Source organism: Triticum aestivum, chromosome 3A (assembly GCF_018294505.1).
Source record: "Triticum aestivum cultivar Chinese Spring chromosome 3A, IWGSC CS RefSeq v2.1, whole genome shotgun sequence".
In the NCBI taxonomy this organism is placed as follows: domain Eukaryota; kingdom Viridiplantae; phylum Streptophyta; class Magnoliopsida; order Poales; family Poaceae; genus Triticum; species Triticum aestivum.
The window spans coordinates 274,724,669-274,796,757 of NC_057800.1; positions in this window are offsets into that span (position 1 = coordinate 274,724,669).

Sequence of the window (72,089 nt, forward strand, 5' to 3'; positions counted from 1 at the left end):
AGGGTTTATTCCTGTTATTTGATAGACTTCGGCGAGTCCATGGAGTGCCCTTTTGCGCCTATTGTTTGAGGCGAATGTCTCGAAGAACGTCAGTATTTTGGGGTCGTCGTCTTCTGGTGGGTGTCGTTCTGGGGTATTCTTGGTGAGGATATCCTCGCCGCTCTTAGCCACTTGCCGGAGTACCCAACATGCTCTAAGGCTATGTGTTGGTATGTTATCCATTGTTGCGTGTATTTTGCATGGCCCATCGAGCCATCCTTCTAGAACGGTTCCGCGCCTCGTACTGGCTTTATATTTATTTACTATTGGACCGGGCGTGTCACAAGGGTGTGCCTTTTTCGCCTGAATGAGGGTTTGAGTGGGGACCGATGGTTCCCAACGGGCTGCCTGAGTTTTCTAGGCGCTTTCCTTTTCTTTGTACTTCTGTACGATAGTTGCCAAGTCAGCGAACTGTAGTATGCGACGGTGGTTGATGGCGTTGAGTATTCCTTCGTCTAGGCAATTGTTGTGGAACACTGAGATCGCTTCCTTGTCGTGCCAATCTTTAATCTTGTTTTTGACAAGAAGGAATCTGGCCCAGAAGTGGTGGACCGTTTCCTGAGACTGCTGTTGTATGCTCATGAGAGCACTTATATTTGGGTGGGTGGGTGGTTTTAAATCTGAACCCTGACCCAATTCTGGATCCGGAGTTTGAAGGACTTCCGAACATAACAGATCGGGCTCCGGGATATCCACTGATTTCATAGGCCCGTTGTCCGATTCTATGTTCGGAGGGCAGGATGCATCTCCTCACAGGTGGGTGTCCAGCTCTTCGAAGGCGGAGATCTGGACATAGTCCGTCCTTAGTATGGAGGAAGAGTTGTCGTCTCTCTCCTCGACTACCACTATCTGGTGGGTGATCAGTGGAGATTTGATTTCTCTCCGATCGGGTTTAAGACCAATTCGATCATAGTCTATAGCGACCCCCAGGGCGGCGATGCGATCTAGGAACTCGTTTAAAGACGAAAGCTCCACTGGATCCATCTGCTTGGAGTGTTCGGAGTTGATACGAAGGTGATTTTCGATGACCTGGGAGGTCATCATCGGCTTAATGAACGGACGGGCGGTCATGGTAAAGACGCCCAGCTGGAGGGTTTGGCCTGGGGCCAGTGCGCCTCTGGCGGTGATATTGTCCTTGAGAACAAGGTGAGCCATCGATCCTTTCGTCGACGTCACAGTGGAACTCTAAATGAAAGCACCAATGTCGGTGTCAAAACCGGCGGATCTGGGGTAGGGTGTCCCGAACTGTGCGTCTAAGGTCGATGGTAACAGGAGACAGGGGACACGATGTTTACCCAGGTTCGGGCCCTCTCTATGGAGGTAATACCCTATTTCCTGCTTGATTGATCTTGATGAATATGAGTATTACAAGAGTTGATCTACCACGAGATCGAGATGGCTAAACCCTAAAAGCCTAGCCTGTATGACTATGGTAATGAATCTCCTTCGTTCGGACTAAGTCCTCCGATGTATATAGACACCAGGAGGGATCTAGGGTTACACAAGGTCAGTTACAAAGAAAGGAATCTACATATTCGATGTGATCTTTGGTCTTTGTATCTTTGGTCTTTGTATCTTCAGAGCCCATCAGTCCGGCCCATGGCTAACAGGTCGAACGCCCGAGGACCCCTTAGTCCAGGACTCCCTCAAGAAGCCCCTGTCCTGAGCCAACCCGCCTCCTGCCGTCGAGCCCGCCATCGGCCGATCGCGGGTGCTCAATGAGGAGGCCATGGACAAGGTCTGCCTTGCGCTCACCACCAGCTTCAATGAATGGAGAGGGACGGCGGCCTGGCTGGTGTCCTGAGCTTTTGTTGATAGAGCAGCCACCGAGGTCCAATTCTTCGTCGATGCCCTGTGGGCCGGTCTGATCCCTTTTCTCCGCCTTCTTCAACGTAGTGCTTTCCCATTACCAGATTCATCTGATGCACTTAGATCCCCAATCTGTCGCTCTTCTTGCCGTCTTCGCCTTTGTCTGTGAGGCCATGGTGGGCATCACCCCCTCCGTGGCCCTTCTACGTCATTTCTTCTCGCTGCACCTGACCGACCCCCGGCAATGCTCGGGGTGCCTGAGCTTCCAGGTCGTGGTGGCGACAGCCGGCTCGGGGATTGATTTTGAGCTCCCGCTGTCTGCGAGCGGGTTCTGGATGCGGTGGGTGTATGTGGATGTCAGAGTGCTCGGCCATTTTCTCTCACCTCAGTCTGCGCCCGCCATTCCCAGCTTCGGCTTGGCTCACGAGAAACTTATGAGCCCCCGCCTTTCCTTCGTCTTGCTCCGGCTGATGAGGTTGAAGGACCTTGGCCTGAGCGCGCCCATGGTGATGAAGGAGTTCCCCCAACGTCGTGTTGCCCCACTCCAGGGCCATTCCCAACCAATGTGGGCCCTATCTGTCAGCCCAGATCGCATGATGCTCCAGTAGTCAGAGCTTCCGCTTGAGGCACGAAGAACGGTGCTCGAGGTCCTGGCAGGGAACCCCTCGCCAGCCGATATGCCACCGATGGGTTGTCTCTTGTACTATTGCTCGAGCAGGGTGGAGTTCGCGAGGTAGATGCCCCCTTTGACGAATGGGGCTTGCGTCTGGTTGGCCTTGAGGGGTCCCGCGAGAACCCCGTCACCGTGGTTCCCCTCCTTGTCGTCAGCGTCGAACTTGCCCCAAGAGTGGACGCAGGGGGGCAAGCACCACAGGGGGCTGGAGGCGCAGGCGCCGAGGCGTCGAAGCCGCCTGTAGTTCCTGGGGCGTCATCTTGGGGAGCTCGCAACTCTCACGCTGAGGTGGCAGCTGAGGGGGCGACGCAACCCGCTGCTCCCGAGGCCGAAGCTCCCGAGGCCTCTGGAGGCCATCACGAGGCAGTACTTGATGGCTCTCCCCAGCTTGGTGCTCCTGAGGTCACTTTCTTGGGTGCTTCACCAGCCGCGCCCTGCGTTGGTCGCCACGCCCAATGCTTCTGCCGACTCCGTGTAGACTTCGATGCGCTCCGCAAGAGGAAGAGGTGCCCAAGCTGCAGCGGCGGGGCTTTCCGACCGTTGAAACAAAGGAAGTACATCACCATAGATGAGTAAGGACCTTATCTTTGTAGTTCCTTGAATGCTGCTTCCCTTCCTGACGGTGGCTCTTCAGGACCCCATCCGTTGAGGCCGCGAAGCCCCTCGGGAAGCAACCTCCTCCTACCTCAGATCTCCCGCTGGCCTTGAGCGTCCTAGGCCAGCATGCTGCCCCCGTCACGAGGTCAGCTGGAGAGGCAAACGCGCTAGCTTGGCGCCTTGAGCCCGCGCCCCTGCGTCTCTTCTTCGTGGCCTCCTCGGGGGTGTGACGAGCATGCCAAGGGCTCCTCCTCTGGTTATAGACGGTGATCGGATGGCTTCGGTCTTGGTTCCTTCTTCGAGCAGCGAGCCTCAACCCAAACGGGCTCCTGCCGAAGCCCAGTCGGTGACCGGAGGGGCGCCAGCCCCTAGCCCCTTGCGGGAAGGGGGCGAGCAGCTTTCGGTCCCGTCGACGGCCCTCGTTGTGGCGGACGGAGTCGGCCGCGCACTCAAGATCGCGCACGACCAGAGCGTCGTCCACCAAGAGCTCTTCCGGGAGACGATGGGCGCGATGAGTCGGCTTGGCGGGGAGCTCGCGGATGTAGACGCGCGCCTTGAGGCCGATGGTATTCGGCTGGTGTAAGAGTGGCATAAACTGAAGGTGGCCATCAACCTCGGGTGACATGAACGCGAGCTTGATAACACGAAGGACGAGGCGTCTCTTGCGATCTCGCCCGAAGCTTGCGCCCGAGCCTTGGAAGAAGCCCGGGAAGTTGATCGACGTCGCGAGATCGCAGAGAAACGCGCGTGGAGCAGCAAGTGGAGGCGCGCAACACTGCCCTAGCGTAGATGAAGGGGACGTCTGCCGAGGAGGAAGAGATCCTGAGGCGCGAGGAAGCGCTAGCGCTGAAAGCCACAGAGCGCAGCCTTGAGCTTGAGCGGTTGGAGACGAGGGAGCGCCAGGTTGCCCAAGCTGAGGATGCCGTCAGCGCGCGAGGCCAAGGCCCAGGAAGAAGTCAACCGCCGGGTGGACGAGGCTCAAATGGATCTCGAGGGCAGGTACGACCTAAAGTTGAAGCTTGTGGAAGCCGACGCTGTGGGCAGGACTAATGCCCTCAGGTCAGGGTTACGAGGCGGAACATCACGAGAAAGCCCCCGCACCTGCCCTATCCTCAGTGCAAGCTGAGGTGGCTTCCGCTCGTGCCGAGCTATTTTCCCTTCAGCAGCGGGTCGCCGGATCCTCCGCCCAGCAGAGCAGGGAGGAAACGCTCCGGCGGTGGACGCTAGAGTGCGAGCACGCCCCCATGTTCCAAAGCCTCAGGGTCAGAGCCAACATGGCGCTGGGCGCCGTCTGCGATGAAAATGCACCTCAGCCCCACTCGAACGACCACTCCAGCCACCTCCTTTTCATCACCGACGTGGTGACACACCTGGAGAATCGATCCGAGAGGGCTCGCGTTCTTGTCGAGGAGAGGAGCCACGGCCTGCTCAAGCACATGTTCTCCCGTGTCTTCAGCCACCTCCAGAACACCTACCCCAACTTTGACTTCGATGCTGCCATTGCCCCTGTGCCCGAGGCCATCTGGGGCGACCTGGCGCACTGGGTAGAGGACAATGTGGATGCTCTAGTCAGAGCCTTCACCTCCGAGGATGACACGGTGGTGGTCACTTCGGATGAAGGCGACGTGGTCGACGATGATGCAGGCGACGCCTGCAATGGTGATGCCGGTGATGAGGACGGCGGCGCCAGCGATGGTGACGATGATGCCAGCGATGCGTCTGAGGGTGACCCGGAGGACGCGGTGAGCGATATGTCCGATTGAGCCCGTGCTTCCTCGTTGCTGACCCTGTAAGTGAAAACTTGGGTACGGATCTGAAAGTTGTAAGAGCATTTTGGGAGGGGGAGCCCCTCATGTAAACAGATTACTGCCTCTATTCCTTAGGCCAAGCTGAAGATGTGTTTTTATGGGCACGCAAGTCACGTTGCAAGCTTATTGCTAAAATTTACCTTAGTCAGGACCGGTTCCCGGCCAGCTCATGAGGTCATGAGCTCCTGAAGGGCCTGCCAATCCGCCCGTGAGGGCTTCGCGAGGAGCAAGCGCCATCCATGGAAGGGTGTGCACGCAGGACACACGTGCCGTGCCCAGCCCCTGCTCACGAGGGGCTCGTGAGGGGGGAGGCAGTAGGTGCGAACTCCGAGTTGGGGCAAGGAACCAGATGGCAAGAAATCTAACGAACGAGAAAATTCACCCCCGCGCATAGCAATGAAAATTCAACTTCAACTTAAATCCAAAGCCAGAAACAGGGCTACAGAAAAGAGGTTAAGACCAAATGGCCGCGTCCAGCACCTAGTCTAGTCTTCTTGTCGTCTCACCAGCGCGGAGCTAAGTGTTGCCACCAGGCGTGGGAGGGAGCCCCCGAGGCCCGAGGGCAGCAGTCCTGAGACTCCAGGGCGTGTACATCCCCACTCATTATTACATGAGAGTGTCACGAGCGAAGATCTTCACAGGCGTGAGCCTTAATTCATATCGGCTGACGAGGGCCCCGCCTTGCACCGCCATCGACCACCGTTGGTTCGACCGGAAACCAGGACGAAGTCAAGGGGCAAAGGGGACGCCAGCGGCTCCCTCGGCGACCAAGGGTCCTCTGCCGAGGGAAGGCTCACCAGCACCTCCCCGACAGAGAGCCTACCTCCGGGGGGCGCCTTGCTCCGCGCGATGCGGGGAGGGACCTGGCTCCCGCCCCCTCCCCTGCAGCCCCAGAGCGCTCCTCCTGGTTGGAGGGAGGCCGTTGAGTTGGGGCCGCCGTCCGCCGTTGTGACCTGATCCTCCTGCGACCCATGGTTAGCATAAGCTTGATCCTGAGAGATTAGTGGTACCCTGTAGCTGTCGTCACCGGCATGGTGGGTGAGGCTCACGGTGTGCTCAGGGGGCTCCTGGAAGGCCTCAGCTTCCAGCGCCTCCTCCTACCAGCCTGGCTCGAGGAACGATCCAGGGTCGTCTTCTAGCGCATAATCCTGGTCTATCATGCGGCGCACGTAGGCCTCCGAGGCCGCCGCCCCAAAGACCTCACCGAAGTGCCCATGTTCCACGTTGTGCCGCCCTTAGGATGGTAGGGCACTCCTCCACCGAGGCCGCGGGTGGCAACGCTCATGCCCGCGCCAACCGGAGGCGGCGGGGCGCGAGTGGGTGTCCGGTGCTTCTGGTCGCGCCGGTGTCGATGACGCCTCCTAGCACACCGGGGGTGCGCAGGCGCGGCGAGGCTCGCCATGCGATCCGGTCGTGGCCTGAGGCGTAAGCAGGGAGCAGAAGGGCGGTGCTCCCAAGGCCACGGCATCCGGTAGCTCGGCGACACGCTCCAGCAATGCATCTCGGCCGCTCTCCATCAGTAGGCATCGCAGCAGCTCCCGATCCACCATGAGTGCGTCCCTAATGTTTGCTTGTTCTCGTCGGGTGTGCGGCACTATGGCCGCAGTGTGGCTTGAGGCCCTTGCGGCCGCCCACACTTGTCGTGGAGTCAGGGTGGACGGTGTTTGACTGCGCCGCCCGCGGTCCGCGGTGCTTTGCGGTCCGCGCGCCGCCTAGGGCGCTGGGTTGAGGTCTTCTTGGGCGGATGGCGCTGCCCGGGCCAGCCAAGCTGCCCAGTGGTTGGTGTTGGTCCTTGGGTCGCCGGACATCAGAACCACGGGGCGTCGGCAGATCAACTGGGGGAAGAGAAGCTCCGGCGCACCCCTACCTGGTGCGCCAAATGTCGGATTTCGGGTTCCCGCAAAACCATTGAGGTTCGAACACTAGGGTGCACACAAAGATCTCTCCCCCTCCCTAGCTCACATACTCCCCAATCTCACGGCCTAGCTCGACGAACCCAAAGAACACGAGACACAAGATTTATACTGGTTCGGGACACCATTGTGGAGTAATACCCTACTCAAGTGTGGTGTGATGGATTGCCTCTTGGGCTGAGAATGAACAGTTACAAGGGAAGAACAGCCTCTTGAGGAGAGGTGTTCTTGTGCTCGGTGAGCTTGTGTGGTTGGGGATGATCTGGATGAGCCGATCCCTTTCTATGGTGGTGGCTAGTCCTATATATAGAGGCCCTAGTCCTCTTCCCAAATATTGAGCGGGAAGGGATCCCACAATGGCCAAATTTGAAGGGAGATAACTAGTACAAGTTATCCTGACAAAAGTAGTCTTCGCCTGCCAAAGGCTCTGGTGGTGACGCCGTCTAGGGCTCCACGGTGACCTCCGTCCTGGCGTCCTGCTTGTTTTGGTCTTGGTGCACCGATATGGAAACCTTTGCCTGATGCCTCAGGACTTCTCACCTGTGCTTGCCCCTTTAGCATGAAAAGAGGAAATGAGGAAACTGCGCGCTGGCGCCCGCCAGGCTCTAGTCGTCATGGCTTGCGTCACAGAAACCTCATGAGGTGTCCCTTGCCTTGATCTCTCCGCCCCTCGCGAGCCAGCCTGGTGAGGCCGCCCCTGATGAGGTTGTGTCTCGTCTGCCTCGCGAGGCTTGGCCCCTCGCAAGGGTCTTGATTGTTTGCTGGTGAAGATGGGCCATACAGGGCCGCTAGTGGATCCACGCTACGGGCCATATGCAGGCAAGTCTGGGGACCCCCATTCCTAGAACGCCGACACCGTCTGATCTATATCTGATGGATAGAAATTAAACTAAAAGATACCCGTACCTCTCTCCACATTTGCAGACAAGGTCTTCCCTCATTCATCCTTATCTCCCACAACCTCATTTTTGAGCAATTAAAAAAGGAAGCCTCTGGAACAAACTGCCATGGTGGTCATTGCCGGCATCATCCATCCCCATGCCTCCACTCAGTCCGACCACCAATCACCACCATGCCCCACTCCTCCACAGCTTATCTCTCCTCTTTCTCGAGATATCATTAGTTTTTACACATGGGATTACTCCCTCATGGGTCAATCACAACAAGTGTTTTATAAAAAATGCATATTGATATTTCGTGCAATGCATAGGTATCTTGCCAGTGCTCCTATTGAAGACTTAGTTGGTGATGATGGTGTGTCTGTCGTTGGTCATTTATGACCATTAGATCTACATCTAACGACTGTGAGGTAAGTTGTTTCCTTTTCTCAGCAACATCCCACTTCTCAACAAATTTGCAGAAAAACCCTTAATTAGTATCTTAAAACCAACCACATCCCTCCCTCACCTCACCAAAACAGCCCAAGGAATATATTCTGATTGAAATATTATATATCTCTAGTGATATATGTATATCAAAATTAGAGTCTTTTCTATCAAGTTTGTGAATAAGTATTGTTCTAATTATGATCCATTGCAACACACGTGAACATTGCTAGTATTTCCATAGTTTTGAGTTTTCCATCAAGATATTAGTCACTCATGGTTGATATTTTGTTTGAATTACATACACATAGGCACTATGTTACTAGCCGTGCTTATTGGCTTCCAAAGCTTAACTTTCACTCCTACTTACAGTATGTAGAGTATTTAACAAAAAAACTACCACTTTCAACCAGCCCCAGGAAGAAACCATTGTACAAAAAATAGAAAAAACAAACCCAAAATTTCTTAATCCGCGCCAAAAAACTACTGCCTAGTGCTGATTAGGCTCATTTAATCTCGCTTATGACAGGGTTGGCCCACACGTCCGTGCTGACGAGGTAGCTTAAACCAACACATTTTGTTTGACCATTGACATGAGGGACCCACATCTGACCTTCTATCATGTTCTTCCTCCTCCAATCATTATTTTTCCTGAACATTACTTCAAACAATTCTTATGCATGTTTGTCAGTGGTGCTGGTGATGAGCGAGTGCTACCTCTTGAGCACTGCGTTAGTTTTCCCTTGAAGAGGAAAGGGTGATGCAACAAAGTAGCGTAAGTATTTCCCTTAGTTTTGAGAACCAAGGTATCAATCCAGTAGGAGACTACACGCAAGTCCCTCGTACCTACACAAACAAATAAGAACCTCGCAACCAACACAATAAAGGGGTGGTCAATCCCTTCACGGTCACATACGAGAGTGAGATCTGATAGAGATAATAAGATAAATATTTTTGGTATTTTTATCATATAGATTGAAAGTAAAAATTGCAAAGTAAAATAGATTGAAACTTATATGATAAAAGATAGACCTGAGGGCCATAGGTTTCACTAGTGGCTTCTCTCAAGATAGCATAAGTATTACGGTCGGTGAACAAATTATTGTCGAGCAATTGATAGAAAAGTGCATAATTATGAGAATATCTAGGCATGATCATGTATATAGGCATCAAGTCCGCGACAAGTAGACCGAAACGATCCTGCATCTACTACTATTACTCCACACATCGACCGCTATCTAGCATGCATCTAGAGTATTAAGTTCATAAGAACAAAGTAACGCATTAGGCAAGATGACATGATGTAGAGCGATAAACTCCAGCAATATGGTATAAACCCCATCTCTTTATCCTCGATGGCAACAATACAATACGTGCCTTGCTGCCCCTGCTGTCACTGGGAAAGGTCACCGCAATATTGAACCCAAAGCAAAGAAAAGATAACAAATCATACATAAAAGATTTCAGAGAAGAATCAAATATTGTTCATAGATAAACTTGATCATAAATCCACAATTCATCGGATCTCGACAAACACACGGCAAAAAAGAATTACATCGAATAGATCTCCAAGAAGATCAAGGAGAACTCTGTATTGAGATCAAAAGAGAGAGAAGAAGCCATCTAGCTAATAAGTATGGACCCAAAGGTCTATGGTAAACTACTAACACATCATCGGAGAGGCTATGGTGTTGATGTAGAAGCCCTCCGTGATCGATTCCCCCTCCAACAGAGCTCCGGGAAAGGCCCCAAGATGGGATCTCTTGGGTACAGAAGGTTGCGGCGGTGGAAATAGGGTTTCGTGGTGCTCCTGGATGTTTTCGGGGTATATGGATATATATAGGAGGAAGAAGTAGGTCGGTGGAGCTGCGAGGGGACCACGAGGGTGGGGGGCGCGCCTAGCGGGGCAGGCGCGCCTCCCTGCTTCGTGGCCTTCTCGCTACTTTCTTGACGTCTACTCCAAGTCCCCTGGATCACGTTTGTTCCAAAAATAACTCTCCCGAAGGTTTCATTCCGTTTGGATTCCGTTTGATATTCCTTTTCTGCGATACACTGAAATAGGCAAAAAAATAGCAATTTGCACTGGTCCTTGGGTTAGTAGGTTAGTCACAAAAATAATATAAAAGTGTATAATAAAGCATATTAAACATCCAAAACAGATAATATAATAGCATGGAACAATCAAAAATTATAGATATGTTGGAGACGTATCAAGCTTCCCAAGCTTAATTCATGCTCGTCCCCGAGTAGGTAAATGATACAAACCGAATTTTTGATGTGGAATGCTACCTAGCATAATTCTCAATGTAATTTTCTATGTGAAGCACTCCTACGGAGGCCATGGCGCGAGCTCAGCTGCTACTAAGGTTTCCGCCGGCGGCCTGATACGTCTCCAACGTATCTATAATTTTTTATTGTTCCATGCTATTATATTATCAATCTTGGATGTTTTATAATCATTTTCTAGTCATTTTCTATCATTTTTTGGTATTAACCTATTGACATAGTGTCAAGTGCCAGTTGCTGTTTTTTGCATGTTTTTTATATCGCAGGCAATCAATATCAAACGGAGTCCAAACATAGCGAAACTTTTTGTGGATTTTTTATGGACCAGAAGACATCCAATGGGCCAGAGAAGCACCTAGGGGTCCCCTGAGGGGGCACAACCCACTAGGGCGTGCCTGGGCCCCCAGGTGTGTCCAGGTGGGTTGTGCCCACCTCGGTGGTCTCCCGCACCACCTCTTTAGCCTATAAATACCCCAATATTCCAGAAACCCTAGGGGATTTGATGAAAATCAATTCCAGCCGCCGTAGATTCCAGAACCACCTGATCCAATCTAGACACCATCACAGAGGGGTTCACCACTTCCATTGGTGCATCTTCGATGATGCGTGAGTAGTTCTTTGTAGACCTTCAAGTCTGTAGTTTGTAGCTAGATGGCTTCCTCTCTCTCGTTTGATTCCCAATAGAATAGTCTCTTGGAGATCCATATGATGTAACTCTTTTGCGGTTTGTTAGTTGGGATCCGATGAACTTTGAGTTTATGATCAGATCTATCTCTTTTTATCCATGAAAGTTATTTGAGTTTCTTTGATCTCTTATATGCATGATTGCTTATAGCCTCATATTTCTTCTCCGATATTTGGGTTTGGTTTGGCCAACTTTATATATTTATCTTGCAATGGGAAGATGTGATTTGTAGTGGTTTCGATCTTACGGTGCTTGATCCCAGTGACAGAAGGGGAACCGACACGTATGTATCATTGCTACTAAGGATAAAACGATGGGGCCTATTTCTACATAAATATATCTTGTCTACATCATGTCATCATTCTTATTGCATTACTCCGTTTCTCCATGAACTTAATACACTAGATGCATGTTCCATAGCGGTCGATGTGTGGAGTAATAGTAGTAGATGTATGCAGGAGTCGGTCTACTAATCTTCGACGTGATGCCTATATAATGATCATTACCTGGATATCGTCATGATTATTTGAAGTTCTATCAATTGCCTAACAGTAATTCGTTTACCCACCATTTGCTATTTTTCTCGAGAGAAGCCACTAGTGAAATCTATGGCCCCGTTTCTCATATTATTTGCCTTTTCGATCTGTTTTATTTGACTTTTATTTTCAGATCTATTAAACCAAAATTAACAAAAATACCTTGATGTAATTTATTTTATTTGGCGTTCGATTTATCAATCTACAATTTATTCACGTCCGTTTGCCAATTTCTGGCGCCATTACCTGATACGTCTCGAACTTATCTATAATTTTTTTTGTTCCATACAATTATATTATCTATTTTGGATGTTTATTGGGCTTTAATATGCTCTTTTATATTATTTTTGGGACTAACCTATTAACCGGAGGCCCAGTGCCATTATCTGTTTTTTCCTATTTTAGTGTTTTGTAGAAAAGGATTATCAAACCGAATCCAAATGGAACGAAACCTTCACGAGGATCTTTCTTGGAACAAACACAAACCAGGAGACTTGGAGTGGAAGTCTGGAACTCCGCGAGGCATCCACGAGATGAGATAGGAGGGCGCGCCCAGGGGGTAGGCGCGCCCCCCACCCTCATTGGCCCCATGGAGCTCCACCGACGTACTTCTTTCGCCAATATATACTCTTATACCCTAAAAACATTAGGGGGAGCCACGAAACCACTTTTCCACCGCCGCAACCTTCTATACCCGTGAGATCTCATCTGGGGCCTTTTTCGGCGATCTGCCGGAGGGGGATTCGATCACGGAGGGCTTCTACATGAACACCTTAGCCTCTCCAATGATGTGTGAGTTGTTTACCACAGATCTTCGGCTCCATAGTTATTAGCTAAATGGCTTCTTCTCTCTCTTTGGTTTTCAATACAAAGTTCTCCTCGATGTTCTTGGACACCTATTCTATGTAATACTTTTTGCGTTGTGTTTGCCGAGATATGATGAATTGTGGATTTATAATCAAGTTTATCTATGAATAATATTTGGTTCTTCTTATATGCATGATTAGATATCTTTGCAAGTCTCTTTGAATTATCGGTTAGTTTGGCCTACTAGATTGATCTTTCTTGCAATGGGAGAAGTGCTTAGCTTTGGGTTCAATCTTGAAGTGTCCTTTCCCAGTGATAGTATGGGCAGCAAGGCACGTATTGTATTGTTGCCATCGAGGATAAAAATATGGGGTTTATATCATATTGCTTGAGTTTATCCCTCTACATCATGTCATCTTGCTTAATGCATTACTCTATTCTTATGAACTTAATACTCTAGATGCATGCTGGATAGCGGTTGATGTGTGGAGTAATAGTAGTAGATGTCGAATCGTTTTGGTCTACTTAACATGGATGTGATACCTATATTCATAATCATTGCCTAGATATTCTCATAACTATGCGCTCTTCTATCAATTGCTCGATGGTATTTTGTTCACCCACCGTAATACATGCTATCATGAGAAAAGCCACTAGTAAAACCTATGGCCCCCAGGTCTCTTTCTTATTATATTGCATCTCTTTTATTATCGCATCTCGTTTACTATTTTGCAATCTTTACTTTCCAATCTATACAACAAAAATACCAACAATATTTATCTTACTATCTTTATCAGATCTCACTTTCGCAAGTGATCGTGAAGGGATTGACAGCCCCTTTATCGCATTGGTTGCAAGGTTCTTGATTGTTTGTGCAGGTACTAGGTGACTTGTGTGTTATCTCCTACTGGATTGATACCTTGGTTCTCAAAAACTGAGGGAAATACTTACGCTACTTTGCTGCATCCCCCTTTCCTCTTCAAGGGAAAACCAACGCATGCTCAAGAGGTAGCAAGAAGGATTTCTGGCACCATTGCCGGGGAGATCTACGCTCAAGTCAAGACATACCAAGTACCCCATCATAAACTCTTCTCCCTCGCATTACATTATTTGCCATTCGCCTCTCATTTTTCTGTCCCCCACTTCACCTTTGACTTCTCTCATTTTCCTCTTGTTTGCTTAAGCTTGCCTTTCTATTGCTATGGACGAACCAAAAGGGGCTAAGGCTTTCCCGGGTTTTAATACATTGGATAATCCCTCTATCATTTCTAAGATCATAAATAATGATGCTATGGAAATACCTACCGGGGTTATGAATGAGAGTTTATATAATTCTGATGAAGATGACCCCTGAATTTTTCGTTATTTGCTTGATGAATCTTTGAAAGTTGCTTGGGATAGGATGTTAAGGATCCGAGCCAGCTATATACACCAATATCAAATTGAGATATACTTAAAAAGCTTTTATGTTGGCTTACCCTCTTCTTTCAAGCAAGTTTTAGATTCTATTTTTTAAGAAGGTTTTCTTGGGGGGATGCCATCGATACTTACGAAAAGATGAAAGCTATATTTGGGCACCCCATGAGTGAAAAAGTTGAATCCACCTCTCTTTTGTGTTTTTATCAGAATGAAATTATCAAAGAGATGAAGGCTAGTATAGATGCAAATTTTTGTAGTGTGCTTAATCTTTCTTCTAACATTAATAGCCACGTGCTTTCACAAAATAGGAAGATAAGTGCTTTAGATAAGAAAGTCTCTCTTTATCACCAAAAGGGAAAATATGGCAATGCCTAGATCTATTCTTGTTTTATGCCTAGCTAGGGGCATTAAACGATAGCGCTTGTTGGGAGGCAACCCAATTTTAATTTTGTTCTTTACTTTTTGTTCCTGTTTGGTAATAAGTAATTTATCTAGCCTCTGTTATGATTGTGTTTTTTGTGTTTTAATTAGTTTTTGTGCCAAGTAAAGCCTTTAGGATCTTCTTGGGTGATTGTTGATTGATCTTGCTGGAAAAAAACAGAAAGTCTGCGCTCACAAAAATAATTTTCATTTTCTTACCAGAGAGCGATAAAATACCAATTCCTACTACAATAGATCACTATACAAATTATTTAGGTCTTCCTAAGTTTTCAGAATTTTTGGAGTTACATAAGTATTCGAAACCTACAGATTGCTACAGACTGTTCTGTTTTGATAGATTCTGTTTTTCGTGTGTTGTTTGCTTATTTTGATGAATCTATGGGTAGTATCGGGGGTATGAACCATAGAGAAGTTGGAATACAGTAGGTTTAACACAAATATAAATAAATAATGAATTAATTACAGTACATCAAAGTGGTGGTTTGCTTTCTTATACTAACGGAGCTCATGAGATTTTCTGTTGAGTTTTGTGTTGTGAAGTTTTCAAGTTTTTGGGTAAATATTTGATGGATTTTGGAACAAGGAGTGGAAAGAGCCTAAGCTTGGGGATGCCCCAGAAGGCATCCCCTCTTTTGACTTCGTCTATCGGTAACTTTATATGATGCTATATTTTTATTCACCACATGATATGTGTTTTTCTTGGAGTGTCTTGTATGATTTGAGTCTTTGATTTTTAGTTTACCACAATCATCCTTGCTGTACACACCTTTTTGGAGAGACACACATGAACCGGAATTTATTAGAATACTCTATGTGCTTCACTTATATCTGTTGAGCTAGATAATTTTGCTCTAGTGCTTCACTTATATCTTTTTAGAGCACAGTGGTGGTTTTATTTTATAGAAATTATTGATCTCTCATGCCTCACTTATATTATTTTGAGAGTATTTTAGAACAACATGGTAATTTTCTTTGGTTATAAAATTAGTCCTAATATGATGGGCATTCAAGATGGGCATAATAAAAACTTTCATATAGAGTGCATTATGAGAAGTTTGATACTTCATAATTGTTTTGAGATCTAAAGATGGTGATATGAGAGTTGTGCTAGTTGAGGAACTGTGAAATTGAGAAATACTTGTGTTGAGGTTTGCAAGTCCCGTAGCATCCACGTATGGTAACCATTGTGTGACAAATTTGAAGCATGAGGTGTTTCTTTGAATGCCTTCCTTATGAGTGGCGGTCGAGGACGAGCGATGGTCTTTTCCTACAAATCTATCCCCCTGGGAGCATGCGCGTAGTGTTGGTTTTGATGACTTGTAGATTTTTGCAATAAGTATGTGAGTTCTTTATGAGTAATGTTGAGTCCATGGATTATACGCACTCTCACCCTTCCACCATTGCCAGCCTCTCTTGTGCCGCGCAAATTTAACCGGTACCATAAACCCATCATTTACCTTCCTCAAAGCAGCCACCATACCTACCTATTATGGCATTTCCAAAGCCATTCCGAGATATATTGCCATGCAAATTTCCACCGTTCCATTTATTTATGACACGCTTCATCATAGTCATATTGCTTTGCATGATCATGTAGTTGACATCGTATTTGTGGCATGGCCACCATTCATAATTTTTCATACATGTCACTCTTGATTCATTGCACATCCCGGTACACTGTCGGAAGCATTCACATAGAGTCATATTTTGTTCTAAGTATCGAGTTGTATGTAAATAAAAGTGTGATGATCTTCATTATTAGAGCATTGTCCGATGTGAGGAAAGGATGATGGAGGCTATGATTCCCCCACAAGTCAGGATGAAACTCTGGACGAAAAAAAGAGGCCATAAAAAAAGGAGAAGGCCCAAACAAAAAAATGAGAGAAAAAGAGAGAAGGGGCAATGTTACTATCCTTTTTCTACAATTTTGCTTCAAAGTAGTACCATGATCTTCATGATAGAGAGTCTCTTATGTTGTCACTTTCATATACTAGTGGGAATTTTTCATTATAAAACTTGGCTTGTATATTCCAATGATGGGCTTCCTCAAATTGCCCTAGGTCTTCGTGAGCAAGAAAGTTGGATGCACACCCACTTAGTTACTTTTGTTGAGCTTTCATACACTTATAGCTCTAGTGCATCCATTGCATGGAAATCCCTACTCACTTACATTGATATCTATTGATGGGCATCTCCATAGCCCACTGATACACCTAGTTGATGTGAGACTATCTTCCTCCTTTTTGTCTTTTCCACAACCACCATTCTATTCCACCTATAGTGCTATGTCCATGGCTCACGCTCATATATTGCATGAAAGATGAAAAAGTTTTAGAATACTAAAGTATGAAACAATTTCTTGGCTTTTCATCGGGGCTGTGCATGATTGGAGCATTTTGTGTGACGAAAATGAAGCATAGCCAAACAACATGATTTTGTAGGGATGAGCTTTCTTTGGCTATGTTGTTTTGAGAAGACATAATTGGTTGGATAGTATGCTTGAAGTATTATTATCTTTATATCAATATTAAACTTTTGTCTTGAATCTTTCGGATCTGAACATTCATGCCACAATAAAGAAAATTACATTGAAAATTATGTTAGGTAGCATTCCACATCAAAAATTCTGTTTTTATCAATTGCCTACTCGAGGACGAGCAGGAATTAAACTTGGGGATGCTTGATGGTCTTTAATATGCTCTTTAATATGCTATTATATTATAAGCTCTTTTATATTATTTTTGGGACTAACCTATTAACCGGAGGCCCAGTGCCAGTTTCTGTTTTTTTGCCTATTTCAGTGTTTCGTAGAAAAGGAATATCAAGCGGAATCCAAACGTAACGAAACCTTCGTGGGGATCTTTCTTGGAACAAATGCAAACCAGGAGACTTGGAGAAGAAGTCTGGACCTTCGCGAGGCATCCACGAGATAGGAGGGCACGCCCAGGGGGTAGGTGCCCCCACTCTCATGGGCCCCACAGAGCTCCACCGACGTACTTCTTTCGCCTATATATACTCTTATACCCTAAAAACATCAGGGGGAGCCACGAAACCACTTTACCACCGCCGCAACCTTCTGTACCCGTGAGATCCCATCTAGGACCTTTTCCAGCGATCTGTCGGAGGGGGATTCGATCACGGAGGGTTTCTACATCAACACCATAGCCTCTCCGATGATGTGTGAGTAGTTTACCAGAGACCTTCGGGTCCACAGTTATTAGCTAGATGGCTTCTTCTCTCTCTTTGGTTCTCAATACAAAGTTCTCCTCGATGTTCTTGGAGATCTATTCAATGTAATATTTTTGCAGTGTGTTTGCCGAGATCCGATGAATTGTGGATTAATGATCAAGTTTATCTATGAATAATATTTGATTTTTCTCTGAATTCTTATAAGCATGATTTGATATCTTTGCAAGTCTCTTCGAATTATCAGTTTAGTTTGGCCTACTAGATTGATCTTTCTTGCAATGGGAGAAGTGCTTAGCTTTGGGTCCAATCTTCTAGTGTCCTTTCCCAGTGATAGTAGGGGCAACAAGGCACGTATTGTATTGTTGCCATAGAGGACAAAAAGATGTGGTTTGTATCATATTGCTTGAGTTTATCCCTCTACATCATGTCATCTTGCTTAATGCATTACTCTGTTCTTATGAACTTAATACTCTAGATGCATGCTGGATAGCGGTCGATGTGTGGAGTAATAGTAGTGGATGTAGAATCGTTTCGGTCTACTTAACACGGATGTGATGCCCATATTCATAATCATTGCCTAGATATTCTCATAACTATGCGCTCTTCTATCAATTTCTCGGCAGTAATTTGTTCACCCACCGTAATACATGCTATCATGAGAGAAGCCACTAGTGAAACTATGGCCCACGAGTCTCTTTCTTATTATATTGCATCTCTTTCATTATCGCATCTCATTTACTATTATGCAATCTTTACTTTCCAATCAATACAAAAAAATACCAAAAATATTTATCTTACTCTCTTTATCAGATCTCACTTTCACAATTGACCGTGAAGGGATTGAAAACCCCTTTATCGCGTTTGTTGTGAGGTTGTTGATTGTTTGTGCAGGTACTAGGTGACTGGCGTGTTTTCTCCTGCTGGATTGATACCTCTGTTCACAAAAACTAAGGGAAATACTTACGCTACTTTGCTGCATCACCCTTTCCTCTTGAAGGGAAAACCAACGCATCCTCAAGAGGTAGAATTACCTGAAAGGGGTTGACAACCCCTTTAATATGTTGGGTTGCGAGTACTCATTATTTGTGTGCAGGTGTCATTTACATATTGTTGCTTGGTTCTCCTACTGGTTTGATAACCTTGGTTTCATCACTGAGGGAAATACCTACCGTCGCTGTGCTGCATCATCCCTTCCTCTTTGGGGAAATATCGCGCTACAAGCCGCATCACGGCCGAGCAGATGGACGAGTGGCGTGCCACCATTTAGAGTCTGCTCGGTTTCACCGAAGCTGGGGGCTCACAGCGAGCTGGCCCGCCACAGCCTCCCCAAGCGACAATGATGGCTCACGCTGCTGGTCGTACGGAAGGGGCCACCCTCACAGTACAGTCCCCGCCACGACAACCGGCATTAGCGCGGCAGAATCAAGAACCTATTGATGTCTCGATTGCCTCTTCTGACTCTCGAGCACGTCCAGGCCAACGGCGAGCCTCAGAGGACAGGCGGAGGGGAGACGCGCGCATCGTTGTCGAGCGATGCCGCGAAGACCACCATCGGACCAATGGGTGCGATGGAACCGACGTTGACGAGCCTTTGCTCAAGGTTGGCATGTGTCTACCTTTCGAGGTTGGGTGCCCTGCCTTTACTCGTGAGGTGCGGAAAGTCCGTTGGCTGTCCGTTCGCACGTTCCAGCCAGATATACCCGAGAAGTATGATGGGCGGCTGAACCCGATAGAGTTTCTGAGCATCTACACCATCGTTGTTCAAGCTGTCGGGGGAAGAGATGAGAAGGTGTTTTCCAACTACTTCCCTTCAGCACTCAAGTCCAATTTGAGGTATTAGCTGATGCAACTGCCGGAGAACTCCATTTTGTCATGGGCTGACCTATGCCATGAGTTCATTGGCGCTTTCACTGGGCTCATCAAGAACCAGGGCGGCCCAGCGACTTGCAGCTCCTCCAGCAAAAAGAAGGAGAGACTCTCCAGAAATACTTGCAGAGATTCAACAGAGTCCACAAGAACATCCGAAATAAGCATCTAGCAGCTGTGATAGCTGCCTTCTAGTTCAATGTGCAGAACCACAAGATTCGTTCAAAGATGAATGTGTGGTTGCCCAATACTGTGAAGGAGCTTTACACCTTGGTGGACAAGTGTGCTCGGAGGTAGGAGGGAAGGAAACTCCCCGGAGAAGAGGATTGCATCAACGTCGACTCGGAAGATGACGATGAATCCACCAGTCAGAAGAAGAGCAAGAAGTGCAGGAAGAGGCGCAAGGACAAGGCGGTGATGAATGTCAAAGGATCGGGCACGCTCAGTACCGACAAGAAGGCTAGGGCCGAAGTCCCCGGCAAGGAAGCTGCCATGTGCGCTGACTCCTGGGAGGCTGTGACTACCGAGAAGGCTGGGAAAGGCGATGGGCCGTATTGTAAGATTCATCAGACCAAGGGCCATGATCTTCAAGAGTGTCATTAGGTTGAGCAGCTTGTCAAGAGGCAGAGAGCAAAATATGAGAAGCGTGATAAGGAAAAAGGTCAGAATGCCACTTGCAAGAAGGGCTGAGGCAGTGAAGTAAATCGCCCTGGCAAACCCTTCTGGAACCAAGGAAAACCCGCCAAGGGTCGAGACAAGGAAACTTGCAATGCTGAGAGTGATGGAGGGTATGAAGAGGAAACCAGTGAGCAGGAGAGCCAGAAGGGCACTGATACCATGTGCATTAGCGGGGGTGCATCCCTGCACTCGTCTCACCGCCAACTCAAACAGTGGGCACGTGAGGTCAATGTCGTGCAGCCGGCGGCAGAGGCTCAAAAGTCACTCAAATGGTCACGCACGCCCATCATCTTCGACAAAGAGGACCATCCTGACCGTACCACTGTGGTAGAATGTTTGCCATTGTTGGTCTCTCCAACAATTTGCAACCTCAAGGTCACGAAGATGTTGGTTAAAGGCGGGGCTGGGTTGAATCTGATTTACCCAAAGGTCATCAGCAAACTTCAGATAGCAGAAGAAGAGCTAAAGGTGACGGGCACGTTTCAAGGAGTTAATCCCAGTAGGAGTCATTGAAAGTGTGTTAAGTCGAGTAGAGGGGGGGTGAATAGGCGATTTTTATAAATTTCTCCACTGAGGAATTTCAGGGTGAGGAAATTCCTAAGCGAAGAACTACTTGCAGCGGAATAAGTACTCATATGCAGACATAACATAACATAAGCATGGACATCATGATGAATTGAAAACAAGACACAGAGTACAGAAAGCGTAAGCACATGATACAATAGGATAAGACAAACAAACTAAAGAAATTGAACTGGCGAAATTGAGAAAGTCTTCAGTCAAAGCTTTCAAACAGATATGAACGAGCACACAACACGGTAATGAGGAAATGAAGGGGTTGAGGAAATAGAATCAGTAACCTTGGTGAACACAATGATTTGGTAGACCAGCTCCGACTACTGAGACAGTTGTGCGACTAGTTAGAGCGGCTAGGTATTTAAACCCGAGGACACACAGTCCTCACCGTATTCTCCTTGAACTAAGGTCACACAGACCTCATCAGATCACTCATGGTAAGTATTTAGGTGACTTCCAACCTTCACAAACTTGGTCACCCAGTGATCCACAATTTCCTCTTGGATGCTCTAGACCATGACGCCTAACCGTCTGGAGGATGCATAGTCCTCAAAGGTAACAAGAGTCAGTTCGACACAGGAACAATCTCTTAAGTGATGCTCAATCACTTTGGTTTGTAGGTGTTTGGTTTTGGGTTTTGGGTTTTTCCTCACTTGATGATTTTCGCTCAAAGTCCTCGGAGGATGGGATGCTCTCAATCACAAGTGTCAGTTTCTCGCGGAGCAGCCAACCAACTAGTGGTTGTAGGGGGCGGCTATTTATAGCGTAGGGAGCATCCCGACATGATAAGACATAAATTCCCTTCAATGATATGACCGTTAGGTGGGTAGATATTTTGGGACAGCTGGAGCGTAGCACAACAACGGTCGGAAATTTGACTATCAAATTCCTCAGGGCTAGCATGTTCCTCACTTGTAGGTAATCCGCACTGGCGAATTCCTAACTCCTCAGTCATGAAAAATTCCTCAGAAACCAGAAGAACTTCGTCTCTGTCACTGAAGAAATTGACTAAACTGTATGAGATTTCCAATGACTTCACTCGAAGGGATTGGTAGGTGTATGATTTTGAGATGAACATCAATTGGAAACTTTTCCTTAGTTTTACATCGACCCCCTTTAACAGTATGGTATTTCCTATGACTCAAGAAAGAGAAAATGAAACTATGCAAACAAAAGTCTTCACGCTTCATGTTCCTCGTATGAATATCAAGTCTTCACGGTCACACCAATTTCTTCACTTTCAAAGTCTTCAGAAAGTGTTCAGAAATCAAAAGGCTTCAGTTGAAGACATTCATTTTTAGGGGTCGACTTTCTCTGTAAATATCAAACTCCTCATAGACTTATAGACCTATGTACACTCACAAACGCAATAGTCCCTTAACCTATAAGTCTTCAATACACCAAAATCACAAAGGGGCACTAGATGCACTTACAATCTCCCCCTTTTTGGTGATTGATGACAATATAGGTTAAGTTTTCAATGGGGATTAACATATGAAGTGTAAATACTGATATTCAGGAATTTGATTGCAAGATATAGAAGAACTCCCCCTAAATATGTGCATAGTGAGGAATTTTCTTTTGAAGCAATGCACACTTGAAGAGTAGAATCATGGAGATCTCCCCCTATATCTTGTAATTCATACACGCATTTAACATATGATATGAAGAATTTGAAATGCATGATGAAATATGGTGACTGAAGTGATTCAGCATGCGTGCATTAACATATATGAGGAAATAGCATGCAGAAGGCCATAGCAAAAGTATCATACCACCATCGGGTATAACTTTACAACTCGATCCAATAAATATTAAGACGAACAAGAGTTGTAACTTAAAAACGCCCATGTATAGAGATCCTCTTGAAGACTAACTGAAATTTCTCCCCCTTTGTCATCGAATGACCAAAAGAGACAAAAATGAGGACTAACGCCCCTGAAGAATATCATCACTGAGTCGATGAAGGAGCACCAACATTGTTGGGGTCGGTTGTTGAGGTAGGGCCTGTCGCAGTGTTGTCCAAATATTCATGCTCATCAGTCTCATGCGATGAAGAATATGAGCTGGCTACCAAGGTAGGAACTTCGATCTTCTTGAATTTCTTCGTTGGTGGTTGAGACCATTCAAAGTCCTTCTTGAAACCCATTTGCTTCAGATCTTCTTCACCATAGAGATGAGACAAAACAACCCAGGTACGATTGAATACCTCATGGAGGTAGAAGTGGTTTTTATTCACTGTATTGACTGTAGCAGTCATGTTGTGAAGAATAGAGCCAAACTGACACTTAACCCATTTGTGGTTGCGATCGACCTTCTGGTGAAGACTAAGGAGAAGCTCATGATCAGTCATCACCCTTGGAGTTGTGCCTTGAGGATTTTGCTTTCAGGCATTGGCGGCAGAGTCATGAGTGGCAGAGTCATCATTGGTGGAATAAGATGCAGCTTTGCAGAACTGACCATCCAATGGACGAATGCCTTCATCAATAATAGCAGTAGCCTTGCCCTTTTCATTAGCCGAGGAAAATGTCCGCTTGAGGACTTCTATTGGGGGAAAGTAACTGACGTGATTCTGCAAATCAGCCTTGTAGTTGATTGAAGACATTGATATGAGGAATCTCATAATCCAGGGAGCGTAAGGCTTCAATTCAAAAGGAGACAGTGCAACGTTGGCCAGAGTCCTCATGAAGAAATCATGGTAGTTGACAGGGATGCCATGAATGATTTTGAATAGCAGATTTTTCATGATACAGACGACCTCTTCTTCATTAGAGTCGTGGCCCTTGATAGGACTCAAAGTCTTGGACAAGATGCGATATAAAGTCCATGCTACATACAGCAACTCCTTCATGAGGAATTTGGTCCTTGAGGCTTGACCGGGCTTCAAAGCCTTCATCAACACTTGCATATAACGGTCAGTAAATTCAGGTTCATGATATATACAACGTGTACCTTCAAGGGAAGCAATTCAAAGGCCGGTGCTTTGAATTGAGTATTCTCTGTCATCCAGTCCAATACCTAAGAGTTCACATCTTTAACATTTCCTGTGATGTGCAACATTGCATAGATCTAAAGAATTAGTTCTTCATTACAATCACATATATCAATGCAGAAGTTGAGAAGTCCAGCATCGTGAAGAACACTGAGGACTGGTGTGAAGCAAGGCATTGATTCCATGTCCACGTGAGGAATATGTGCATGGTCGAAGACTTTGTCCTTATCAGAAAGTAGTGAAGAATAGAAGTTTGCTTGGTTGGCAGTCCAGAAACGCTTCCGTCTAAGACGAGCAGAGTCACATGGGTTGTAATATGTGAAGAATACGTGCTCATGGAAGAAGTCAACAGCCTTGAATTTTGGCTTCTTGGAGAAGGGATTCTTCGGCTTGAGCTGAGGAGTGTCAGTCAAAGTCATCATAGCCTCAGGAATCATGTTCTCAGGAACCACATGCTGAGGAATTTCTGTTCCAGTTGCAGCCTGGTTCTTATTTTCTTCAGCAGCTTTTTCATCAGCGCTAGTGGCTGGAATTTCTTCAGTAGCATTGTCATCAGCGCTAGTGGCTGGAATTGCTTCAGCAGTATTTTCATCAGTGCTAGTGGTTGGAGGTGCTTCAGGAACACGAGGTTCTTCGGAGCCCATAATAACTTCAGTGTGCATAGGGGACTGAGGGATTTCTTGGAGTGGGGTGAAGAGTGGAGAGTTGGGGTGCTGACTATCCCAATAGTCATCATTTAGTACTGCAGTGGAGCACCTAATATCCATGTCTTCATCTTCCTCATTCAGTTCTTCAATGACTGCCTCTTCAGCTATGAACTGACGCATAGGCGATGAGATGATTGGAGTTGAAGGGATATCACCCACTTCAATTTCTTCGTCCATCTGGTCTGTAGAAGCAATAGAAGGAACGTCTTCATCTGATCCTCTTGGGATCTCATAATCTTCACCAAAAGTAATGAGTTCCTTTGATGGCATGCTTGAAACTAGAATAGCATCAATCGGATTCTCATAAGAGCTTGTCAATTTCTTTATCTTCTTTGGAGTTGAAGACTGAGATGAAGTAGATGCTTTCCTTTTCTTCACTACTACTCGCTCCGTAGCTTTGGTTTTCTTTGCTTCTGATGCAGAAGGAAGAACTAAGCTTGTTGTTGGTGCGGGAGGAGCAGAGGAACTAGGTTCAGTTTCTTCAGGCGCAACTGACGCAATTGCCCTGGTTGGTTCAGATTCCTTAGGCTCAGCGGTTGGTGCCTGTAACACCCTCGATGCGGCTATATCTCCCACGTGTCGAAGCACGACTTAGAGGCATAGCCGCATTGAAGGCAATGTCACAAGAGAGGTAATCTTCACACAACCCATGTAATGAATAAGGAAAAGGATACATAGTTGGCTTACAATCGCCACTTCACACAATACATGAATAAAGCATTACATCATCCAGATACAATCAAGGTCCGACTACGGAACCAAAATAAAAGAAGACTACCCCTAATGCTACAGATCCCCGATCGCCCCAACTGGGCTCCACTACCGATCAAATGAAAACGGAACAACACAAAGAACGAGATCTTCATTGAGCTCCTCCTTGAGCTCGGTTGCGTCACCTGCACGATATCATCGGCACCTGCAAACTGGTTTTGGAAGTATCTGTGACTCACGGGGACTCAGCAATCTCACACCCTCGCGATCAAGACTATTTAAGCTTATAGGTAGGGAAAAAGGTATGAGGTGGAGCTGCAGCAAGAACTAGCATATATGGTGGCTAACATACGCAAATGAGAGCGAGAAGAGAAGGCAAAGGCACGGTCGATAAGCTATGATCAAGAAGTGATCCTAGAACAACCTACGTCAAGCATAACTCCAACACCATGTTCACTTCTCGAACTCCGCCGGAAAGAGACCATCACGGCTACACACGCGGTTGATCCAATTTAATTAAGTTAAGTTCCAGGTTTTCTACAACCGGACATTAACATATTCCCATCTGCCCATAACCGCGGGCATGGCTTTCGAAAGTTCAAATCCCTGCAGGGGTGTCCCAACTTAGCCCATCACAAGCTCTCATGGTCAAGAAGGATATTCATTCTCCAAGGAAGACCCGATCAGGCTCGGAATCCCGGTTACAAGACATTTCGACAATGGTAAAGCAAGACCAGCAAAGCCACCCAGATGTGCCGACAAATCCCAATAGGAGCTGCACATATCTCATTCTCAGGGCACACCGGATGAGCAAGACGTCGGGTAGGCCAGCCCAGAGTTGCCCCTGGTAGCCCCGGACATCGCTCAGTTGGACCAAAACTTAGAGAAGCACTATCCCGGGGGGTTAAATCAAGATGACCCTTGAAACGGCCGACCCAAGGGAAAGAAAAGGCTAGGTGGAAAATGGTAAAACCAAGGTTGGGCCTTGCTGGAGGAGTTTTATTCAAAGAGAACTGTCAAGGGGTTCCCATTATAACCCAACCGCGTAAGGAACGCAAAATCAAGGAACATAACACCGGTATGAAGGAAACTAGGGCGGCAAGAGTGGAACAAAACACCAGGCATAAGGCTGAGCCTTCCACCCTTTACCAAGTATATAGATGCATTAATCAAATAAGAGATGTTGTGATATCCCAACAAATATCCATGTTCCAAACATGGAACAAGCTCCAATCTTCACCTGCAACTAACAACGCTATAACAGGGGCTAAGCAAAGCGGTAACATAGCCACACAACGGTTTGCTAGGACAAGGTGGGTTAGAGGCTTGGCTTAACAATATGGGAGGCATGATAAAGCATGTGGTAGGTATCGTAGCATAGGCATAGCAAAAGAGCGAGCAACTAGCAAGCAAAGATAGAAGTGATTTCAAGGGTATGGTCATCTTGCCTGAAATCTCGCAAGGAAGAAGAACGAGTCCATGAAGAAGACAAACGGACGTAGTCGAACGGATCCTCACAAACGCGAAGTTATCGGAACTAACCCGAAGAAGCAACACTAGAAAGAAGCAAACAACATAGTAAACAACCATCACATCAACATGGCATGATGCACAACCAAGTATGATGCATGTCCGGTTTAATGAAGCATGGCATGGCAAAGTGCAACAACCAAAACTACAAATTAAGTGGAGCTCAATATGCAATGGGTTGCATATTGATGGAACACCACATCAATTATTTAGTTCTCTCTTGGTTATGTACTCACCAATATTAAATGTTGTTAAGAATGTCAAGAGATGATACATAACAAAACTATACCATCTAAACAATTTAAATGGGGCCGGGTATAATAAACAACAAACCCGGTAAATCCCCATATGCATTAGTAATTTAATGCAAACAACAATTTAACCATCTTAAAGTTGTTAACATGATGCAGATGACATGAACAAGATTATGCAAGTTTTAAAGAAAATGTTGATAGGAGCATTATGAAGTACTTGTCACTGTGGTGGAAAGGAAAGGGGTGCCACGGCAACAATAACAAAAACGGTGCCACGACAGCGTTCCGGTTCCGGTAACTCGATTGAGATACCGATGCAAAGGAGAAGTGTGTGGATGCATGCAAAAGATGGTGGGGCACTCCCGGATTCCGGGTGTCCCACGAGTTAGCGACAAGGAAACGAGTGGCAATTTGGACACGGTGCAAACACGAGCATCTCAAACATCGCAATCATTCGTTCACGGACGTCGTCTCGAGGTTATACCTTTGAAGCGTGCAAGCGGGACAGTTCCTGTTCGGTGCAAAGTAGAGGCAGTAGACGTTATCGCGACGACGGTAGTGGTACATGTTTATCATTGCACGAGTTTCCGTAGACGTTCATGTCATCGGTGTCGTGGTACTTGGGGTCTTCGGACTTTCTGGTCCCGTTCTTGCGACGGTAGTCGTTCACGTTCGTTCGGAGAGGTACTTGATGACTCCAACGTCTTCGGGGCGATGGTAGTTGTACACGGTCCACGAGAGGTCGATCGCTCGGGGTCCGACTTGCGGGTCTTGCCGACATGAAGGGGTACTTGGTGTTTTTGTGTAGACGAACTTGGCGCATCCGAAGGTACTTGGTGAATCCCCGTAGTCGTGCATGGGTCATAGAGGAACTTGGCGTTTCGGTCTATCCCTATTCGAGAATCCATGTGGTCTTGCCGATGGTGTACTTGGTGAGTACCATGGAGGCGGTCTTGGCATGCAACGAGCAACGGCGTGGTGCATAGGCAAGGAGGAGGCCAACGAGGTGATGTGCGGTGATGGCCTCGGGAGGGCCATGACATCGTGCAGTGAGGAGGAGGGGGCATCTGCCTGTTCGCGCGTGAGGAAGGAGCACAAGCTGAGGAGAGGAAGAAGGCACTACGACCACGGGAGGCTGAGACGATTCGTGATGGCTGAAGGCTGGGGACGGTGGACGAAGTAGCAGCGGGCAATGGTGGGCATGGGAGGCGCCCTCGTGTGCGCCCACGGTGTCGAGCATGAGAGGAGAGGCAAGGCCATAGGCGAACCATGGAGGCTTCTACTCCTGTTGGGTGATGAAGACAGGCGCAGTGCCCATGGCAGGGGGGGAGGCGCGGCGCTCCGGGTCGTCGGTGTCCGGCAGGGTCGCGGGGACGGCAGGGCATGGTCGCTGGTGCGTGGACGAACAAGGGCGAGGCAGAGGGGCTCCTCTCGGGCGCGAGGTGGAGGAAAGGAGGAGTGGGGATCGATGGAGATGGGGGAAGGCGGCGCAAGGGACGAGGGAGAGGGTGAGGGAGGAGACGAACGAGGGAAGGAGACAGGGATCGGGCGAGGCGAGGTCGAGGGAGCTTCTGGCGGCGTGAGGAAAAAGGGACGAAGAAGGAGGAGGGGGTTCGAGGGAGATGGGTCACGGGCGAGAGGAGAGGGAGACGAGGGGAGGAAGAGCGAGGGGATCGGGCTCCTGCCGCTGTGAGCGCGTGCGGGAACGAAGGAGGAAGAGATCGAGCGGGGAGAGAGATGGCATCGAGGGAGCGCGAGGCTGGCAGCACGAGGGGAAGGTATCGAGGGATATGGAGTGTGCGTGGGGATCGGCTAGGGTTACTGGCGCCGGCGCCGGGCCTTGGGCCACTGGAGGCTGGGCCTAGGCGGCTGCGGGAGGCCTTAGAGGAGGCTGGCCTGGGTCGGGTCAGAGAGGCCCAGTTGGGCTGGCTCTCCTCTCTCCATCTTATTTTCTTTAACATAAAACAAGAGAAGAAAAAAAGAAAGAAAGAGGGGGGTTAGGACACGAAGTTGGACTCGCAGATAAATTTCCCGGACTCACAAAATGTGCACGGTCCACGAAAAATAGGAGAGGCAAGATTGCAAGGATTTAATTCAAAGTCATTTGAACTTAATTCAAATGGTTGAACAAGGTCTAGGAAAAGGAGGTGTCCAAAAATGTTCAGACTTTTGGTAGAGCTCTGAAATATGATGAAAGAAATATATGGCCATGTTGGAGACCGAGAATTAAGATAACAAAGGCATTGGGATATTTTGCAAGTGTGTTTACGGTAAATCCAAACAAATGGAATATTTTTATTTAGCTCCCTAATATTGGTAGGATATGTTATAAAGATAATCACCATGTGAATTCCCTCGATTTAAATGGATCGAAGATCCATGCAATTTATTTAGTTGAGTTGCAAAAGATTTATGAGATGATGGCATGACGACATGATGCAACAAACCAAACAAATCACACGAGGAAACCCGGAAACCCTGGAAGGCATCTGAAGCTCCGGTCTTGGGGCGTCACGATGCCTTAGTTGGCCTGGCTTGTTCTTCAGGTGCAAGACTAGTGGTTGCCCTGGCAATGTCATCATTGGCTAGAATGTAGTCATCAGCCCTGGTACTCACATTTTCTTCAGCAGCCTGATTGTCATCAGTGGTGCTGGCATTTTCTTCAGTAGGCTGAGCAGATGCTTCAGCCTGAGGATTTCATTGTGCGTTTGAGTAGCAACATTGGAGGTGAATGTCTTTGCCAATTTCACAAATCTAAGCTTGGCGCCCTTCGAGTCGGCATGGTAGGCATCAAATTCTTCACTAAGGTTTTTGATCTCAGCTTGAACATCCACAAGTTCATCAGTTGTCATCTTGACAATGTTCTTCTTCAGATAGCGCTCTTTCTTGTAATGCACTTTCTTCAGCTTCCTGGCCTTCTCAACTTTCCATTTTTCTTCGCCTATGAAGGCGGCCAGCATGTAACTTTGGCCAGGAGTCAGCTTGAAGTCTGGCATAGGAGCTTTGGGGTCCTTGTGCCAGAGACCAATGTATTCAAGGATCAACTTTGGATCCAGTAAGAGAGGAACTTCACTTCCTTTGGCTATAACGGCCCTATGATGTCTGTCTCTGATGATTTCTGCGAGTTCATCATCATTTGCTTCATCATCAGAAGACGGTACCTGAAAGGCGACCTGCTTCTTTTGAGGACTTGGTCTAGTGCCTTGTCCAGCAGTGGCCTTGGTCTTCAGCAATGTGTGGCTAGTTGAGGAATGCAGAGGAGCTAAAGAACTTGCAGAGGCTCATGTGGCAATAGATTTTCCTGTGGTCCTTTGGCATGAGGCGAGATGCACAGGTGCTGAGGACTTTGCCGGAGGAGCTGAGGGTTTTGGAACTTGAGGAACTAGGGCAGCTTGAGGAATTTGCAGTGAGGGCTTAGTAGAAGAGCTTGGCCGTGAGGGCACTGAAGAAGAAGTGCATGGCTTATGTGCGGGCTTCTTAGGCATGGACTTCTTAGGCTTGCTAGCAGAGGCCACAACAGTGGTAGAAGCAGAGTCTTCATTGAATTTCCTCACTGCTTCTTTAGACATTTTGGCTAGTTTTGCTTGGCGCTTGGCCCATTCATTAGGATAGTGCTCACCGCGCTTGAGGCTGCTGGGATCAGCTTCTTGGCCAGGTGTTAGTGGAGGTCTGGGGCAAGGAGGGTGAAGAGCGAATTTCTTCATGTACTTTGGAGTTACATACCTGTACTCCCTCCATTCCCGTGCCCATCTCCTCTCTATCCTTTTTATGCGCACCTTGCGCTGATTTTTTCCTCCTTTCCATGTGTGGCCTCATCAGGAGTGCAATAATCCTTGTAAATGTCATCAGGGATCTGAAAAGCTGTGTTGACTTCCAGCTTCTTTCCTCCCTTCTGAGGTTTCTTTGCATCAGCCATTTTCTTCAGCTGAGGATTTTGAATAGTTGAATTCTTTGAAGAGGTATGTAGTTTTTCTTCAAGGAACGCTACAAATGAGTTAAGTTGATGAGAACCTAGTGATTCAGCAGCAGACATGTGTACCTGTGAATAGGGTATATGTGCGCAGAATTTGGAGAGGTCATATGCGTTCTCAGAAGTTTTTGTAAAAAGAACAAATTTAAGGAATTTGAACAGATGTGTCTTGAGGAATTTCACTAAGCATTCTTTGACTTAGGTTCTAGAGTTGTGTAGATTGAAAATCCACACAATTGAGGAATCTTGAAGAAAAACATGGCTTAGGAAACAGATCAAGAACAGATGTTTATGTGGGGTGTTTAGAGTGTGAAGATGGAAGAATAAACACCTTTTGAAGATGGAAGAAATCACTGGAATCAATAAAGGGCAGTAAAAGTAACTTTTAATTACCCTTCACGAAGAACTAGGAATGTAGATTGGAAGTTCGTCAGTGCAGATCTTCCACGCCCTAACTTGGCAGAGGAAGACGGCTACGGCGGTGGTGGAGTGAAGAAATCCACGGCCGGCGTGACTACGACGATGACGAGGTCAAGGCAGCGAAGCTCTTCCTCACTGGCGACGATGAAGTAGCGGCGGCGCTAGGTTTTGAGAGCTCAAGCGAGGGAGTGAGGTCAAGCAGAGTAAAAACAGACTGAGCAAGGGAAGGGGTATTTATAGCCACGGTGAAATAACTGCTTGTCCGAGGAAAATGGACGAATGTGCCCCTGGCCTTTCTCATATATGCAACATGTGTCACCCACGTACTGTGAGTGGAGATTGTGTGAGATCATGGATGAATAGATAAGTATTATCATGGAATGTGGAACGGTTTGAGCTCCAAAAGCCGAAAATTCAAATATGAAATATTTTAATGTTTCATTCGCAAAATCTTTAGCTGACAAGGACACAGTGAAGATTTTGAACGGGTTTCAAATAGAACGCAGATGAAGAACTTGTGAACATACTGGGTTGATTTTATCATAGAGGGGGAAGGGTCCGATCACATTCACTTAGCAGAAGAAGCAACTTGAAGCAATAGCAATAAGTGAATGATATAGAGGACATAAACTCATATATGTATATAGCCAATGAAGAAAAACAAAGAAAACAGTGAAGACTTGCAAATTTGAAGAATTTGAACAACTGAGGAATTTCAAAAATGAAGAAAAACTCAAATTGATGATTTTCAACTTTTGTTGGTGTCATGACCCACCGTATAAGAATGATGATTTCAGACGTCGCGTACAATTTTCGTAGGACTCTGAGAATCAAATTCTTCATTAATTTATTCACACTTAGAGGGTTAGTCTTCATTGATTGAAGAAAAATGTTACTTCATGTGTTGCACATCTAAGTCATCAAGTTTTCATAAGTGTTAGGATGTGTGTCCTTTTCAAAGGACATTCAAAGATTCTAAGATATTTAGCTCACACCGCAACTTGCTAAATATCTTCTCATCCAAGGGGTTTGTTAATATATCGTCTAGCTATTCTTCAGTCTTCACGTGCTTGATGGTGTTGTCTCCCTTCAACACATGATCATGAAGAAAATGATGACGGCTCTGAATGTGCTTTGTCTTCGAGTGCTGAACTGGGTTATGAGCAATCTTGATGGCACTCTCATTGTCACAATAGAGTGGCACATTCTTCACATTGATGTCGTAGTCCTTGAGAGTTTGCTTCATCCATAGAAATTGAGCACAACACGATCCAACAGCAATGTACTCAGCTTCAGCAATAGAAAGTGATACGCAGTTCTGTTTCTTCGAAGACCAACAGACCAAGGATCATCGGCGGAAATGGCATGTGCTAGGTGTTGACTTGCAATCCACACTATCACCAGCATAGTCAGAGTCTAAATATCCAATGAGATCAAAAGCCAAGCCCTTGGGATACCATAATCCAAGTGTTGGAGTGTGAGCTAGATATCGAAGAATTTGCTTCACAGCCTTATGGTGTGATTCCTTCGGTGTAGCTTGAAAGCGGGCACACATACAAACACTAAGCATAATATCTGGCCAAGATGCACATAAATACAATAACAAACCAATCATGGAGTGGTATACCTTTTGATCGAATTCAATACCATTTTTATCAGTGCATAGATGGCCATTTGTGGGCATAGGGATTTTGACACCTTTGCAATCTTGCATGCCGAATTTCCTCAATACATCCTTGAGGTATTTTTCCTGAGATATGAATATGCCATTGTGTTGTTGACGAATCTGAAGACCTAACAAGAATTTCAATTCTCCCATCATATACATTTGATATTCTTCACTCATCATGTAGGCAAATTCATCACTGTAACATTGGTCAGTACAGCCAAAGATGATATCATCAACATATATTTGGCACACAAATAATTCATCATCATAAGCTTTGGTGAAAATTGTTGGGTCAACTGAACCGGGTTTGAAGCCTTTCTTCATGAGGAATTCCTTCAAAGTATCATACCATGCCCGAGGGGCCTGCTTGAGGCCATAGAGGGTCTTATTGAGTTTAAAGACTTTGTCGGGATGATTTGGATCCTCAAAACCTGGGGGCTCAGCAACATATACTTCTTCCTCAAGCTTACCATCGAGGAATGCACTTTTCACATCCATTTGATATAAGATGATATTATGATGGTTAACATAAGCAAGTAATATGCGAATAGCTTCAAGTCTAGCAACAGGTGCAAAAGTTTCATTGAAATCAATTCCTTCAACCTGTGTGTATCCTTGAGCTACAAGTCGTGCCTTATTCCTCACCACAAGGCCATTTTCATCTTGCTTGTTACTGTAGTCCATTTTGTGCCGATGATATTGTGCTTGCCAGGGTCTGGTCGCTTGACAAGTTCCCATAAGTTGTTGAGCTCGAACTGATGTAATTCCTCTTGCATAGTTTGAATCCGCTCTGGCTCCAGAAATGCTTCATCTACCTTAGTGGGCTCTGTGATAGATACAAAAGCAAAGTGCCCACAAAAGTTAGATAAATGTGAAGCTTTTGAGCGTGTGAGAGGACCTGGTGCGTTGATGTCGCTGGTGATTTTCTCAATCTGCACTTCATTAGCGACGTGAGGATGAGTGGCTGACGATGAGGAATTTTCTCAGCATTTTCTTCAGAGCCATTTTCTTCTGGTGCACCAACATGATGTTCTTCATGTTCTAGAATATCTTCTTCAGCGGACTCTTTGGTAGGAATGACATCCTCAGTAGCCTTGAACTTAATAGATTCCTCAGGAGGTATTTCATCTGTCATAGGAGGTAGGTGCTCTCTTTGCGAGCCATTAGTCTCATCGAACTACAAATCCACAGTTTCAACAAGCTTGTGGTGATAGGTGTTGAAGACTCTATAGGTGTGCGAGTCCTTACCATAACCAAGCATAAGACCTTCCTGTGCTTTCAATGCAAATTTAGAACTGTGATGAGGATCTCTAATCCAACATTTAGCATCAAAGACTTTGAAATAACTCACATTAGGTTTCTTGTCAGTGAGGAGTTCATATGCAGTCTTCTTGAAGAATTTGTGAAGATATACTCTGTTGATGATGTGGCATGCAGTATCAATTGCCTCAGGCCTGAAGTGAGGAGGCGTCTTGTACTCATCAAGCATAGTGTGGGCCATATCAACAAGAGTCCTGTTCTTGCTCTCCATGATGCCATTTTGTTGAGGAGTATAGGGAGCAGATAACTCATGAGTAATACCAAGTTTATCAAGATAGTCATCGAGACCGGTGTTCTTGAACTCAATTCCATTGTCACTTCTGATGTGCTTGATCTTCACACCAAAGTTGGTTGAAGCCCTCAAGGAGAATCATTTGAAGACTTCCTTGCTTTTGCCTTTGTGAGCGTAGGTGATATGCTTCAGATGCGATGGAGATAAGGGAGCATTCATCAATAGATTCTTGTCACCAGTCATGTAATTTGTGCGTCCACTATCAAGGACCCATTCAGTGGCTTTGGGTTGATCATCCTGCAGATGAATTAGAACAACTTATGAACTCATATACTTCATTGGTGAAGAATATGACATCAACTCATCATATCAATTTCATCAAGCAATAGAATGGATATAACAATGTGAGGACGTGAGGAATGAAAATTCATTTCTTCATGATTAGCTTCCGTCCTTTCAAGCATATTCAGGTCTCCAGCAAATTCTTCAGATGTTTAAGTTTGTCTGGAGACCTGACCTTGCATAAGAGATTAGTTCTTTTTCTTCACGACCCACATCTGAAGGGATGGCTAAGAGTTCATCGTTCTGAGAGATCCATAAGAGAAAGGTGGCATAGATGCCAATCCACTTTGTTTCACATAACAAGGGTTAGGGTAAGCATATGAGTAAGTAGAGAAATTCTTCGAGGATTTATGAACATAATGATTTGAAGAATAGTGCACATATCCATAATCCTTAGCCTTTCCCTGCGAAACAGAGGTGTTAGCACAATGATGTTCATGTGAGGACTTTGATCCTTTTGAGGAATTTGGTCCGTATGAGGAGTTGGATCCATATAAAGAATTTGGTCCATATGAAGAGTTTGATGTGGGGTTGCTATTCTTCACAGGTGGTGTCATGATGAAATTCACCTGAAGACTTTTAAGGCATCTTTTGGGAACCCAGATTTTCTTCATAGGGGGACCGTTCCTGCAGTTAGTGCCAACATATCTAGCAAATACTTCACCATTCTGATTTTTGAATAGCTTATAGTTGGAGTCAAATGACTCATCAAAAGAATGTGAAGATTCACATGTAAAGCCAGATAAAGTAGATGGATCTACTGGAGGTCCCTTTGCAGCAACCCATGAGGTTTTGGGATACTGCTCAGGCTTCCAGTATGTTCCATCAGCATTGAGTTTCCTATCAAAGGCAATACCCTCTTTTCTAGGGTTCCTGTTGAGGATCTGCTTTTTGAGCACATCACAAAGAGCCTCATGCCCTTTGAGGCTTTTGTACATGCCTGTCCCATACAATTCCTTCAACCCTGCATGGTCAGTGATACTAGCAATATCCTCAGATGAGGAATTAGTGACAGTAGAAACAATTGAAGAATTTGATCTTTTAGGTGAAGAATTAGCAGATTCACGTTCAATGCATTTCAAACATGGAGAAATAAATTCTTCCTGAGTAGCGCTGATTTGTTGAGCAAGAAATGAATCACGCTCCTTCTGAAGATCTTCGTAACTCACTCTTAACTTCTCAACATCTTGCTTCCTTTGAAGAAATTCATAAGAAAGCTTCTCATGACCAGATAAGAGAGTGTTATGATGACTCTGAAGGTTATCAAACTTAGTCTGAAGTCTCTGAAGACTTTCAGCCAAAGCTTTCGACTGATTCATTTCTTCACCCAACATATCATCACTCTCATCCAGCATGTTTTGAACTTTTTCCAAAACTCTTTGTTGCTTAGTGGCAGGGGAAGTAAGTTTGACATAACTGGGTCCAAATTCATCACCAAATTCATCATCACTAGACTATGATAAGTAGCATTCAGTTACCTTGGCACCTTTTGCCATAAGGAATGGTGAAGAGGATGATGATTCCGGATTGAAAGTCATAGCCTTTCGCGATTCCATGAATTCCCCAAACCAGGGATCGTGATGAGTTCGATGACCTTCATAGACCTCAAATAGACGGTCCCAGTTGAGCTTCGCATGGCAGAGATGCATAACATTCTTGAACAGATTTTGCGACAAGCCAGAGCAGATGACGTCTTTCGCCGTGATGTTCAGTAGTGTGTACTTGCGAATATGATCAGCCTCCGCCATCTTCCATAGGTCAGTAAGACCAATCTCAGTGATGGTCCAAAGTTCGCTGCTCATCGCCATGAGGCGCTTCTTCATCATGGCCTTCCACTTGGGATAATCATGATCATCAAATATGGGGCATGTCATTGTCTTCATTCCTGCGGTCGACATAACTAAAACTCCAGGCGGTTAAACCAAAATCACACAGAACAAGGGAGTACCTTGCTCTGATACCAATTAAAACTGCATTAAGTCGACTACTGGGGGGGTGAATAGGAGATTTTTACAAATTTCTTCATGGAGGAATTTTGGGGTGAGGAAATTCCTGAGCGAAGAACTACTTGCAGTGAAATAAGTACTCAGATGCAGACATGACATAACATAAGCATGGACATCTTGATGATCTGGAAACAAGACACAGAGTACAGAAAGCGTAAGCACAAGATGAAGACAAATAGACTGAAGAAAATGAACTAAGGAAATTGAGAACGGCTTCAGTCAAAGCCTTCAAACAGATATGAACAAGCACACAACATAGTAATGAGGAAATGAAGGGGTTGAGGACATAGAACCAGTAAGCTTGGTGAAGACAATGATTTGGTAGACCAGTTCCAACTACTGTGACAGTTGTACGTCTAGTTAGAACGGCTAGTTATTTAAACCTAAGGACACACAGTCCCGGACACACAGTCCTCACCGTATTCTCCTTGAACTAAGGTCACACAGACCTCGTCCAATCAGTTGTCGTAAATCTTCAGGTGACTTACAACCTTCACAAACTTGGTCACCCGGCGATCCACAATTTCCTCTTGGATGCTCTAGACCATGACGAATAACCGTCTAGAGGATGCACAGTCCTCAAAGGTAACAAGTGTCGGTTCCACACAGGAACAATCTCTTGAGTGATGCTCAATCACTTTGGTTTGTAGGTGTTTGGTTTGGGGTTTTGGGTTTTTCCTCACTTGATGATTTTCGCTCAAAGTCCTCTAAGGATGGGATGCTCTCAATGACAAGTGTCAGTTTCTCGCGGAGCAGCCAACCCGCTAGTGGTTCTAGGGGCGGCTATTTATAGCCTAGGGAGCAGCCCGACATGATAAGACATAAGTTCCCTTCAACGATATGACCGTTAGGTGGGTAGATATTTTGGGACAGCTGGCGCGTAGCACAGCCACGGTCGGAAATTTGACTATCAAATTGCTCAGGGCTATCATGTTCCTCACTTGTAGATAATCCGCACTGGCGAATTCCTAACTCCTCAGTCAGAACAAATTCCTCAGAGACCAGAAGAACTTCATCTCTGTCACTGAACAAATTGACTAAATTGTATGAGATTTTCAATGACTTCACTCGAAGGGATTGGTAGGTGTAGGATTTTGAGATGAGCATCACTTGGAAACTTTTCCTTAGTTTTACCTCGACCCCCTTTAACAGTATGGTGTTTCCTATGACTCAAGAAAGAGAAAATGAAACTATGAAAACAAAAGTCTTCACGCTTCATGTTCCTCGTATGAATATCAAGTCTTCACGGTCACATAAATTTCTTCACTTTGAAAGTCTTCAGAAATCCAAAGTATTCAGTTGAAGACATTCATTTTTAGGAGTTGACTTTCTTTGTAATATCAAACTCCTCATAGACTTATAGACCTGTGTACACTCACAAACACATTAGTCCCTTAACCTATAAGTCTTCAATACGCCAAAATCACAAAGGGGCACTAGATGCACTTATAGTCATCCTAAGGGAAAGATCACGTTGCCAGTGACATTTGGGGGAGAACTGAACAACCGGACTGAGAAGATTGTGTTTGATGTGGTCGACCTCCCCCTGACGTACAATGGGATCCTTGGACGTCCAACCCTGGCTAAATTCATGGCGGCATCTCACTGTGCCTACAACTCCTTGAATATGCTTGGGCTGGTAGGAGTCATTTCCATCCCATCAGATGAGCAGGACGTGATCATCTGCGTGGATAAGATGTACAGGGACACAGTCGTGGCAGAGGCAGTGGCAGCAGCAGTTCCCGCCAAAGAGAACAGAGGAAAGAAGAAGGACTTCAGGGACGCCAGCAAGGAATCCGGGAAGCATACCCCTTCGGAGTACGCCGCGCCTGTTGATGACTTGCCGGGGAGTTCCAACAACAAGAGATCCAAGGTTGCTGCACCATAAGTGAAGAAGGTCCCGACAGGGCTGGCTGGCGTTGATGGTACCTTCACTATCAGCGCCACCCTTGATGACAAATAGGAAAGCGCGCTTGTTGCCTTCCCGTGGGCGAATATCGATGTGTTTGCCTGGCAACCATCTGATATCTTTGGTGTTCCCACGAGGTAATCGAGCACCACCTTGTTGTCTGCCCACATGCCCGACCTGTCAAGCAGAAAGTTCGGAAGCAGGCCTTGGAGAGGCATCAGTTTATTGCAGAGGAGATTAAGAAGCTTGAGGGAGCTGGTTTGGTCAGAGGAGTGCTACATCCAACATGTTAGCAAATCTAGTGGTTGTTCGCAAGGCTAACGGGAAATGGAGGCTTTGCATAGATTTCATAGATCTCAACAAGGCTTGCCCGAAGGATCCATTTCCCTTGCCGCTCATCGATCAGATTGTGGTTTCCACTTCAGGCTACGATTTGCTCTCCTTTTTGGTTGCATATTCTAGATATCACCAAATCTTCATGTCCAAAGAAGACAAAGAGAAGACTTCATTCATCACCCCATGTGGTACGTACTTCTTTGTCTGCATGCCATTCGGATTAGAGAGTGCCGGGTCTACTTTTGCAAGGGCAGTCCAGATTGGTTTTGGGCCACAACTGCATAGAAACATTGAGGCTTATGTGGATAATATTTTCGTCAAGACCAAGGACAGAGCAACCCTCATCCAGGATTTGGAGGAGACACTTGCTAATTTACGCAAGATTAACTTGAAGCTCAACCCGGAGAAGTGTGTGTTTGGCGTTCCCTCCAGCAGGCTACTTGGGTTCTTTGTGTCCCATCGAGGGATCGAAGCCAACCCAGACAAGATCAAAGCTATCGAGCAGATTCAAGTGCCCAAGACAGTCAAGGATGTGCGGCATCTGACAGGGTGCGGTGCCGCGCTAAGCAGATTCATCTCCAGGTCTGCCGAGCGCGCCCTGCCATTCTTCAAAATCCTGAAAAAGGCATGGTGCATGAAGTGGACCCTAGAAGCAGATGTAGCTTTGCAAGAGTTGAAGGCCTACTTGTCCTCTGTACCCACCTTGGTTGCCCCCAAACCAAAAAAGTCGTTGCTGCTATACTTGGCGGCAACCAATCAAATGGTTAGTGCAGCCTTAGTGGCACAATAGGAAGTGGAAGAAGCAGAAAGTGGGCAAGGCCTCATAGAGCTAGATAAGGATCAGGACAGAAGAGAGAACGGCAGCGAGGATGACCTGAAGGACACGGAAAATAAGAAAGTGGTGCAGCTCCCAGTGTACTTCATCAGTTCCCTACTACAAAGAGCTAGATCGAGGTACTCTGGTGTGCAAAAGTTGATCTTTGGTCTCATCATGGCCTCAAGGAAACTATGCCACTACTTCCAAGCCCCCGAGATCATGGTTTTCACTCGCTTCCCGTTGCAAAGGATACTCTGAAACCCTGAGGCTATCGGTAGAATAGTGAAGTGGGCTTTGGAGTTATCCAGCTTTGGCCTGAAGTTTGAGAGCACGTCGACAATTCAAAGTAGGGCATTGGTAGAATTTATTGCAGAATGGACGCCAACCCCTGATGAGGGAGTACCGGAAACAGTTATCCCCAGCAAGGAAGCACCCCAAGAATGGATCATGTATTTCGATGGTTCCTTTTCCTTGCAAGGTGCAAGAGATGGCATGCTTCTCGCCGCCCCCTCCGTGGAGCACTTGAAGTACATCATCCAGATGCACTTTTCTCGGGAAGAGGCGACCAACAATACAAAGAGTATGAAGGACTCCTTGTCGGGCTCAAGATTGCCACAGAATTGGGGATCAAGAAGTTGATCATTCGAGGAGATTCACAGTGTGTGGTGAGACAAGTCAACAAGGATTACAAAAGTCCATTGATGGAGGCATACCTTGTGGAAGTGAGAAGATTGGAGGAGCACTTTGACGGATTGCAAACAAAGCACGTACCCTATGCGGAAAATATCATAGCTGATCATCTGTCAAATTGTGCTATGAAACCAGGAACTTTTGTTCTCCATCTTACTCTGCCCTCCGTATCCCCAGCAACAATGGCCCGGAAAAGGAGAACGATGGACTCCGGTAAGCCTCTCCGAGTAGAGCCCCCCGGGGCTCTTGGTAGGGACCCTGCAGGAAACAAGTCCCCATCACATGTCGGACCGCACCCTCTAGCCGAGCCTATGGTCCCCACGGACGAGTAATGTGCCCCCATAGTTGAGGAGGTGCCGCTAGTCCTTATTGCCGAGCCCCAGGTTCCAACTTGGGCAAGGCACATAGTCCACTTTCTCAAAACCGGAGAACTTCCCGATGACCAAGATGAAGCTGAAAGAATAGCCTGGAGGGCCAGTATGTATCAGTTTGTCGATGACACTCTATACAGAAGGAGGCCCAACAGTGTGAAATTGAAGTGCATTTGTCGGGAGATACACAAAGGCATGTGCGCTCCCACATTGGATCAAGGACATTAGTTGGGAAAGCATTCCAGCAAGGATTCTATTGGCCCATAGCCCTCCAAGATGTGGTTGAGCTAGTTACCAAATGTGAAGCCTGCCAGTTCCATTCCAAAAATGTCCACCTGCCTACACAAGCTCTTCGGAAATCCCCTTTATCATGGTCGTTTTCAATCTGGGGGCTCGATATCCTCGGCCCTTTCCCCCGAGCTGCCGGGGACTTTGAATTCTTGTTCATTGCTATTGACAATTTTACAAAGTGGCCGGAAGTAGCTGCCATGAGAAAGGTGACTGCTCAGTCAGCTATCAAGTTCTTGATGGAATTGGTCTGTCATTTTGGAGTCCCAGCAAGGATCATTACCGACAACAGCACCATGTTCACGAGCCGCGCCTTCAAGCAATATGTTCATGCACTCAGAAGCAAGATCTCATTTCCTCTATCGCACATCCCAGAAGCAATGGGCAAGCTGAGAGGGAGAACGCTGATGTGCTGCGAGGACTCAAGACAAGGACCTTTGATATGCTGCAGAACTACGATAGGAGGTGGATCGATGAGCTGCCCATAGTTCTCTGGTCCCTCAGAATGACACCAAATCGAGATACCGGGCAGACTCCCTTCTCCCTGGTCTATGGGGCAGAAGCAATTATCCCCATGGAACTCATTTACGGATCACCTCGAGTGCTTGACTACGATGAAGTAGTGCAAGATCTGCACCGGCATGATGACGACATGCTACTCGAGGAGAACCGTCTCCGGGCTGCTACACATGCTACATGCTATAAGTAAGCCCTGCGTCGCTACCATGGCCGTAGGGTTCATGCCAGGTGTTTTCAGGAAGGCGACCTTGTCCTTAGGCGCGTTCAGTCCGCCAAGGGCACAAACAAGTTGACACCAGAGTGGGAAGGCCCTTACTAGGTAGTTCGAGTCACCATACCAGGCGTAGTCCGTTTGGAGACCAGATATGTCATTCAGTTGCAAAACTCAGGGAATATTGAGCATCTCCTCAAGTTCTACACATAAGGCACGGCTGTCGGGCCTTGCCCGGCAGCCACCCTATTGTACAGGCCTGGCCTCAGTGGCATGTAACCCCTTGTCCACAGCCAAGCGCAGACCCCGAGCAACAGAGAAATAAACGAAGCGCTGGGGGCGACAAGTTGCACGCATGCATGATCGTTTCAAGAGCATTGCATAAGCATTTCATGAGCATTGCATATGCATATAGATAAGGTCGCATCTTGCATCATTCCCATCCGCATAAGGCTGCAGGTTCTTGCCGTGAGCTTGGCCTCTACTGGGAGTTGGGGAGATGAAACGACATTGCGGTCTCCGACAAGCCAACCAGATAAGTTCTACCTCTTGTCCATAAGTGTTCTATAAGCTGAAACTCATGCATGGGAAAACCTCGCCACTCTTTGAAACTTAGGTGCTCCCATCCTTGGACTTGAACATTTCTTCGGCCAGGATGGTCGCAATAGCCTTTGGTGAAAAGAGATTGGCGGGGGGCTGGTCCCTCTATTTATGCATGGTAGGCTCAGTCCTCCGGCAACAAAATAGAAGGGTACCGGCAGGATAGCCTGCCGGGGAAAACTCATTTACTTAAATAAAGAGGCATTCCACATCTGCATGAACGTATACATGCACGAGTTCCCGGCAAGGTTCATCTTTTTCATTAATATGCTGATTATACAAGTACAAGCCTTACAGAACACAAGCATGGACTCGAGAGATTACATTATTTGAACTAAAATTTGGCTAGTGCCTACAGATTTAGGATTGAAAAAATATAAGTGCCTCATGATGCCCTTTCTTGGCCCTCTCCTCCTAGGAATAGCGGTAGAAGGCGAAGAGGTCAAAAGGAGCGCCTAAGTAGAAGCCCAACCTGACCCTGTCGGGCTCCAGGAGAGGTGGCCTGGCGGGGATGGGAGGACATCGACAAATGCGTCGATGGAGAGCATGGCGGAGGCGACCCGTCAACCGCCGCCACCAGGCCAGTAGGATGCGGCAGGGCTAACGGAGCTGTAGCCTGAGAGGAAGCCTGTCGGGGTCCAGCTAGAAGGCTGCTGGAGGAAGCCGGGAGGCACCATCCCCACCTATGTGTCCAACTCCTTAGAAAATCACCTTGTCGGGAAGGAGATGCAGGTGCAGATGATGGTGCTGCCACCTGATGAAGATGGTGCGGGCGATGCTCAGCATGAGTCAGGGTCGTCACCCACCCGCCCGCTGCCGTCGTCATCGCCGTCACTGTCCTCCTTGTCGCTCTCGCTCGAGGAGCTTTCGTCGTCGGTAGAGCTCTCTGCGCACCACCCTAAGAGACCTCATGAGCACCCAAAGATCTTGACAGAAAGCAGGCCACTCTCCATTAATTTAAACTGGAGAACGTGCCCCTCCGACAAGCTATGGGCTCGAGCAAAAGTCCTCTAGCCACGACGGAGATACATAACATGAGGAGCAGGAAAGTCAAAATCAACCCACATGCCACCATTCCCACAACCCCACATGTGCAGCCTCAGAGCGCATGTCTATTCGAGCTCCATTTCCCGTGCGGATGGAGTAGGAAGACGAAGGTGGCCACACGGAGGTTTGTACATCCTGATGATGAATTCTTGGGGCTGATCTCTGACGTGGCATCCCATCAGAGGAGGGGCCGCCAGTGGAGGCGCGGCCAAAGCACCACCCTGTCCTCCTCTTCCTCGAGTGCCATGGCGACCGTGACCTCGCCCTCTCCCTCCTCCTCTCAATATGGGTTCCGCCACAGTGAGGTCCGGAGGGGGAGGGATGCGCTGTCGAGCAGAAACTCTCGTCGCCACCACTAGGGTACCACTTTGACCTCGCCCCTTACCATGGCGAGTGAAGGAAGGATTAAGGAGAGGAAGAGAGAAGTGTGTGTGATCAAGCTCACCTCTCCCGCCCCCTTTTGTAAGGGGACGTGGGAAGGGTCTATCCTCTCGCACAGGGAACGGTCACCCCCGCTCCCCCAATGCGGCCTGGTTTTCTGCCATGGCACTCACCCCCGCGCTCTCCGCATCCACCACCTACCCATCAAAATGCATGAGGTACACTTGGGGAGTGTGCATAAAGCATGGCAGTTTCCGCCTCGTGGCTATGGGGCATCGGTAACCTACAGGCCACGACCTGAGTTTTCTCGTAACATTACGGACGACGCGCGAGAAAATCGGAAACTGGGCCGGGCTCAAGGTTAATGAAGAAGCAAAGAATACCTCAAGGGTCCAACCTCTTCCACACCCCTGCCTGCGCACTTATTAGGGCCTACCCCGACGATGCTCGGCAGGGCGTTTGGGGCAGGCCTAGGGGCTTCTATCAATTCAACAATCCCTGGGTCCGTTGCCCCGTGGCAGCGGGGTCCTAATGGAAACTAAGGGATATTAAGGCCTCCTTTTAATAGAGAACCGGAACAAAGCATTAGCACTTAGTGAATACATGAACTCCTCAAACTACGGTAATCACTGGAAAGAATCCCAATTATTATCACCTTGGGGTATGCAGATCATAACTCGTAATAGGTGTCTACAACTTGCAAGATTGGATAAAGAACACAAATATATTCATGAAAACATAATAGGTTCAGATATGAAATCATCGCACTCGGGCCCTAGTAACAAGCATTAAGCACAACAAAGTCATATCAACATCAATCTCAGAACATAGTGGATACTAGGGATCAAACCCTAATAAAAAGAACTAGATTACATGATAAATCTCATCCAACTCATCACCGTCCAGCAAGCCTATGATGGAATTACTCATGCACGGAGGTGAGCATCATGAAATTGGTGATGGAGGAAGGTTGGTGATGATGATGGCGACGAATCCCCCTCTCCGGAGCCCCAAACGGACTCCAGATCAGCCCTCCTGATGAAGAACAGGAGGTGGCGGCTGCTCCGTATCATAAAACATGATGAATCCTTCTCTCTAACTGTTTTCTCCCTGAATAGGAATATATGGAGTTCGAGTTGATGTCAGAGGAGGTCCAGGGGACCCACAAGCTAGGGGGGCGTGCCCAGGGAGCTAGGGCGCGCCCCCACCCTTGTGGTCACGTAGTGGGTCCCCTCTGGTTGATTCTTTCGCCAGTATTTTTTATAAATTCCGAACATATTCTCCATAAATTTGTATGTCAATCCGAGAGCTTTTATTTCTGCACAAAAATAACGCCATGGCAATTCTGCTGAAAACAACGTCAGTCCGGGTTAGTTCCATTCAAATCATGCAAATTAGAGTACAAAACAAGGTAAAAAGAGTTCGGAAAAGTAGATACAATGGAGACGTATCACTCACTTAGCAAATGAAATCTCACAAAGATTTGCAAGGAATTAACAAAAAGATTTGCAATGAATTTACAACAGTATCGTAGAAGAAAAAAATAAAAGAGATCTAGATGTAGTTTTTTTGTTTAAGAGAGAGATAAAATATCAAGGAAAATATACAAATAGAAAAAGCGACTTAGCAAAATAACACTAGAGAACTTCATCTAGAAGGGGTTGGCAACAAAGTCACCTATGTTAGAGTATATTGACCGAGGAGTGAAGCGATAGCACTTGATCGTAGGTCCTACTCACCGTTTAAGCTTAAAATCGGGTTACCATTTTTCGTTTCAGCACTTTGATGTATTCACATCTTGTTGTGTTGCTTCACTCATGAATTGGGGCAAAGCTTCTCTAAGATGGAATGACATACCTTGGGTTGGTGTGTTGATCTTGATCATGTAGTTGAACTTGTGATGGATGCTCAAGGTTGATGTAGTTCATCAAGAGTTGCGAGCACCATTAGTAGTTTGAGTTCATCTTCCTACATGGGTTAGTCTTGCAAGGAAGAGCACTTGTGTATCCAAAATGACAATCATGAAACTTAATACCAAATGAAATTTGATATATTGAAATTGTCAAAGGATATGTTGAGTGAGTTCATGCTTCCTGGTATTCAACAACCATATCTTACGAACTTGGTGATGTAGAGATCGCTCAAAATGCGAGTGACTTGCAATCTCATGGATTTTGGCTCATCCAAGTACTTACCAGGGTTAGATAACATGCAAGGGTACAAGTCTAGATCCAAGACATATGATCATCTTCATAAGAGAAACGTCAAGCATTAGTCATAAAAAGGCTCATGCCTTGCATGTATCCAAATGGAGCTTCTACTCCAAGTTTGAGGCATCAATGATATTCAATTCACCTCTCAAATGGCAAAATACTTTCTCATCAAGTGGTTTTGTGAATATATCCGCCACTTGCTTATCGGTATGAACATGCTTAAGATTGATGTCTCCTTTAGCAACATGATCTCGAATGAAATGATGACAAACTTCAAAATGCTTAGTTCAAGAATGTTGCACGGGATTGTGAGCAATCTTAATAGAACTTTCATTGTCACAAAGCAATGGAACTTGTTTCACATGTTTCCCGTAATCCTTAAGGGTTTGGGTCATCCAAAGTAATTGAGCACAACACGATCCAGTGGCAATGTATTTCACTTTGGTGGTGGATAAGGATACTGAGTTTTGTTTCATGGAGGACCAAGACACAAGGGACCTACCAATAAATTGAGAGGTACCCAAAGTGGACTTCCTATCAAACTTGTCACCGGCATAGTCTGAATTGGAGTAGCCAACTAGATCAAAGGATGACCTCTTAGGATACCAAATGCCAAAGTTTGGTGTATGAATTAAGTATCTTACTATCCTATTCATGGCCTTAAGATGGCATTCTTTAGGGGCCGCTTGATATCATGCACACATGCACACACTAGCATAATATCGGGACGGGAGGCACATAGATATAACAATGAACCAATCATAGAAAGGTAAACCTTTCGATCAACCGGTTTGCCATCCTTAGTCAAGTCAAGTCAAGATGTCCACTAGTAGGCATGGGTGTTTTTATACCTTTTCTTTCTTGCACATTGAACTTCTTGAAAAGATCCTTGGTATACTTTGTTTGAGAAACAAAGGTACCTTCCTTCGTTTTCTTGATTTGCACACCAAGAAAGAACTTGAGTCCATTCATCATAGACATCTCAAACTTCTCCGACATTAGCCTCCCAAACTTTTCACTAAAATGGGGGTTAATAGAACCTAATATGATATCATCCACATAAATTTGGCAAAGAAATAATTCACCATTAACCCTTTTAGTAAAAAGTTTTTAATCAATCTTCCCAATTTCAAAGACTTTTTCCATAAGGAACTTGGTCAAGCATTTATACCATGCTCTCAGAGCTTGTTTAAGACCAAAAAGAGCTTTCTGAAGTTTGTAGACGTGATTAGGTTTCTTAGGTTTGACAAAACCGGGAGGTTATTTAACATAGACTTCCTCCACAATTTAGCCATTTAGAAAAACAATTTTAATGTGTTGGCGTTCTGGGAACCAGGGTACCCAGACTTGCCTCCCTATGGCCCACGGCGTGGCTCCTTCGACGGCCTGGTACGACCCATCTACAAGACTATCAAGACAAGACCCTCGTGAGGGCCCAAGCCTTACGAGGTGGACGACGCCAAGACCTCCTGAGGGAGGAGCCTCCCAGGCTGCTCCTGAGGAGTGGAGATTCCTATGCAGGTGCCCAACCTCATAAGGTTGCGGTGACGCAAGCCGTGATGATCAAGGCCAGGCGGGCACCAGCGGGTGCAGAGAAGACAGTTTCCTCTTTGGTGCTAAGGAGGCAAGCGCATGCATGGGTTCCCGAGGAATCTGGCAAATGATTCTATTCATGCGCAACGAGATCGAGACCACCAGCATGGCAGGACAGATGTTATCACCGAGCCACCGCAACGTCACAACCAGAAGCTTTGCGGGCAAAGACCACCTTTCGTGAGGATAAGATGTACCAGTTATCCCCTTTCAAATTGGCCACTGTGGGATCCCTTCCTGCCTATGTTTTGGGGGAAGCAGACTGAGGCCACTATATATATAGGTTAGCCACCACCATAGAGAGGGATCTGAACCTCGTTGACTCATTCCCTCACCCCCAGACCTCGTGGTGTTGCTCATCCCTTGTACTAGGTCATCCTCAGCCCCTCATGACGCCAATCCACCACAAAGAAGGAGTAGCGTCTTAGACCGCAAGGTGGCCCAAACCTAGGTAAATTGTCGTGTCCATCTTCTTCCTTGTTCTTGTGATTGAGCTAGGCCATGGGGCCACGGGCTGGTTGGCTGGATAGGTTGAGTCCTTCGCACACGCCCCAAAGTTTGAACCTTCCTTGGGTCTGCGGAGCCTTGAATCCGACATTTGGCATGCCAGGTAGGGGCGTGTCGAAGCCTCTCTTCCACTGTTCACTCCGCCGTTGTTCAGTCGCTCCCATGGCTGACGCTCCCCGTGTTCATGCCGAGTGCCAGGCCACGTGTCTCGCCCAAACAACAATCATGGGCAATGGAGCTCCTCGTCGCTCTACCTCCTCGGTGGCTAATGCCGCCACCAACCCTGCTGCTCGCGAACAGAAGGATTCGTCAATGCCACCGTCTGTGCGGCGCGACGGTCGTACCGCAGCTCCATCACCCACTCCAGCCATGGCGTTGTCTTCTCTTGCTCATCATGGGCCGCCAAACACGCAGGCTGTGCTGCTCATGGCACGCGAGCTTCTGCGCTACCGTCCGGCCAACGACCTCCACCTCTGCACATCGCGGACCAAGAGCCTAGGCATGAGGCACCCTAGCGCGACCCGCCACGTAGGGCGCTGATACCTATCCAACGTATCTATAATTTTTGATTGCTCCATGCTATAGCTTATGTTTTCGATGTTTATGGGCTTTATTATACACTTTTATATCATTTTTGGGACTAACCTATTAACCCAGAGCCCAGTGCCAGTTTCTGTTTTTACCTTGTTTTAGGGTTTCAAAGAAAACGAAAATCAAACAGAGTCCAATTGACCTGAAACTTCACGGAACTCGTTTTTTGAAGGAAAGAAGCCTAGAAGACTTCAAGTGCATGTAAGGGAAGCTTCGAGTAGGCCACGAGGTAGGGGGGCGCGCCCACCCCCCTGGGCACGCCCTCCACCCTCGTGGGCCCCTTGTGGCCGCCCACACGTACTTCTTCCGCCTATATATCTCCATGTACCCTAAAAACATCCGAGAGCACAATAGATCGGGAGTTCCGCCGCCAGAAGCCTCCGTAGCCACAAAAAACCAATCTAGACCCGTTCCGGCACCCTGCCGAAGGGGGGAATCCCTCTCCGGTGGCCATCTTCATCATCCCGGTGCTCTTCATGACGAGGAGGGAGTAGTTCTCCCTCGGGGATGAGGGTATGTACCAGTAGCTATGTGTTTGATCTCTCTCTCTCTCTCTCTCGTGTTCTTGAGGTGGTACGATCTTGATGTATCGCGAGCTTTGCTATTATATTTGGATCCTATGATGTTTTCTCCCCCCTCTACTCTCTTGTAATGGATTGAGCTTCCCCTTTGAAGTTATCTTGTCGGATTGATTCTTTAAAGATTTGAGAACACTTGATGTATGTCTTGCCGTGCGTATTAGTGGTGACAATGGGATATCACTTGATTCACTTGATGTAGGTTTTGGTGATCAGCTTGCGGGTTCCGCCCATGAACCTATGCATAGGGGTTGGCACACGTTTTCGTCGTGATTCTCTGGTAGGAACTTTGGGGCACTCTTTGAGGTTCTATGTGTTGGTTGAATAGATGAATCTGAGATTGTGTGATGCATATCGTATAATCATACCCACGGATACTTGAGGTGATATTGGAGTATCTAAGTGAAATTATGGTTTTGGTTGATTTGTGTCTTAAGGTGTTATTCTAGTACGAACTCTAGGGCTGTTTGTGACACTTATAGGAATAGCCCAACAGATTTATTGGAAAGAATAACTTTGAGGTGGTTTCGTACCCTACCATAATCTCTTCGTTCGTTCTCCGCTATTATTGACTTTGGATTGACTCTTTGTTGCATGTTGAGGGATAGTTATATGATCCAATTGTGTTATTATTGTTGAGGAAACTTGCACTAGCGAAAGTATGAACCCTAGGCCTTGTTTCAACGCATTGCAATACCGTTTGTGCTCACTTTCATCATTAGTTACCTTGCTGTTTTTATATTTTACGAGTACAAAAACCATTATCTACTATCCATATTGCACTTGTATCACCATCTCTTCGCCGAACTAGTGCACCTATACAATTTACCATTGTATTGGGTGTGTTGGGGACAGAAGAGACTCTTTGTTATTTGGTTGCAGGGTTGCTTGAAAGAGACCATCTTCATCCTACGCCTCCTACGGATTGATAAAGCTTAGGTCATCCACTTGAGGGAAATTTGCTACTGTCCTACAAACCTCTGCACTTGGAGGCCCAACAACGTCTACAAGAAGAAGGTTGTGTAGTAGACATCAAGCTCTTTTCTGGCGCCGTTGCCGGGGAGGTGAGTGCTTGAAGGTATATCTTTGGATCTTGCAATCGAGTCTTTTAGTTTCGTGTTTTATCACTAGTTTAGTTTATAAAATAAAACTCTAAAAAATGGAATTGAGTTTGTCTCATACGCTTCACATTTTTAATATCTTTCGTAAGTATGATGGAAATGAAAATTGTGCTCAAGTGCTAGAAGAACAAATCTATAAAATGTTTGGCACTAAATCTTTGACTGATGAGCATGATTGCAATGTTGTTAGTACGAATTCTTTGAATATACATGATACTAATGATGATTGCACTAGTTATGATGTCTCCTATAAACATGTCAACTTTTGTGGAGTACATTGGGTTTGTATGAACACACCAAATAGGTAAGATAGATATTGCAAGAGGCATAAGCATTTAGAAACTAAATGGTTGAAATAAAGGCTAGATGATTGTGCTGAAAATTTATATTTTCTTAGCCGTACTTGTGAACTTTGTAGTGAGCATGATCATTTCAATACCCAATGCAAATTATTTCATGATCGTATCGTGTCCAAAAATTGTGATGACTTGATTTCCCTTGCACATCACAATGAACTTAGTTTGCTCTTGGGTTATGAACAAATGAAACATATAACTAAGGATATTCCAAAATTTTCCCTTGATAGAGTTCTTCATTTTGATCTAGAGGAAATTTATATGTATTGTGCGGTGAATTGTATTGAAAATCCTTATATTGCCAATTACATAAAGAAAAGAAAAGAAATAGAAGATGAAGAGAATACTAATGAAAGGGAAGAGGCTTCCAAATATCCTCCTATTATTTCTTATGATGAATCAGGTAACGAGGAGGAGCCTCCTATTCAACCAATCTCATTAATAAGGAGCTCCAAAAAGAGGATTGAACCCACACATGATGTGGTGAAGAAGAAGAAAAGAAAAAGGAAGAGAGGTAAAAAGATAAATCCCCCAAATAATGCTGCTCCTATTACTATTGTGCCTCATGAAAATATAATTGTGGAAGATAATGATACTTCTTATGATCTTGAAAATCTTTTTGGCACTTGCTTGGAAGAATATGATAATTGCTATACTATTGGTGCTATCCATACTATTAATGATGAGAGTGATTATGCTTATGATATGAAAAGGACCAAGATTGGGGATGCTATGTTTGATGAAGATGATGTTTTTGAGAATATATTTGCTACAATGAATGTTTGTCCCAAGCTTGGGGATGCTACGTTTAATGAAGATGGTATTTTTAGTCTCCCAAGTTTTGATATGCAAATTTATAATGATGATAGCATGCCTCCTACTTATGATGATTATTGTGATGATACTTATGCTATAAAAAGTAGTGATTATATTTATAAAACGTGTCATGATTATGAATACCCCTTTTCTGAACATGACTCTTTTAATGTGGAAACAATTTATAGTATTCGAGTCTCTTATGATGCTCCCACTATTCCTAATGAGAAGAAATTTGCTTATGTGGAGAGTAGTAAATTTTCTATGCTTGTAGATCATGAAAAGAATGCTTTATGTGCTGGATATATTGTTAAATTGATTTATGATGCTACTGAAAATTATTATGAGGGAGGAATATATGCTTGTAGGAATTGCGATAATATCAAGTTTCCTCTCTATGTGCTTAAAGTTTTGAAGTTAAGCTTGTTTTACCTTCCTATGCAAGTTGATTCTTGTTCCCACAAGTTGTTTGCTCACAAATTCCCTATGCATAGGAAGTGGGTTAGACTTAAATGTGCTAGTCATATTATTCATGATGCTCTCTTTATGTTTCAATTCTTATCCTTTATGTGAGCATCATTGAAATCATCATGCCTAGCTAGGGGCGTTAAATGATAGCGCTTGTTGGGAGGAAACCCAACTTTATTTTTGTTCCTTGATTTTTGTTCCTGTTTAGTAATAAATAATTCATCTAGCCTCTGTTTAGATGTGGTTTTATGCTTTTAATTAGTGTTTGTGCCAAGTAGAACCTTTGGAAAGACTTGGGTGAAGTCTTTATGATCATGCTGTAAAAAACAGAAACTTTAGCGCTCACAAGAATTGCTGCCATTTTTATTTGGAAAGTGCTATTTAGTTAATTATTTTTGCATATGATTAATATATAGATTCCTCAGGTCCAGCAATTTATTTGAGAATTTTATGAGTTCCATAAGTATACGTTTGGTCCAGATTACTACAGACTGTTCTGTTTTTGACAGATTCTATTTTTCATGTGTTGATTACTTATTTTGATGAATCTATGGCTAGTAAAAGAGTTTATAAACCATAAAGAAGTTGGAATGCAGTAGGTTTAACACCAACATAAATCAAGAATGAGTTCATTACAGTACCTTGAAGTGGTGATTTATTTTCTTATACTAACGGAGCTTACGAGTTTTCTGTTAAGTTTTGTGTTGTGGAGTTTTCAAGTTTTGGGTAAGGATTCGATTGACTATGGAATAAGGAGTGGAAAGAACCTAATCTTGGGGATTCCCAAGGCACCCCAAGGTAGTATTCAAGGATAGCCAAGAGCCTAAGCTTGGGGATGCCCCGGAAGGCATCCCCTCTTTCGTCTTCGTTCATCGGTAACTTTACTTGGAGCTATATTTTTATTTACCACATGATATGTGTTTTGCTTGGAGAGTCATTTTATTTTATTTAGTTTTGCTTGCTGTTTGAATAAAATATCAAGATCTTAAACTCTTAAATGTTAGAGAGTCTTCACATTGTTGAATAATTATTCAACTACTCATTATGCTTCACTTATATCTTTTAGAGCATGGTGGTAGTTTTATTTTGAAGGAATAGATGAACTCTCATGCTTCACTTATATTATTTTGAGAGTCTTAAATAGCATGGTAATTTTCTTAAAATCCTAATATGCTAGGTATTCAAGATTAGTAAAATTTTCTTATGAGTGTTTTGAATACTAAGAGAAGTTTGGTACTTGATAATTGTTTTGAGATATGGAGATGGTGATATTAAAGTCATGCTACTTGAGTAGTTGTGAATTTGAGAAATAATTGTGTTGAACCTTGTGATTCCCTAGCATGCACGTATGGTGAACCATTATGTGATGAAGTCGGAGCATGATATATTTATTGATTGTCTTCCTTATGAGTGTTGGTCGGGGACGAGCGATGATCTTTTCCTACCAATCTATCCCCCTAGGAGAATGCGTGTAATACTTTGCTTTGATAACTTGTAGATTTTTGTAATAAGTATATGAGTTCTTTATGACTAATGTTGAGTCCATGGATTATACGCTTCCACCTTTGCTAGCCTCTCTAATACCGCGCACCTTTCGCCGGTATCATACACCCACGGTATACCTTCCTCAAAACAGCCACCATACCTACCTATTATGGCATTTCCATAGCCATTCCGAGATATATTGCCATGCAACTTTCCACCGTTTCATCTATTATGACACACTCCATCATTGTCATATTGCATATCCCGGTACACCGCTGGAGGAATTCATATAGAGTCATATTTTGTTCTAAGTATCGAGTTGTAATTGTTGAGTTGTAAGAAAAATAAAAGGGTGATGATCATCATTATTAGAGAATTGTCCCAGTGAGTAAAGGATGATGGAGACTATGATTCCCCCACAAGTCGGGATGAGACTCCGGACGAAAAATAAATAAAAGAGGCCAAAGAAGCCCAAATAAAAAAAGAGAAAGAAAAGAGGACATAAAAAAGAGAAAAGGCCCAAATAAAAATAAAATAAAAATATGAGAGAAAAAGAGAGAAGGGACAATGTTACTATCCTTTTAACACACTTGTGCTTCAAAGTAGCACCATGATCTTCATAGTAGAGAGTCTCTCATGTTATCACTTTCATATACTAGTGGGAATTTTTCATTATAGAACTTGGCTTGTATATTCCAATGATGGGCTTCCTCAAATTGCCCTAGGTCTTCATGAGCAATCAAGTTGGATGCACACCCACTTAGTTTCTTTTTGAGCTTTCATATACTTATAGCTCTAGTGCATCCGTTGCATGGCAATCCCTACTCACTCACATTGATATCTATTGATGGGCATCTCCATAGCCCGTTGATACGCTTAGTTGATGTGAGACTATCTTCTCCTTTTTTGTCTTCTCCACAACCACCACTCTATTCCACCTATAGTGCTATATCCATGGCTCACGCTCATGTATTGCGTGAAGATTGAAAAAGTTTTGCGAATGTCAAAAGTATGAAACAATTGCTTGGCTTGTCATCGGGGTTGTGCATGATTTAAATATTTTGTGTGGTGAAGATAGAGCATAGCCAGACTATATGATTTTGTAGGGATGAACTTTCTTTGGCCATGTTATTTCGAGAGGACATGATTGCTTAGTTAGTATGCTTGAAGTATTATTATTTTTATGTCAATATGAACTTTTATCTTGAATCTTTCGGATCTGAATATTCATGCCAGAATTAAGAAGAATTACATTGAAATTATGCCAAGTAGCACTCCGCATCAAAAATTCTTTTTTTATCATTTACCTACTCGAGGACGGGCATGAATTAAGCTTGGGGATGCTGATACGTCTCCAACGTATCTATAATTTTTGATTGCTCCATGCTATATTATCTTCTGTTTTGGATGTTTATGGGCTTTATTATACACTTTTATATCATTTTTGGGACTAACCTATTAACCCAGAGCCGAGTGCCACTTTCTGTTTTTACCTTGTTTTAGGGTTTCGAAGAAAAGGAAAATCAAACGGAGTCCAATTGACCTGAAACTTCACGAAACTCATTTTTGGAAGGAAAGAAGCCCAGAAGACTTGAAGTGCACGTAAGGGAAGCTTCAAGGAGGCCACGAGGGTGGAGGGCGCGCCCTGACGTACTTCTTCTGCCTATATATCTCCATATACCCTAAAAACATCCGAGAGCACAATAGATCGGGGGTTCCGCCGCCAGAAGCTTCCGTAGCCACCGAAAACCAATCTAGACCTGTTCCGGCACCCTGCCGGAGGGGGGAATCCCTCTTCGGTGGCCATCTTCATCATCCCGATGCTCTCCATGACGAGGAGGGAGTAATTCTCCCTCGGGGCTGAGGGTATGTACCAGTAGCTACGTGTTTGATCTCTCTCTCCCTCGTGTTCTTGAGGTGGTACGATCTTGATGTATGGCGAGCTTTGCTATTATATTTGGATCCTATGATGTTTTCTCCCCCCCTCTACTCTCTTGTAATGGATTGAGTTTCCCCTTTGAAGTTATCTTATCGGATTGAGTCTTTAAAGATTTGAGAACACTAGATGTATGTCTTGCCGTGCGTATCTGTGGTGACAATGGGATCTCACGTGATTCACTTGATGTATGTTTTGGTGATCAACTTGCGGGTTCCGCCCATGAACCTATGCATAGGGGTTGGCACACGTTTTGGTCGTGATTCTCCGGTAGGAACTTTGGGGCACTCTTTGAGGTTCTATGTGTTGGTTGAATAGATGAATCTGAGATTGTGTGATGCATATCGTATAATCATACCCATGGATACTTGAGGTGACATTGGAGTATCTAGGTGTCATTAGGGTTTTGGTTGATTTGTGTCTTAAGGTGTTATTCTAGTATGAACTCTAGGGCTGTTTGTGACACTTATAGGAATAGCCCAACAGATTGATTGGAAAGAATAACTTTGAGGTGGTTTCGTACCCTACCATAATCTCTTCGTTCATTCTCCGCTATTAGTGACTTTGGATTGACTCTTTGTTGCATGTTGAGGGATAGTTATATGATCCAATTGTGTTATTATTGTTGAGGAAACTTGCACTAGCGAAAGTATGAACCCTAGGCCTTGTTTCAACGCATTGCAATACCGTTTGTGCTCACTTTCATCATTAGTTACTTTGCTGTTTTTATATTTTAAGATTACAAAAACCATTATCTACTATCCATATTGCACTTGTATCACCATCTCTTCGTCGAACTAGTGCACCTATACAATTTACCATTGTATTGGGTGTGTTGGGGACAGAAGAGACTCTTTGTTATTTGGTTGCAGGGTTGCTTGAAAGAGACTATCTTCATCCTACGCCTCCTACGGATTGATAAAGCTTAGGTCATCCACTTGAGGGAAATTTGATACTGTCCTACAAACCTCTGCACTTGGAGGCGCAATAACGTCTACAAGAAGAAAGTTGTGTAGTAGACATCAGGTGCTGGCGCGCGATGAAGAAATCTGCCATGTGGTAAAGCGGCCGCAGGCCGATGCGCGCGCTTCCAGTGCCACCGCGTCAAGACCGCGTGCTACCAGAGGCGGTGGTGCGCGGGCGTCAAGATCAAGCTCCCCCCATGCAACTGACCCCTCTGAGTGCGCTAGCATGCCGTGCTTTCACCCCGGAGTTGTGCCGCATCATTTGGCCCGGCAAGTTCAAGCCAGATCTTCCTCCATGCTATGACGACAACGACAATGTCATGGCGAACTAGTTCCCCATGGCCCTCAAGGATGGCGCTTGTTCTTGGCTCCTGAATCTCCCGATGGGGTCGATCTCCTCCTGGGATGAACTACATGAGCACTTTATCGCGAACGTCCAGGCCACACGAGACCGTGCTCCAGCAGCAGGCGACTTGCGGAACATAAACCATCAGTTGGGCGTAACCTTGCACAAGTACATACAGCGCTTCACGAACGTTCGCCTCAAGATCCCAAAGGTGTTAGGGGAGACCATCATTTCGGCGTTCTCTGAGGGCGTCAAGGATGTCAAGATGAAGGAGGAGCTCGCCATATAGGAGGACTTGTGCTCGGCTCTGGAGATGTTCAACATGGCTGCCAGATGCGCAAGGGCAAAGTAAGGTTGATTCTCCCGCCTGGAGCTTCCGAAGGTCGATCCCTAGGACAAGAAGGCCAAGGCTAAGGATGTAAAATGCCAACCTCCCTCCACTACCACCACCACCAAGGAGGAACAACGACAACTGCCAAGATGATGGGGCTATGGGCTTCCAAGAGCCTCACGCGATCGCCTGCAACCTGGGTCTGTGGCGATCGCGTGAGGCTCTTGGAAGCCCCCAGGTTACGTGCGATCGCGTGAGGCTCACGAGGTGAATGCTACCTCTTGAGCTTGTGTTGGTTTTTCCCTTGAAGAGGAAAGGGGATGCAGCAAAGTAGAGTAAGTATTTCCCTCAGTTTGAGAATCAAGGTATCAATCCAGTAGAAGACAACACACACATCACTGAATACTTGCACAAACAAACACTAACTTGCACCCAACACGATAAAGAGGTTGTCAATCACTTCATGGTTATTGGCAAAGTGAGATCTGATAGATATGGATAAACGGTAAAGTAATATTTTTAGTATTTTTTGCTTATGGAACAGAAAGTAAAATATTGCAAAGGAAGTAAATAGGAAACTAAAATTGTAGGTCGGAAACTTATATGATGGAAAGTAGACCCGGCGGCCATAGGTTTCACTAGACGCTTCTCTTAAGATAGAAAATATTACAGTGGGTGAACAAATTACTGCCAAGCAATTGATAGAAAAGCGCAAAGTTATGACGATATCTAAGGTAGTGATCATGAATATAGGCATCACATCCGTATCAAGTAGACCAACTCCTGCCAGCATCTACTACTATTACTCCACACATTGACCGACTCATGTCTGCATCTAGAGTATTAAGTTCATATAACAGAGTAACACGTTAAGTAAGATGACATGATGTAGAGGGATAAACTCAAGTAATATGATGGAAACCCCATCTTGTTATCCTCGATAGTAACAATACAATACGTGTCGGTTCCTCTTCTGTAACTGGGATCAAGCACCGTAAGATTGAACCCAAAGCTAAGCACTTCTCCCATTGCAAGAAAACCCAATCTAGTTGGCCAAACCAAATCGATAGTTCGAAGAGACTTGCAAATATATCAAATCATGCATATAAGAATTCAGATGAGATTCAAATAATATTCATAGATAATCTGATCATAAGTCCACAATTCATCAGATCTCGGCAAACACACCACAAAAAGAGTATTACATCGGATAGATCTCCAAGAACATTGAGGAGAACATGGTATTGAGAATCAAAGAGAGAGAAGAATCCATCTAGCTACTAGCTATAGACCCGTAGGTCTGCGGTAAACTACTCATGCTTCATTGGAGAGGCAATGGGGTTGATGAAGAAGCCTTTCGTGATCGAATGCCTCTCCGGCAGGACGCCGAAAAGGCCCCTAGATGGGATCTCATGGGTACAGAAGGTTGCGGCGATGGAAAAGTGTTTTTGGGGCTCTCCTGGTAGGTTTTGGAATATTTGAGAATATATAGGTGGAAGAAATAGGTCGGTGGAGTCACGAGGGGCCCACAAGGGTGTGGGGCATGCCCTCCATCCTTGTGGGTGCCTTGTGGCTTCCCTCACATGTACTCCAAGTCCTTTGGATGCCTTCTAGTCCAAGAAAAATCATCGCGAAAGTTTCATTCCGTTTGGACTCCATTTGATATTCCTTTTCCGTGAAACTCTAAAACAAGGAAAAAATAGGAACTGACACTAGGCTCTAGGTTAATAGGTTAGTCCCAAAAAATGTAAAATAGCATAATAATGCATGTAAACATCCAAAACACGTAATATAATAGTATGGAACAATAAAAATTATAGATACATTGGAGACGTATCAAGCATCCCCAAGGTTAATTCCTGCTCGTCCTCGAGTAGGAAATGATAAAAACAGAAGTTTTGATGTGGAATGCTGCCTAACATATTTATCCATGTAATTTTCTCTATTGTGGCATGAATGTTCATATCCGTATGATTCAAAAAAAGTTTAATATTGACATAAAAACAATAACAATTCAAGCATGCTAAGAAGATAATTATGTCTTCTCAAAATAACATGGCCAAAGAAAGCTTATCCCTAGAAAATCATATAGTATGGCTATGCTCCATCTTCATCACAAAAAATATTCAAATCATGCACAACCCCGATGACAAGCCAAGCAATTATTTCATACTTTTGATGTTCACAAACTTTTGAACTTTCATGCTGTCACAACCAAGCAATTTGTATCCATGCATCATGTCTAAGTTTAAATGAATTTGAAATGGGGATTGATCAAACCCTAGCACAAGAAAGAATTCAAATAGGTTCAAATAAAATCTTTTTCCAAGAACCCAAAATGCCCTTTGACAATGTTCATGAATTCTAATAAAGGTGAAAACCTCTACCAAAAATGATGAATATATTTCTAGGTCATTCCTGGATATTTGAATTAAATCATAATGTATTTGAATTGGGGAATTTGAATTATATAAATACTTTAAATGCTCCAAATATTCTGGAATCACTTGTGGGCCTTTGGAATAATCCAAATAATGTCCATAATTTGTCTCAGGAGTTTTAAAAATGAACTAGTGGTTCCACTAATTCAAAACAGAAAAGAAAAAATAGAAAACAGAAAATAAAAGAGAGAGAGAGACTATTGTACCTGGCTTACCTGTCTAGCCTAGCTGGCCCAGTACTGCGCTGGCCCAGCCCACCAGCCACAGCGCCGCCTCCTCCCACCTCCTGCTAGAAGGACGCGAGGGCACGTGCCCAAAGCGCGCCGGCCACCTCCTCGCTCCCTACCTGCCTGGCTCCTCCTCGATGTGCCTAGACGACTCAACGTAGATGCCCAAACCACCTCGACTCACTCCCCCTCTCTCATGTTTCTCCCCCTCCTCCTTCCCTCTCTGCCGAGCTCCACCGAGCGACCTCATCGCCGCCGCTCCACGCAGTCGTAGATAGAGCCACCCCTTCACCTCTCCGACGGGCCCCCAAGGTCCAATGTGCCACCCTCGTCCTCTCCGTTGGCTCACACGACTAGAAGAGACCTGACGCGTCGTCCCTGGTCCCTTCTTCCTCCTACGGTGTTAGGACCCCGATCCTAAGTCACACCGATCTAGCATGTAACACATCATATCACTTTGCGGCCTCACGCACGGTATTCCCACGGGTGCCACCTCACCTGGCCCGGGACCGTTTGCGCCTTTTGGCTCACGTATATGATAGAGTCGCTAGCATCCATATGACAAAGAACCCAGGCCGACATGGCTAGTCGTGAACCCAAAGCGGCACTAACCCATGGGGACAGGCATAAATGAATCAACCTCGAGAATGTCGATCAACGGCGTGTTAATCCGGGCTGTAGCACTGGGCTAATAGGACTCCGGTAACCCGGGCTGTAGCAGGCTAGGCAGGACTCCGGATGTCACCGCGTGACATTTCCCCAAAGGGACAGACACATGGACGAACTGAAACACATGCCGGCCAGTCAAGTGTCCTGAGCAGTAGTGCTGGGCTAGGAGGACTCCGGTGAACCGGTCTGTAGCGGACTACTATGGCTCATGGAAGCACTAGACTACATTTCCCCATAAGAGAGGCTGCCAAGGATAAACAACTAGATTGTCGGATCCCACACATACCAAGCATTTCAATCATACACACAATATGCTCGATATGTGTAAATACAACATGGCGTCACAACAAGACTCTACGACTCAAGTATTTATTCATTAGGCTCCGAAGAGCCAGATATTACAAACATGGGTCTCACGACCCAACATTCAGAGCATACAAGTCAAAGCACAAGCGGAAGCTTAACATGTCTGAGTACAGACAACTACAAATGAAAAAGGCTGAGAAGCCTGACTATCTACCAGATCCTGCCGAGGGCACAAGATCGTAGCTGAGGTATCAAGCTAAACATCGAAGTCCACACGGAACTACTAGCGAGACTGACATCTCTCTGCAAAAACATAAAATAGGCAAACGTGAGTACAAATGTACCCAGCAAGACTTACATCAGAACTAGCTACATATGCATCGATATCAATAAAGGGGTGGTGGAGTTTAACTGCAGCAGGCCAGCTTTGACTCGGTGGCTATCCTGGACTACGACTGCAAATAACTCTTTTGAGGTGGCGCACATGAGTCCACATATTCACCATACCAATACACCACTATGGATCCGCTCCCGTCTCCCTACGAGAAGACCATCCATAGCACTCATGCTTATCTTGAGCATTTAAGAGTATCCACTTTCACTTGTCTATGAACTATGCAAGGGGTCCAAGTTTCCATATCCGAGGAATCCGGCTATTCGAATAGATAATGATAACCCTGTAGGGGTGTACTTCTTCACACACGCTCTCGCCACTTATCACCACGTACACGTCGTGTATCTCGGCAACCTTCAAGCGGAAGCCTAGCGAGGGAGTCGGCCACGACCTGACTAACCACACAAGTCTCTAGTCCAGGTTTATCGCCTATTCGGGTTCCATCCGCAAGGAGATCCGGCCGGGGTGTCGCTCACGGCCCCAAACAATGTGTGCAGGGTTCCCAAGCCCACCTCGACGGATGGATCTATGCTTGGTACACCGTGCCACGGTGCCTAGTCTGTCCCAAGCCCACCTGTACCGGGTGCCACTTGGTAGACTACCAACACAACCTACAAACACCAGAAACTAGTTGCAACTCCTGGACAGAGATCAGGTTGATTAATAAGTCAAGAGGGGCACTTAAGCATTCCAATGTGTGGTACTAACTGTTCATGGATCACAAACACAGAACTCAGTTCCTGAGGACGGCTGCAATGAGACAACCCACCATGTACTCCTACATGGCCTCTCACTGCTACCTTTACCAAATCGTATTCACACACTTTGCTCACACACAGTAGGACATGTTCACACACCTCCGATTCATCTCCGATGAACCAGACCTGACTCAACTCTAAGCAGTAGCAGGCATGAAAAACAAGCATGAATGAGTAGGCACATCAGGGCTCAAACAACTCCTACTCATGCTAGTGGGTTTCATCTATTTACTGTGGCAATGACAGGTCATGTAGAGGAAAAGGGGTTCAGCTACCGCAGCATGTAACCGTTGAATCGATGTTGTCCTAATGCAGTAAAAGAGAGCAGGAGCAAGAGAGTGGGATTGTATCGGAATGAACAAGGGGTTTTGCTTGCCTAGCACTTCTGAAGATAATATAGCTCTTCATCAGTGTCATCGATCACATCATCGGAAACATCATCTACTGAGAGGGGACGGTTACCGGCAAACAGAGAAGGACACAAATCAATGCAATGCAACAATATGATGCATGATCATGACATGGCAATATGCTGTGATTTGAGCTAATGCATCTAGCTATGATTTAAATGAAGTTGGTTTGAATACATGATTCAAGTTCCAACTCCATATATGATTATTTAAATGCCCTTTATTTGTTTTGTCCAAAATAGAGGACAAACATTGTTCAAACATGCATGAAAATGGTACAGATGGATTCCTTGAATTTTTCTAATAATTTTTCATATATAAATTATTTCATTTGGAGTTACGGTTTAATTTCTATGATTTTTAGAAGTTTAGGCAATTTTCTGGAATTTCCTGTAAGAGAATAAATCCAGAAAAGATTTATTGCGTTAGCATGACGTCACTGTGATGTCAGCGGTCAACGGGCGCAGTCCAGGTCAAACTGACCAGTGGGTCCCGCATATCAGTGTCTAACTAAACTAACCTAGTTTAATTAGCACTAACCTAGGTTAAACTAATTAAATTTAAACCCAAAACTAGATTAATTAGCAGGGCGGGGCCCGCATGTCAGTGGGATAGAGAGGCGGGGAGTCAACCCAGCCAGCGGGGTCAAACCACGCCGGTCAGCGGGTCAACCCCTACCGGCGACGTGTTGCCGGTGACGACAGGCGGGGCAGAGCAGCGCGGAAATGCTGCTCCGGCGACCATTTGAACGGAGGAGACCACCTACAGGGAGCTGAGGCTCGCCCGCATCCAGCCGGGGTGGTGGCTCGGCTCGGGGGTGGCTGGAACGGCACCGACGATGAGCACACCGGCGACCGGAGCTCGAGTGAGCACGGGCTCATGGCTTTGGTGGTCCTAGCGGCGCGGCGACAGCAACTACTCGATCTTCGCGGTGCGGTGAGACCGTTGGGCACGGTGGCGAGGCCGTTGCGTGGCCGGGCCACGTCGGCGACGAGGTCAGGCGACTGCGCGATCGGGTAAGAAGGGCGCGGCAGCTACAGTGCACAGGGAAGAAAACAGAGAGGGGGAGGACGGCAGCAGCTCACGGCGATCTTCTTGGAGTGGACGGCAAGCTCAGGGAGGGCCTGAGGCACTCGGGGCGTCGAGGGGGATCTCCGGCGACGGCGGTCGGGGACGAGATCGGTGAGGGCAGACGGCCGCGTCCGGCTACGTGTGGCGAACCGAGGAGGTCGAGGCCGTCGAGGCGGAGCTCGCAGGCATGGCGAGGGGTCGAGGGAGAGCCGGTGGCATCGACTACGGCGGCGGGGCTTACGGCCGCGTCGGCCATAGTGGGAGAGGACGAGGGAGAGAGCAGAGAGTGTGGGAGAGGAGTGAGGGGGCTGCGGGGCGTCTCCAGACGCGTCGGGGGCGCCTCGGTGGCAAGCAGGAGGTGGAGCTCAGGCGAACGCGCTGTCAACACGCCTTTGCCTACTGGCAAAGGTTGAAGACAGCCGCTTCAGGCCAGTGGGTTGGGCTGCCAGCTGGAGTTGGGCCAGGTGGGCTGCCAGGTGAGCGCCAGGTAAGCCTCTCTCTCTCTCTCTCTCTCTCTCTTTTATTTCTGTTTTTGTTTTTCTATTTTTCTGCAACTGTTGGGCTTATTAAAAATACTAAAACGTTTCCAGAAAACCTAAAAATAATTGTGGGCTCTGTTGGGATTATTCCTAACAGCCCTCACTTAAATCCAGAATTATTTGGGCATTTAAAATATTTATTAGCATTTATATGCCCAAATGCAAATACTATATGATTTAATTGAGAGCCCAAATATGACATGGAAAAATGTGCAACACCTCTGGTTACTGTTTCCAGGATTTTCCAAAAATGATGAACATTTTTGATTGCCATTTGGATTTACTGAAAATATTTTAGTTGAACCTAGTGAATTCCTTTGATGCTAGGGTTTAGGCAAACCTCAATTCAAATTAATTTGAATTTAACATGATGCATGGATGCTCACGGATGCAACTAACTACTAGCAATTCTAGGGCTGTGACAAGTCACCCCCACTAAACAAGAATCTCGTCCCGAGATTCAAGACATGAGGTAAGAAGACAGAGGGGACACGGAACTGACACAATCTTCACGATCCATTGCACTTCGTAAGAACGTTGATTCGTCACCATCTTTGTCTCGACGTCTTGCTTCGGAAACTTCAACCAACACAACAATGAGAGAGTAAAAGGAAAACTCTAGAAGAATCGATCTTCTCGAGGATCGAACAATTCAGGATCAACTCGGAATGAGACGTAGAAACATCTCTGGAGCTGAGAGGCAAAATACACCTTGGAAATGACGGAAGAAACAATCTGACAAGGGTTGTAAAACTGCGAGGGAGAAATTGCCATGATTCCATAACAAGACATCTAAGAGGAGGTGACTTGTAGAGCTATTCCCTTAAGTGGCAAAAAGAATTACTTTTGATTCAGAGACCAATGACACTCTTTATACCAGCCTAAGGGAAACCACAACAATCGTTTGGCGGTGTACGAAGGCAGGGCATACTCGGGCTAGAATGGATGATGTGAACTACCTTGTTGAAGACAACACAAGGAATGATTTGCTTGCGCGTGCTCTCAAGAACTTGAACATTTCCATATTCATCAAGGTCTTACCAACATCCATGCCGAGGATCTTGGCAACACAACATACTACCATGATGACTAGTGAAGGATGATGCGGATACAAAGGAAGATAACACCTTCGAAGACTTACCCTTAGCGAGGCTAAGGAACAGAATCTGGATAATCGACCGAGAGACATTTAGCAGTTCGCTTCTAATGTTCTCCTTGATGTTCTAGCGTAATCCATTCATAGATATGGTTTGATATCTGGAACATCAAGTAAAAGGTCGGACTTCGGGAACACAAAAATCCATAAGGAACAACTATTGGAATAAAATCTACGAGATCCTTATGGGGAGGTGGCCAACTTTCTCAATCAAGATACTACAATAATAAGTCTTCCGGTTGGGTGTGTTGGCCACAACATTCACTTTACCCGGTCACAGGGAGACCAATATTATAGTTCTTGAGAAACGTTCCAACCATCATATCTGCCTGAGATTCAGATCTGATTGGAAACATGATATTTCAGACAACATGTCTGGAAAAGAAAGTTTGCAACACAAACCGACGAGATGGCGTTGCGGGATTCTCGGGAAATGAACTACGATAGCAAGCTCCAAAACATGAGCTGGATCTGCTACAAACATGTGAACACGCTGTCCCAGACAAGCATGACCACGTAGTAGTCTTACAATAAAACACTACCGAGTTCAGGTGGGGAACCATCATTGAAGATAACGAAGTCTTCTGCATGTCCGTCTGGGCCCTTCGGGAATAGCAGTTGAACTTCTTATCCTTGAACAAATCAATCAGTGGCTTTGTGTACTAGGAGATACATATGGAATGGAGGTAGCGAGCCTTTCAAACCATAGCATACTTCGCACATGCATGACTGACTTGGGATGGTAACAGAGGAAACAAACACAATCTTTCTCGAACTCACGGCGGCAACTTGCACCAAATGCACGTGAATCAGAGAAAGTCACTTCTTTCATCCAACATATGCTTCATGAACGGGACATGAAGATAATGCTTATAAAAGTTTCCAACACTAGGTTGATGTTCAACATGAGTCATGGGGGAGACAAAATGCTGCTGATGGGCTCAACAACAACTCATCGGAATTTCCATATCACTGGACTTCCACCATCATGTGAACACGGTGATAGCATTGGTCAGACCAAAAGATGTAATGGTGTATGCTCGAGGAATCAACCACGAGTAAGACAACATTACGAACATCGTTGGTTCTGATTTGACTTGACGATAACCCATACTCAAGTCAAAGTTTTGACAGGGCAATAGATCCAACAACTGATCACGAGGACCAATTGATGAAGATATCATCTTTCTTCAACACACACACACACACAAGGATACCCCTTAGTGATGAACTAAGTCGGACAAGCTTTCATCTTCCAACTCTCCAAGTTGTCGTTTAGCTTAACCAACTAGCTCAGGGGTATCCGACACAGATTCTTGGAGAAGAAGTGTTTTACAGGAAACCAACTTGATCACGAACTCAACATAGCGGTCAGGGAATAGCCTGGTGATACTTCTGAGAAGATATTCAGAAAATCATGAACCACCGATATGTTATTAAGCTCGAGAACAATCTTGCTCTTCAGGGCAAGATGATATGATCAAATAAGCAAGGGATTGAATAATCCTAACTCATTGATCGAAGAGTGCACCAGAAATAAGGACTAGGTAGTACGATTAATCTCCGGATGATGATTCAATAACCAGCATGCTAAGAATGATATTATTGTCCATTAACTACCGAGCAACAGGGTTGCTAGGAGTATTGATTTCACACATCACGGTTCACTTGTCGGTGTTCCGGTTACAATAACACGGGGACCGAGGAATGAATAATGATGGCGAGAAGTATCACTGTATCAAGAATCCATAAGACGATGTGCAATTCCCATGACATACTTGACATAAAGATGGTAACACTCCAAGGTACAGCAGAGCAAAAGCTAGATTGGCATTTTGATCCGTGGAATAAAATTGCTTTGACCCAATCCTAGATATGGATGAGGTTCTGGAGTTTGCTTCTCCTAGTCATTCTGGAATAGAATGGCTTGACGGACCACAAGAATAATAAGCATCGATAACATGGATGGATGATTCTCCTGACTATCAATTGATAGACTATGGTCGGAATACAAATGAAGAGGGACAACTCAAGGGGACATAGCACTTTTGAGTAGTGGATGCATGTATTAGTATGTTGAACAAAGATCAACATACATCTTCCGGATAACCCATGCAGAAAGGTAGAATTGGCAGAGTTACAACATAGGATCGAGAACTCATCAAAAGCACTCCGGTTATGATATTTTTGGTTCAAACGAATTTCTGCCAAGGATGGTTCATAGTATTTGGAAGAAGGAAATACCACGGACCATGAGGACTACCGCAAGGGTTACTAATATCCTAAAGGAACTAGCAACACTATCAACATGAGGTAAGTAGGGTGAATCTCGGGTTCAAGAACCCAGGAGAAGAATACCTACTACTAAATGGCATCACGGGATGCTTTCGAGAATGGTGGCCAGAATCATCACACTGGGATCACAAACATGGCTAGATTACTAGGTGACTCCCTAAAACACCTAGGTCATAATAATAGCTCCAACATATATGTCGAGGCAACAGAATACCTCAACTCATCGATTAGTGTGGTTGAACTGTCCCAAAGGGACATCGAGAACGGGAAGAAGGGATTTGCAAATGCATCAGACTATTTAGAAACGTGGGATGACTCGGACAGCATAACGGTTGTAAATGCTCAAAAAGATTTGAGATATCATGCAAAATGGTGGCATAACCACTCAACAACATCATATCAAGGTTCCAAGTCCAACTAACAACACACTGGAGTAGTAGAACCTGAACTAGGGCTTGAGACCAACAATCCTAAGAGTCTACGGATTAGTAACACATGATCCTGATAGAAAGATAAGGAGCCTAGTTCTTAATCCCCGTAGAAGAGAAGAGGGTGACTCGGATCAGAGGGCATGAGGTATAAGGAGTAAAAAGAGCCTTACGTTCCATCCCACATTCAACTCCCTTATATAACTAAAGCATTTCTAGACTCAACTTTGACCAATTTGGCTTGGTAATCCTATAGGCAGTCAGGCTCTGATACCAAAGCTGTCAGGACCCCGATCCTAAGTCACACTGATCTAGCATGTAACACATCATATCACTTTGCGGCCTCATGCACGGTATTCCCACGGGTGCCACCTTACCTGGCCCGGGACCGTTTGCGCCTTTTGGCTCACGTATATGATAGTGTCGCTAGCATCCATATGAAAAAGAACCCGGGCCGACATGGCTAGTCGTGAACCCAAAGCGGCACTAACCCATGGGGACAGGCATACATGAATCAACCTCGAGCATGTCGGTCAACAGCGTGTGAATCTGGGCTGTAGCACTGGGCTAACAGGACTCCGGTAACCCGGGCTGTAGCAGGCTAGGCAGGACTCTGGATGTCACCGCGTGACATTTCCCCGAAGGGATAGACACAGGAACGAAGTGAAACACAGGCCGGCCAGTCAAGTGTCCTGAGCAGTAGTGCTGGGCTAGCAGGACTCCGGTGAACCGGGCTGTAGCGGACTACTATGGCTCATGGAAGCACTAGACTACATTTCCCCATAAGAGAGGCTGCCAAGAATAAACAACTAGATTGTCGGATCCCACACATACCAAGCATTTCAATCATACACACAATATGCTCGATATGTGTAAATACAACATGGCATCACAACAAGACTCCACGACTCAAGTATTTATTCATTAGGCTCTGAAGAGCCAGATATTACAAACATGGGTCTCATGACCCAGCATTCAGAGCATACAAGTCAAAGCACAAGCGGAAGCTTAACATGTCTGAGTACAGACAACTACAAATGAAAAAGGCTGAGAAGCCTGACTATCTACCAGATCCTGCCGAGGGCACAAGATCGTAGCTGAGGTATCCAGCTAAACGTCGAAGTCCACACGGAACTACTAGCGAGACTGACGTCTCTCTGCAAAAACATAAAATAGGCAAACGTGAGTACAAATGTACCCAACAAGACTTACATCAGAACTAGCTACATATGCATTGGTATCAATAAAGGGGTGGTGGAGTTTAACTGCAGCAAGCCAGCTTTGACTCGGTGGCTATCCTGGACTACGACTGCAAATAACTCTTTTGAGGTGGCGCACACGAGTCCACATATTCACCATACCAATACACCACTATGGATCCACTCCCGTCTCCCTACGAGAAGGCCATCCATAGCACTCACGCTTATCTTGCGCATTTTAGAGTATCCACTTTCACTTGTCTATGAACTATGCAAGGGGTCCAAGTTTCCATATCCGAGGAATCCAGCTATTCGAATATATAATGATAACCCTGCAGGGGTGTACTTCTTCACACACGCTCTCGTCACTTATCACCATGTACACGTCGTGTATCTTGGCAACCTTCAAGCGGAAGCCTAGCGAGGGAGTCGGCCACGACCTGACTAACCACACAAGTCTCTAGTCCAGGTTTATCGCCTATTCGGGTTCCATCCGCAAGGAGATCCGGCCGGGGTGTCGCTCACGGCCCCAAACGATGTGTGCAGGGTTCCCAAGCCCACCTCGACGGATGGATCTACGCTTGGTACACTGTGCCACGGTGCCTAGTCTGTCCCAAGCCCACCTGTACCGGGTGCCACTTGGTAGATTACCAACACAACCTACAAACACCAGAAACTAGTAGCAACTCCTGGACAGAGATCAGGTTGATTAATAAGTCGAGAGGGGCACTTAAGCATTCCAATGTGTGGTAGTAACTGTTCATGGATCACAAACACAGAACTCAGTTCCCGAGGACGGCTGCAATGAGACAACCCACCATGTACTCCTACATGGCCTCTCACCGCTACCTTTACCAAATCGTATTCACACACTTAGCTCACACACAGTAGGACATGTTCACACACCTCTGATTCATCTCCGATGGACCAGACCTGACTCAACTCTAAGCAGTAGCAGGCATGGCAAACAAGCATGAATGAGTAGGCACATCTGGTCTCAAACAACTCCTCCTCATGCTAGTGGGTTTCATCTATTTACTGTGGCAATGACAGGTCATGTAGAGGAAAAGGGGTTCAGCTACCGCAGCATGTAACAGTTGAATCGATGTTGTCCTAATGCAGTAAAAGAGAGCAGGAGTGAGAGAGTGGGATTGTATCGTAATAAACAAGGGGTTTTGCTTGCCTGGCACTTCTGAAGATAATATAGCTCTTCATCGGTGTCATCGGTCACATCGTCGGAAACATCATCGACTGAGAGGGGACGGTTACCGGCAAACAGAGAAGGACACAATCAATGCAATGCAACAATATGATGCATGATCATGACATGGCAATATGCTGTGATTTGAGCTAATGCATCTAGCTATGATTTAAATGAAGTTGGTTTGAATACATGATTCAAATTCCAACTCCATATATGATTATTTAAATGCCCTTTATTGTTTTGTCCAAAACAGAGGACAAACATTGTTCAAACATGCATGAAAATGGTACAGATGGATTCCTTGAATTTTTCTGATAATTTTTCATATATAAATTATTTTATTTGGAGTTACGGTTTAATTTCTATGATTTTTAGAAGTTTAGGCAATTTTCTGGAATTTCCTGTAAGAGAATAAATCCATAAAAGAGTTATTGCGTTAGCATGACGTCACTGTGATGTCAGTGGTCAATGGGTGCGGTCCAGGTCAAACTGACCAGTAGGTCCCGTGTGTCAGTGTCTAACTAAACTAACCTAGTTTAATTAGCACTAACCTAGGTTAAACTAATTAAATTTGAACCCAAAACTAGATTAATTAGCCGGGCGGGGCCCGCATGTCAGTGGGACAGAGAGGGGGGGAGTCAACCCAGCCAGCGGGGTCAAACCACGCCGGTCAGTGGGTCAACCCCTACCGGCGACGTGTCGCCGGCGACGACAGGCGCGGCGGAGCAGCGCGGAAACGCTACTCCGGCGACCATTTGAATGGAGGAGACCACGCACGGGGAGCTGAGGCTCGCCCGCTGATAGAGGCGAGGGTCCCGATCTTCCGATGAGATGATAACTATCGATTTGGTGGAGACGACTTTGACGATCCGACTACAAACGTGCACGACGTTGCGCCTTAGCAATCGCTAAACCAATCTCCTGAGGTTACTGACGATGCTGGAAGCACGGTCAGCCTGACCACGAAGGTCTATTCCTGCAAGCAATCGAAGAACGAGCAAGAATATGATAAAGCAATCTGAATAGTTCAAATATATATGAAGTATTGATAATGGTGGGGATCCAGAAGCGGTCTTGGTCTGGTCATTGGACACAAACGAAGTACACGAAGTTGCAATGGCTAACTTTTAACTAAACAAATCCCAAGGAAAAAGCTACTAGATGGATCTACTTATATAGGAGCAAGCGGTGGCGGCCAAGGAGGTGGGAAGATGTCCCAAGGCAGCCTAAAACTAACCCTAGGTCGTACAAGGCTCATGGGCCCAAGTGGAGGTGATGCAACACCTTTGGGCTTCTAGTTTGACTCGGATTCTGCTGCAATGCCAGATTGTTTCGTCCGTAACTCAACGCTCCGGACGAATTTGAAGGTGAATCCAATTGGGGTGGAAAGAGCACGAAATCTAGTTTCCAACAAAAAAAGAATCACCCAATTCGGAGTCCGTATGAAAAAGTTGTTGGCGTTTTGAGTGAGGTATGTGTGTGCAGTCCGAATCTGAATCCAGAACGTGAGAGACTTGGACTCTATCTTCTCTTGGCCCAAAAGTGACGTGAGAGGACTTTTTGAACACAACCTAAACATCTCCTTTTCCCTTATCTTCATATGTGGATTGTACAAATGTCCCATACACCTGCTATTAGACAAAACACAAAAGTGTGTGAAGTATTTTTGTTCTGGATAACATAAATAGACTATTGAATAGTTTGCATTAGAAATCAC